The following is a 72,089-nucleotide window of genomic DNA, read 5'->3' on the forward strand; positions in this document are numbered from 1 at the left end:
CATCAAAAGTTGATTTCAACGAAGAACAAGCTTGTTTTTCATCAAGATTCTCATCATAAAACCCACTTTGATTCTTGAAAGGTATAATATTTTACTTCTTTTTAAACACATTTGATGAGGATGATGATGAGCATGATTCTCAAATACTTGGATTTTCACTATTCTGGAAATCAAACAAACAAATGATTTTTATAAAAATAAAAATGTGAAGGTATGTGTGTATCTACATGGCCAAATGTATGTATATGTGACTAATGTTTGTATTTTAAATTTTGATTGAAAAGTATCTTGTAATGTGATTTCTTGAATAAACAAGGTTATGTGTTAATGTGTTATAGTTATGAAGGGATGATTGAATCTTGGATTTGATTTGTCTTAGTGCATGTTTTGTGACAACAGCTTAGATTTGGTCTTTGGATATCTTGTAATTAGTAAAACGATAAACAGTTAGCGGGTTTAGCTTTGTAATAGTTTGTAATAGTGAATTAAGAGTGATTGGGCCAAACCAAACCCACATATGGGGGAGGGTTTGCGAAATGGGCCTTGCCCAAGACCTAGCCCATATGCAAAGCTTTGTCCTATATAAACAAAGCTTAGCATTAGGGTTTAGGTTAGTCTTCTAATCACCTTAATCACTTAGAGAGAATTCATGAAAGGCAACGGCTTGGACGAATTAGGATCTTGATTGATTGTAATCATTATGAAGATATTCAATAAAGATCGGGTTTGAAGGAATTTCTGTTTTCTACACTTTTCTGGGAAATCTGATCTAGAGGATTCCGCACTCTAGGTTGGATCGACGATTCTGTGACGATCCGCACGGTTTAGGGGACCTACAATTGGTATCAGAGCCTTTTGGCTCTTGTTTTGCTCGGTTCAGAATCGTTTTCTGCAGAAAATCGAAGATTTGGACGTGTTTGACGACTGTTTTAGGGTTTCTGCTGTTGATTTCGGATTAGCTGCTTCAATTCCGGATAAACATCAAGCATTTCGGACCATTACTGATCAAAACGCTTGGATTTCAGACCAAAAATCAGTCATTTCGGATTATCAGCATCAATTTCGGACCAGAAAAAGGCAATTTCGGACCATTTCGGATTTGAAGGCTTGCATTCCGGATCAAAACTTGCATTTCGGACCAGTTTGACTTGAATTTCGGATCCTTATAGTTGCATTTCGGATCATATAGTCAATTTCGGATCAGAAGGTGTTTGATTTCGGACCAGAGAGTATCATTTCGGATCAGACAAGTTCATTTCGGATTAGAAGGTGGTCATTTCGGATCAATACTGACCATTTCGGATAAGCATAACCATTTCAAACTATTTCGGACCATTTCTGCTCATTTCGGAAGGGGTGGAATTTTTCTTGGATTGCGTAAGAAAAATTTCAGTGTTTCGTGTTTAGAAAACTATCTGTAACTCGTTACAGGAAACCGTTTGCACCGTTGGGATCCTTGGATTTAAAAAAAAAACTCTAGAGAATTTCGAAAAAGGTTTTCGACATTATATATCATTAGAATCATAATCTCGAGACAAATCTAACGGTATAATTTGGTAAAAACAGATTTCGGACAAAAGTTGTACGGTTTTACCAGTCTGCTTACGTTAAAATGTCGAACATGACTAAATTGAACGAACTCTTAAGGATGGAGCATGAGGTTGGCACTACGAACAAACCACCAAAGATGATGAAGGTGGAGAACTACTTGACATGGAAGGATAGGTTTCAATCCTTCATTGAATAACATGACACTCGTATGTAGATCTGTATTGTTGACGGGTACACAAACCCTACACATGACTTTGAAGGCAGACCTCGTGTGACAGCTTATGTGAACATGCAGGAGAATGATAAGAAAATGTATGAGGCTGAAAAGAGAGCCTTGGCTGCTATCAAGATGTCCCTACCTGATAGCATCAAACATACCTTTAAGAAGTACACTACTTCAAAGGAAATGTGGGATGCACTAGAGAAGAGATATGAGGGAAATCCTGATGTCAAGAAGAACAAAGTTGATCTACTGAAAAAGCAGTTTGCTGTGTTCAAGTACATGAAGAATGAGTCACTTGAAGACATCATCACTCGATACTACCATCTGATGTCAGAACTGGACAATTATGATGTAGATTACTATACTGACATAGAGAAAAATGATAAGCTGCTTGATGCTCTTCCTGCTAAGTGGGATATCTACACTCTCATGATTAAAGGAGAAGCAGATTATGACACAAAAGAGCTAGAAGAATTAGTTTGAAAGCTTAGAGCTTATGAGCTCAGTATGAAGAAGAAAGACACTAGATATGATCAGGTTCAAGATCCAGGGATCTACAATGGGCTTACATCTTCTTCATCTCATGATGCGTCTAGCGACTTTGCCACTGCGTTTCTTTCGTGTGATAATGAGCAGGTAACTGTGAATGAGGATGGTGATGTGTGTTTTGTAGCTGCTTCAGGAGGATCAACAGGAGTTAAGAGACCATCAACTTCTAAGCAAACAAGCAGTGCAAAGTCGATGCCTGTGAGTGTGAAGTCTGCTGAAGAACACCTTGCTCTACTTGCTTCGTTTGTTGCTTCGTATTAGAACTACATTCAGGGGAAGATATCTGATCCTGCTACTTTAGATGAAGATTATGATCAGATTGACCCTGATGATCTAGAAGAGATGGATTTACAATGGTAGATGGCCATGAATTCGAGACGTGTGAAAAGGTTCATGAACAGAACAGGAAGGAAGTTTGTGGGGAAGAGTGTTGGTTTTGACAAAGCCAAAGTCAGGTGCTTTAACTGTCAGAGTTATGGTCACTTTGCTAGGGAATGTCAGAAACAAAAGCTTGAGACTTCGAGTCAAAGTTCAAACAATAGAAATGCATCAAACAACTCTAACTCAAGGGCGTTGATCTCGACAGCAAGAGAGGGTTCATATGACTGGAGCATTAACTTGGAAAATGATGAAAATGTCACACACGCATTTATGGCAGAGATTGTGCCAGTTGATGATGGTGAAGCTACAGTAGATGGTACTAAATTTGAGAAAAAGAGTGAAGCTGAGGAAGATAAGGCTGATCAGACAACAGATGCTAACAAAGAAAAGCCAAAGTCTGAGCATGAAAGAGAAAATGAAGCGAAAGATGAAATCATCAAAAGACTGGGAGCTCAACTTGCTGCTCTTATGGCCAACTCAGAAAAATCGACAGGGGAGGTAAGTAACTCTACTACTTCTGTTTGTTTAAAGTGTCGTGAATTACAGGGTGAAGTTGACAGGTTGTCAACCCAAAACAAAAGTCTGGTGAGCGAGATGTCTAATGTAAAAGAATCAAATTTCTTTGCTAAATGAAATGAGTCATCATATTTAAAAAAGATAAAAGGCTATGAAGCTGAAATTGAAGTTTTAACCTGCAAATTAAATGAAAAACTTCAAGTCATAGACCTAGCTCATGACATGATGGCTGAGAAAACAAAAGAGATTTCTGAAAAATGCAAAGAGTTGTCAGATGCACAACTCAAAATTGTTGAACTTGAAAAGAAATTGGGTCAATTCAGGGATTCTACTTTTGTTATGAAACACATGATGGGTGGGTTAAAGAAGAGTAATGACAAGAAGATTGTGGGATTCCAGGGCTTTAATGAAGTCCCACTTCTTCTTAGTCATGACTATTCTTTCTTACCTGATGAAGATGAGTTCACAGACTTTTTGTCAACATCACCAAGTAGTTTCACATCCAGTCAAGGTGATGTGTTTGTGGATAATGATGCTAAGAAGGAAAATAACAGCAACCCTGTTTTGAAAAAGAAAAATACACCTTCTAAAAACAAAAATCAAACTCTTGTTAAAAAGGTTAATTTTGTTCAAGGAAGTGACATGAAGAACGAAACAGCTGTTATAGAGAATGAATCTAATGTAGAGTTTGCTAAAAACAAAAACCAAGAAAAATCTGAAACTAATCAAACTGAACCTTCTAAGGCATCATCATCAAAACCAGAATCTAGTTCAAAGGCTTCAACTGAGAAGTCTTCGAAAAAGAGATCGTGTTTCAAATGTCACACAAAGGGACATGTAGCTAGCTGTTGTCCTAACAAAAAGATTGAAGCACAAGATAGTGAGAAACAAAGAGGAAAATCACCAGAGAAGAATGGTGATAAAAAGGAGAGACAGTCTAACTCTCCAAAGAAATCTGCTCCAAAGCAACAACAGGATGTTGCTAGTGGTGTAGATAAGGCTGAAAAAGGAACTCCTCAAGTTCCTCGTTTTCAAAGAAATCAACCTAGATTTCAGCCTGAATCTACATCAGGCAGATACGAGAGACCTAGAAGTAGTTCACCAAGAATGAACAACCAAAATTCAAATAATTTCAGAAGTCAAGGTCAATATAAAAATCGATACCAAAATAATGGTGGTCGAACTTATTATAACAATGGCTTTAGAAATTACAACAATCAAGCTTCTTGGAATCAAAGCTCAAGATTTCAAAGGTCAAATAGTCCAAACACATATAGGAACCCTCAGGACCAGAGACCTTATGGAAATCGAACACCATTTCCATCAACAGGTCCAAGATCCAAGACTCCAGTTAGGAGTGATGGACATTGGATGGATGTTCCTGTAGTTGATGAATCTGGACGACCCAAGACCATCAAGGCTTGGGTCCCCCACTCTAACTAATCTTTTGGTTGGTGTGTGCAGGAGCTGCTAAGGAGGATTATCAACTTATGGTATGTTGATAGTGGCTGCTCCAGGCACATGACGGGGGATGCGAGGTTGTTTTCTGAATATGAAGAATATGATGGTGGACATGTTAATTTTGCTGGTGCTAAAGGTGGTAGGATTACTGAAAGAGGAAAAGTGACGAATGGGAAGATCACTTTGGACAAAGTGAACTATGTTGAGCAGCTGAAACACAATCTGATGAGCGTGTCACAAGTCTGCGACAAGGGTCACTCGATCCATTTTACAAATACTGAGGCATTGGTGTTGAAACCGGGTTTAGTCATTCCGGACGATTGGATTGTGATGCGTGCACCAAGGAAAAATGACACTTATGTCATGGACATGGGTGCCAAGGATCCAACCGCAGCGGTGGCGTGTTTACTTTCAAAAGCATCTGAAGCTGAATCTATGTTATGGCACAGACGCATGGCCCATATTCACTACCGCAAGATGAATTACATTATCAAAAATGAGCTAGTGAAAGGGGTTCCATTGCTGAGGTTTCAAGTGGAAGATAAATGTCTTCCATGTCAAAAGGGAAAACAACACAAGAAACCTCATAAGTCTAAAACAGTAAATTCCATTAATGCCCCTTATGAATTACTTCACATGGATCTATTCGGTCCAGTGAACGTAAGGAGCATCGGTGGAAAGTACTACTGTCTTGTTGTCACTGATGATTACTCACGTTATTCATGGGTTTCTTTTTAGGTACAAAAGATGAGACAGCAGAGATGCTTATTGATCTTTTTACCAAATTGGCAAACGTTCATGATGCAAGGATCAAGAGGATAAGGAGTGATAATGGCACGGAGTTCAAGAATCAGATTCTGGATCTCTACTGTCTTCGAAAGGGAATTTTACATCAATATTCTGCTCCTTATACGCCTCAACAGAATGGAGTCGCTGAAAGGAAAAATAGGACGTTGATTGAAGCCGCTAGGACTATGCTTTCAGATTCAAAGCTACCAGTTCTTTTCTGGGGAGAAGTTGTGAATGCAGCTTGCTACGTCCTAAACAAAGTTTTGACCGTTAAACGTTTTAACAAAACTTGTCATGAGTTGATATTTAACGAAAAACCAAACTTAACAGGCTTTGAACCATTTGGATTACCCTGCACCATTGTGCGAAACAAAGATAAACAAAAATTCGGTGAGGTGGCAGATGAAGGCTACTTTCTAGGCTATGTGCCTGGCACACCGAATAAAAGGGTTTTTAATCTAAAAACTGGTAAAATTGAGGTTGTTTTTAATGTGGAAATTACTTCCTACAAACCTCAACAATCAACGAGTGATCCTGCTATATTATATGATTATGAAAGTGTTTTTAAATCATTTAATATTCCTGAGGTTTCTGATGCAGATGATTCTCAGCTGATTCAAACAGTGATTGGTGAAGACGATGAAGGCAAGTTCATGCCTAGATCGAATGTTGATATGTCAGATGCTTCGGAAACTTCCCAAGGTGCTGCTGATCCTGATTCAAGCGATAGTGAACCTGAACCCAATCAGGGGGAGGATTTCATTAATCCGTTTGCAAATCAGAATATTCAGGGGGAGGTTGGATCAAACCTGGGTGATAATCTAGAAGTCGATGTTGTTGCTACTACACGAGCAAATAGAGATCATCCAGTTGACATGATACTTGGAGATCCTACTGCAGGTGTTCAAACTAGAAGAAGCATTGCAGCGAATTCTGGGTTATTTGTTTCGATTGAGAAGACTGGGATAGTGAATGAGTGCTTGTATAGTTGCTTTATTTCCCAAGAGGAGCCTAAGAACATCCATATGGCTCTAAAAGACAATTCATGGGTTGAAGCTATGCAAGAGGAATTGGCCCAGTTTGCGAAGTTAAAGGTTTGGGAGTTAGTGGACCTTCCTAAAGGTGAAAGAGAGATTGGCACTAAATGGGTATTTAGGTGCAAGAAGGATGAAAGAGGGATTGTCACGCGCAACAAGGCTCGGTTAGTCGTCAAAGGTTTCAATCAGCAAGAAGGTTTTGATTACAATGAAGTGTTTGCACTAGTGGCAAGGTTGGAGGCAATTCATTGGTTTCTGGATTTTGCTTCTTTCAAGGGCTTTAAAGTTTACCAACTAGACGTGAAGAGTGCATTTCTTTACGGAAAAGTCCAAGAAGTGGTGTATGTCTCACAACTAGATGGGTTCGTTGATCCAGACTATCCAGATCGAGTGTACAAACTTGATAAGGCTTTGTATGGGTTACATCAAGCTCCCAGGGCGTGGTACGAGACACTGTCTACACATCTGCTCAAGAATGGTTTTGAAAGAGGTCAGATTGATAGTACACTGTTCATTAAGAGGAAGAAGGAAGATTTTCTGCTGGTACAGGTATACGTGGATGACATCATTTTTGGGTCATCAGATGAGAACATGTGTAAGGAATTTGAACAGGTGATGAAGAGCAAGTTTGAAATGAGCGCTATGGGTGAGCTGTCTTACTTTCTGGGATTACAAGTTGAACAGAAGGAGGATGGGATGTTTATTCATCAAACGAAGTATGTGTATGACATTTTGGATCGGTTCAAAATGAATGATTGCTCTACTTTCAACACACCCATTTGCGAAAACCACAATCTCGGCCCAGATCATGAAAGCACTGAAGATGTTGATCCTACTTAATACAGGGCGATGATTGGTTCTCTGATGTACTTGACTGCTTCACGACCTGACATCATGTTTGTCGTATGCTTGTATGCCAGATACCACGCGAATCCGAAAGAGTCACACATGAAAGTAGTAAAGCGCATTCTTCGTTACTTGAAGGGGAAACCTAAACTTGGGTTGTGGTATCCAGCTGATAGTGATTTGAGGTTCGTTGCTTACACTGATTCAGACTTTGGAGGATGCAAATCAAACAGAAAGTCTACAACAGGTGGTTGTCAGTTCTTAGGAGGCAGGACCGTGTCTTGGCAATGCAAGAAGCAATCCTGTGTGTCTACCTCTACGTGTGAAGCTGAATATATTGCCGCGGGTAGCTGTTGCTCTCAGGTTCTCTGGATTCAACAGCAGATGCGCGATTACGGTTTGGATTTCACTCGTACTCCTATTATGATAGATAATAATGCCACTATATCAATCACAAACAATCCCGTAAAGCACAGTAGAACTAAACATATTGACATACGTCATCACTTTATACGGGATTGTGCTGAAAAACAATTAATTGAATTACACCGAGTCGACACAGAAGATAACCTTGCTGATCTTTACACAAAAGCTTTTGATCGAGCTCGCTTTGAACACTTAGTCGAACTCAACGAGATGAGGAATCCTGAATAACTGGTTTTTCATAAGAATTTTGTAAATAGTTTACTGCTTTTTCAAAAATAAAAAATACAAAAACATTGAAAAATCAAAAACATAAAAAAATAGAAACTCAAAAATGAGGTATCACTGTGTGAAAAAGAAGAAATGATAGTATATCAGCAAGTTAGACTGTCACACTCAAACTGAATTAAATTGCTTAAGTGTGATGGCAGCTTCATCATATGATATACCAGTAGGCAAAAGTATGAAATAATCAACTTACCAAAGTGATATAAACCTAAATGCACTGAGTATGAGTGGGGAACACATCAGTGGTGTATGGTTTAATGACCTTAATTCTTGCGTTGATAGATTGCCAAAATCTGAAGTTTTGGGTCTTTATACTGTTATTTCATCCGGGGATATCAGGGGTGTCCTTCTGCTGCATCCAGATACATGCTGACCTAGACACACCCAGGATATCTTAAAAGAGCTAAAAATGCCAAAACCCTGAAAATGAAAAAGCTCTCATAGAGAGTCATTCAATAAGTGCAAAATGCACAATTCGTACCAAAAATGGTATCTGTCTTAGCCCTCGATAAGATATTTTGGTCTCTCTGTTGTACGGAAGTACTGACCTGTTCACCAATTATCTATCGTTGAAAATCAAAACGGATGAATTCAGTATACTCACCTACTACGATGAATCTTTGTGCATACCTTGATCGCGGGGGTACACCCTGAAGTGGGACACACTCGTATTTCGGTATAATAAAATTACCTTAACGTATCATATGGTAATGGTACTTGAAATATTCATGCATTTTGTTTAAGTGGACAAACATACTGGTAATCGTCTTGAACTGCTTTTCAAAAAAAAATTAATAAAGAATTATCTAAATGTGTGAAACAATTTGATTTTGCTGATATGATCTTCTTACCGGTGATTCTCACAAAAATAGAGTGTTTATTGCTTTCTGTTATTTATTTGCTTTCAGAAAATACAAAAATACAAAAATAGTGTCTTTTTCTGTTAGAAATTCTTAATGTACGGAAAACTGTTATTTCTTGGAGGAGTTGTTACCGATAGGGGGAGACGGTGTTAGTAAGTGGGTTCAAAATTTTCAAATCAAGCAGGTTATAAAGTGTTTGTTTAAAATTTGTGCGTGTTGGTACTGAATGGAAAGTGCTTAATCTATGATACAGTCTAATGAATCTCTTGAATAATAATAATTTGTTTAACTTTTGTTGAAAAATTCTTATGGGTTCTCGAGATGTTTGTTTTATAGTATACAGATTGAAGCAGTGTGTTGCTGTGAAGATGAGAGTTTGATTGGATACTTGGTAGAACCTCCTTTCTACATTGCAGACAAAGTTGAAGAGTTGAAGAGTTTGAAGAGTGCTATTCAAATGCTAAACTGGAGTTTACTCACGTGCTACTATTTTGAAGATGTTGGATCGTCGTTGACCCTGAATGAGTCGATCAGAAGAGTCGTTTATCTAATTCAAAGGCGGAATCGATGAATCAGACGCTCAAACTAAATATAATGCTTCTTGTATTAATTCTGACAATGTTTACAACCTGGAAGCAAATCAGCAGCACCTCGTTACACAATCAGGACCGTGCCAAATGAACTAACCATGCACCTATTTATAGAAGTTCTGGTTCGCTTATGTGTACTTGTCCTAAAAGCGAACCTGTTTAGACAATGTGGTTCGCTTTTATGTACAATGTCAATAAAAGCGGACCTCAATGCTAATTCATCACATTTTGTTTCTCGAACCTCGTGCACACAATATTCTATCCTATCTTAATCTAATACATGATACAAGACGAAGTCAATAGACGTAGTGCACCAACAGACTCCCCCTCGGATATTGACGAAGTCTTCAGTGAACATCCTCTGTTATGCCACCTCTTAGGTCTTGATCATCTTTGCCAACTTGTTCTGATTGTAACAATATAAGTATCCTTCAATCTTTCTCTTTGATCATCTTTACAACTTCATCATCAGTAGGCTCCCCCTCTCGTCAAGCTTCCGTGCTTTTAGAGATCGACACCTTGCTTTTCAGCTACAAGCTCTTTCAGAAATGATATCTGGCTCTTTGCACACTTTTGATTTGTTTGAGCTCGTCTTCAGACTCCCCCTTAGTCTCTGCTCTCGGGATCGTAGTCTGGATTTTTCCTGCAATTCTGCAGTTACTCAACCACTGTATAAGTAACAACATTTTAAAATCATCAACCAGAAACCGTAATCTGGCACTATTCAATTCTCTATATCACTTCTCCTATCAACAATCTTTACAGATTTTGACAAAATAAAGAATCCAACTCCCCCACAAATTATCATTCAAGTTCAAGTTAATGACCTTGAAGATATCATAAATTTGTTTTTGAAGTTTTCTAGAAATTTCAAGTTTCAAATTAATGAACTTGTTTTATTTTCAGAAACACAATCAGCTTACTTAGATTTTGAAACTCGGCAACTCAGACATCGGTTGTCGAAAATAAAGCAGAAATTAAAATATTTTTTGTATTTTCTGAAAATATAAAGCTGTAAAGAAATATGTACAAACATATTTACAAATAATATTTTTGTTTGAGTATGCGTCAGAGGATCATATCAGTTTTTGACAAGTCACAAGTACCGTTGTGCTTAGATACACATTAAGAATTAAACAATTCACTTAGATTGTCGATATACTGATCCACTTAAATTTTCATACAAATTTCAACTGATTCAGGATACGATTTAGATGTTTTAAGAACTTAAACTTATTCATGTGTCCCACCTCTTGAATATACTCCCGTATCCAAATCCCAGATATTCAGTCTTACAGGTGAGTATACCACAGATGATATCTGTAAGGGGTTAGATGCGAAACCGTTAGAGCTCAGGTCAGAACTTCCGTTCAGCAGAGAGATGACGGCTCGACTTTTGGTGTGTCCCCTTTAGAGGATCTTTTAGCATTACAACAGCAGCGACTATCAATTTTATTGTTTCATCAGCTTGCTGAGGGTGATGCTGTGTTTCAAGCATTTTGCAGAAAGTATTATTCGGGGACTAGGTCAGTACTTCCATACAGCAGAAGTCCCGGAATAATACCCCAAATATCACTGAGTATAAAGACCTAGTATCTCAGAATATGGGACCTTTCAAACGAGATTTCAGGGGTTACCTATATATCCAAGTAGTGTTCCCCACGAAATAAGCAAGTTTGAATTTTAGGTTTATATCCCGAAAAAGTTTACTAAGTGTATAAAAACCTATCGACATATCATCAGTGAGACTGTTTAACGCTATTTAATCATTACAATTCTTTAGCATACCGTAACTGTCTACTGATGTACTATCATTTCCTCTTTTTACGCAAAACTCAAATTTTTGAATTTTATCATGTTTTTGGCTTTTTCAAATTTTCTAATGTTTTTGTATTTTTTGACAATATATCTCCCCCTAAAATGCAAAATCATTAAAGAAATTTTGACAAACCGATACTGATAGCTTTGTCTCGCCATCCATTTTCTGCATCTCATGCTCTGTTTTGCAGAAAATATAACGTACCCCCATGATTTACAACCCATTGATTTTGACAGTTAGAAAACCGTTTCTCAATCTGTGACAGTAATCATGCTTCTTCAGCCGTGAGGGTTTCGGCGTAGTCCATCACCACTTATTTAAAGTAAACTAACATCAAACATCACAATCATCAACCAAACAAACAAACAACCAACAAACAAACAGCAATCATCAAACACAAAACAAACTTATACAAAACAACAAACAAACTCCCTGTCTGACCAAAACCAGGGATCTTTAACCTCTTCCTGTGCAACATTCTCACAATCTTCATCAGCATTTAGCACCTGCACATTCAAACTTTATCAACTACTCAAACAATTTGACATAAAAATTTTAATCAATAAAGATAGATGCCGATTCATGCTTCGCGATAAAGGAAGCTCCGGCAATTCCAACCACTTAATCAAACATGGTGTCCACCCAGGCCTCAGCAGCCTTAGGTGTAACCTTGATTCTAGCAACCTGAATTTTAAAATTTTCAGCCTTGAGCGGTGGAAAATTTGCATCATAGGCAACCAAAACTGAATCCTCAGACGTTTTCACCTCAGAAGTTGAACTTATTCTTTCAGGTTTTGGTTTCCAAATTTGTTTCTGTTTCTCATCTTTTATCAAATCAACACGTTTCTTAATCGACCACACTTGACCTTCCAGAGTACCTCTTTTGTAAAAATTTGTTTCTTTCTGAACCTTTTGAGTTTGAACAACATTTTTAGGTTTCCAAATCTCTCGAGGTTTTGTCACACCAACTGATGTTCTCTGACTCTGTGTCGTTCTCAATCTGGGTGTGTGAGAGTTCCAGGTCTGTCCAGAATTGAACCTGTTCGGGTTTGATTTCCAATTTTGATTTGAAGCAAACTTGTTTGTGTTAAACTTCCAAGTTTGTCTCGAATCAAATCTGGTTGACCTTGGTTTCTCATTCCCAGATTTCTGTTTTTCAACATCAACAGACTTTGGATTTTGACACTTCCGTACAACGTGTCCAATTTGATCACATTTAAAACACACTTTCTTTGACACATCTTTTGGCTGTTGTTGTTTCTTTTTCATGGCCTCAAACTCTGCATTAGATTGTTTTCCAATTTTGAGTTTTTCTTCTTCGGTAAAGCTTTTTCCTTGAACAAAAGTCATTTTTTTCTGAAAATTGGACCTTTCAGTTCTGTTTCGATTATGTTTCTTCTTATACCCCAAACCAGATTTCATGTTTTTCTTCTTAGAACCAGGTTTGTTATAAGACCCTTTGAAACCTTTACCAGCAAACTTCGACATTTCACACTTCTCAATTTTCAACCATCTTGAAAACTTTGTCAGTTTTCTCTGAAATCACATTCTGAATCGGGAAAACAACATCTAAGAATAGTTTGTCAGATCCAATCATGGTATAAACCAATCCTTTTGAATCATCATTCAAATTCTTCTCGGATTTTGTGTCTTTCAGATAACCATCATAAAGATTTCCTTCATCTTCATCCTGTGATTCAGACTTACCTTTTGTAGACTCATCTTTCAAAACACTATCAACTACCTTACTCACCACCTCTGAATCATTAGCATCAGCAGTTTTAGTGTAAATCACATCGATACTTTCAGGTAATTGGTCAGCTATGTTTAAACCCTTTGCCACCTTTTCCTCATCATAAAAAGTATAATTGTCTCTCAATGGTGGTGGTACCTGATGATATTCTGAACCAATACCCTTTATACAATCATTAGTATCTTTGTGATCTGGTGTGATATTGAAAATACGTTCGAGAATGTACGAAGAGTTATGATAACTTTGAAGTTTTGTAACAATCTTTTCTTTTTCAGCCAAGATTTGTTTAAGATTAGCAATTTCATCAACACGCTTGTTTAATTCAATTTGCTTTTCTTTAAACTGTCTTTCATACATTTCTTTGGTTGTTAAAGTTTCAGACAATCTTTGATCAAAACTTTTGACTTGGCTCTTCAAAGTATCATATGCTTCTTGTACTCTCTGACTTGACCATTTTAAAGAATCATACTGTTTTTGTAACTCCAGAAACATAGATTCTTTCTCAATGCAATCAACACATTTTGTGTCTCATTTTTCTTTCAAAACCTTATTTTCTTTTTCAAAATCATGACATTCTGTATTAATTTCTCAACTTTTAATTTTAAACTTTGTTCTGTGTCAATCCTTTCTTTACCTTTCAAATTTAAAGCATTTTCAAGTTTATTCATTTCATTATCTTTTGTTTTTATTATTTCTTCTTTTTCAGTACAGGCTTTGCACTTTTCAATGCAATTCCTGCACTTGTTTTCCTTTTCTACAACCAATTCAACATTTGATAGTTCAGAAGATTTTATTACCTCAGTGATTGACACCTCGGCGTGCTCAGCTGCCTTTGTCTCCTGTATCTTCTCAACTTTTTCTTCCATCTCTTTCGGCTTCTGTTCTTCCTCAACTTGTTGATTCTCTTCACCAGCAAGCTTTGCAACAGTCTTTACCTCTTCAATCATCTTCTTCAACTCTTCTTCTTTTCTCTTCTTCATCTCTACCACCTTCGGTAGACTTGCTTCAAAAACTTCTCTCAACTTGTTCATCAACTCTGGCAGATAGCTTTTATCAGAAAGCCTCTTTGTGTTGAAAGTACGCTCACTTGGAAACACATTGGTTACAGCATCAAAATCAACTTTTGACGGATCTACCACTGGATTACCCTGTGGGTCCAAGTAACACTCCAACTCTTCATTCCATCTCTTGGCTCTCTGTGCTTCTTGAAGTGGTTCATACAGTTTGTCAATCTCCCATCTTGCACTGTCTCTTCTCCACCAGGTATCATGATCATCTTTTGCAACAAATGCATAACCAACAGCATCTTGTTCTTGAAGAACTTCTTTGCTCCAGTCATAACCTTCATCATAATAAATGACTGCAAGAGCCCTTGATTTTTCTTCCTGTTGTTTCAACCTTGGTGGTTCAGACTTATTTTGATGGTAAATTGCTTTCTTGTAATAATCTTCGTTGAACGGGTTTTCAGAATCATCAGCAACATACGAATTTCTGCAATCGCGCTTGAAGTGACCTTTTTGTTTGCATTTGAAACATGTCACTTTGGATTTATCAAAACCCAGTTTGGTAGATGGCCCTCCAATTGACTTCCTCCCCGTAATCTCCATGAACCGCTGTGCTCGGCGAACTGCACTGGCCATGCACCATCTGATATCCATCAGTTCCATCTCCTCGGGGTCTATTTGATCATACTTTTCTTTTGTCAAATTGGTATTTCCAATCTTCCCTGCGACGAGGCCTTCATATGATTCCAGTACAGATGCCAAGAAAACCATCTGTTGTTTTGCTGACTCTTCACTGAAGTTCTGCCCATTCTTCAAATCGATTGCGATATTACACTGAAATGCATTCTTTGAAGCAGATTGGTCTGAAGTGTTTGAAGAAGAACCACTGTGAAAACCACTGTGAAGACTTTCATTGTTAACTGAGTTCGAACTTTCTGCAGAAAATGCTGTTTTTGGAGAACCAGCATTTGGTATATTTCCTCTGTAATAAAGCTCCACATTCTGCTGATAAGCTGGACTGTTGACTTTAGATCTCTTTAACTCCAATTCATGACTTTCAAGCCTTTCAATCAGCAAATCAATCTTTAACTCATCTGGCTTGATTGTATTCTTCAGCATAAGAGCGAAATATTGCCATTCTTGATCATTTGGCAATGAATCAAACAATTTATCCACCATCAAATCTTCATCATAATTGATTCCATGTCTGGTCAATTCCATTTTTAGATGTCCGAATCTCTCTAGCATTTTACAAATAGATTCATTTTTCATACAGCTGAATAAATCAAACTCTCTACGCAACAACTTCTTCTTGTTTTTGACAATCTCATTACTCCCAATACACTTTCTCTCCAATGCTTCCCACAATTTCTTTGAAGTTTTTTCTTGTTCAAGCAATGAGATAATATCCTCTCTCACCGACTGTTTGATCAACGTTATCATTCTGTATTCAGCAACAACATTCTTTACATCTTTTTCTGAAAAATCTTTCTCCTCGATTAACTCTCCTCCTGCTTTCTCTGGTGCTTGATATTCAGTTACTAACTTTAACCAGCTTTCAGGAGCGAAAGCTTTCACCCATCCTTCAAATCTGTTTTTCCACCAATTATAATCTTCGACTTTCATCAACTTTGGTGGCTTCTGTTGGCTTCCGTACATGTTTTCGAACTTCAAATTATCCGAAATCTCTTTTGAATATTCTTTCAACTCAGATCTTCTATCTGACGATTCGGAAGTGAACGCGTTGTAGAATGTATTGTAGAATTCTTCACCGTTGTTCGACATTTTTGATCACCTGAAAATCAATAACCTGGAAGCAAACAAACAAACTTAATCAGTTCAAACAATATCAAGTAATTTGAAATATACTAACACTCGATTGTCGTGGAAAAATCTTGACACTTTGACGAAAATCAGATTGAACGTATGAGCGAAACCAAATTGGACAAATGAGCGAACCACCAATTTGACCGAATAGACGAATCTCGATTGGACCAAATAAGCGAATGTCTAACTAAATGAACTACTCGAGCGGACCAGATTGAAGTCGTTTGAGCGGACCAGTTATTGTCTTAAAAGCGGACCAGAAAGTGTCACTAAAAAGTGGACCAGTTGATGTCTGTTCGAGCGGACCAGACTTGTCACTAAAAGCGGATTTCAACTGTCATTAAAAGCAGATCTCAAATGTCACTAAAAGCGGATCTCAAATGTTTTTGGAGCGGACCAGAGTCACAAAAGCGGACCAAACATGTTAATTCGAGCGGATCTCCGATTAACCGTAAAAGCGGACCTCAGTTTTTAACCAATTTTGACCATTTTTAATCCGAGTTTTAACTCGAAACTTTCAAGGGTTTGTTAATGTCTACTAATACATGTCCTGTGAAAAATTCGTCCGATTTTAACCGTGGAAACTTGTCCGAATAGAAAAAGAAGGTGTAGAAGATAGAAAAAGGATCAAATTTGAGCTGAACTCTTCCTCCTGAGCTCTAATACCACTTGTTGGATCTTCGTTGACCCTGAATGAGTCGATCAGAAGAGTCGTTTATCTAATTCAAAGGCGGAATCGATGAATCAGACGCTCAAACTAAATATAATGCTTCTTGTATTAATTCTGACAATGTTTACAACCTGGAAGCAAATCGGCAGCACTTCGTTACACAATCAGGACCGTGCCAAATGAACTAACCATGCACCTATTTATAGAAGTTCTGGTTCGCTTATGTGTACTTGTCCTAAAAGCGAACCTGTTTAGACAATGTGGTTCGCTTTTATGTACAATGTCAATAAAAGCGGACCTCAATGCTAATTCATCACATTTCGTTTCTCGAACCTCATGCACACAATATTCTATCCTATCTTAATCTAATACATGATACAAGACGAAGTCAATAGACGTAGTGCACCAACAGAAGATTTGGTGATTGGATGCATCAGCTTAGGGGGAGTCTGTTGCTGACAGAAGCTGTTAAAGCTGAAGCTATCCAAAGACCAAAAGACTGTGAGATTCTGAAGACTGAAGTTACCTTTGAGAGCTATTGTCAAGGGGGAGTTTGTTGGTGCATGTTTTGTGACAACAGCTTAGATTTGGTCTTTGGATATCTTGTAATTAGTAAAACGATAAACAGTTAGCGGGTTTAGCTTTGTAATAGTTTGTAATAGTGAATTAAGAGTGATTGGGCCAAACCAAACCCACATATGGGGGAGGGTTTGCGAAATGGGCCTTGCCCAAGACCTAGCCCATATGCAAAGCTTTGTCCTATATAAACAAAGCTTAGCATTAGGGTTTAGGTTAATCTTCTAATCACCTTAATCACTTGGAGAGAATTCGTGAAAGACAACGGCTTGGACGAATTAGGATCTTGATTGATAGTAATCATTACGAAGATAATCAATAAAGATTGGGTTTGAAGGAATTTCTGTTTTCTACACTTCTTTGTGAAATCTGATCTAGAGGATTCCGCACTCTAGGTTGGATCGACGATTCTGTGATGATCCGCACGGTTTAGGGGACCTACAATTTGAAATAATGTTGATATATGGGTATACATGGCCGAAAACCCACCTGCATGTATGTTAAAGATTGAGTTTTGATTAAACAATGATTTTGATCCTAAAAGTATGGATGTTTAAATCAAAATAGAATTTTTTATGAAAGATGTCATAACAAAGTCTTGTGATTTGAAGTAAATACAAGTAAAATGGAATTTTTGAAATTTATATACATGTATGTATATGGCCAAAAATTTGTACGTGTGTATGTAAATTTGTAAGTTGATGCATGTTCATAAATGTTAGTATATATATGATGCATGTGTTTGATGATCTTCAATGATTGTTGAATGATTGATCAAGAATGTAAATATGGAAAAGTCATATGTTATAATAAATGTAAGAATAAGATTGATTAATCTTGTATGATGAGTGTGAAGTAAATGTGCATAAAGTGCTTGTACATAGGCTTGTAGGATGATTTAATGATCATAATAAAATGGAATTGTTACGGTATGATAAATATTCATACAAATCAGAATATAAATATGTAAAACAAAGTTATATGATGTATTTTGAAGTTATAAAAATTATTTCATAAACTTGGTAGCTTTGCATGTTGTACATGTAGCTTGAAAAGTAGCAATTCGGGTGAAATTTGCATGATTTTTGTGTTATACGTGAGACCGTAATTATCATGAGTATATTGTTTTGATCAGTAGATAACATGTGTTATTTTAAAATATCAAGTCAAGATAATTTGGGATGGTTATGGTAAAGTTCGGTGCGAAACTATGCGTTAAAAACGGTAAAAATAGGTTTTTAGGTTATTTTTGCAAAACTATTTTGAATCTGACTATAAACTGATATTTTATGATAAATATAAGTATTTTAACTTATATTAAGTATTTTTGGTGATTGATTGGTCATACGTGACGCCCGAAACGGTAAAATACGCATATTTCAATATACGCGAAAACGAGATGTTTAATAGTGAATTTTGTGTGACACAGATTGATATGTGAATATGAGTATGTATAATGTGATTTGTTAAGTGATTTCATGATAATATGAAATGATGCTATGATTAAACTTTTGTGCAGTAGAAACGGTAAACTAGATCATAAATCGCGTTATTTGTGAAAATTTGTGATAAATATGAGAAATATGCGTGAATTGACTTAATGAGTTATTTGGTATATTAAATGTTTAAATATAATATATATGTGTGTGAAATAACGTAATATGTGAATTACAATATATATATATATATATATATATACCGAATATGTCCATACTTATGCATGTATATTACGAAGCGCAACTCGTAGATATATATTGTGAATAAGTAGACATAATAAAGAGTCACCAACCAAATTGTTCAAATCGCGAAAATCTTAATATGTATATGAATATATATATATATATATATATATATATATATATATATATATATATATATATATATATATATATATACATATATATATATATATATATATAGGGGACCGCTAAAATGAAAACCACCTCCAGTTGTAAGAACCGTGAGAACTACACCGTACGGGGCGAGGTGAACCAATTTTTTTTCATAAACATTGATGCGTGTATTATAAACACATTTGTAAAAGAAAAATTCAAAAAAAAATGTCGTGTGTGTAGTTTTGAGCACCACAAGTTTGTGTTTACCGGTACCGTAAATTTTATTTAAAATTTACGGTACCCGTAAACACAAACTTGTGGTGCTCAAAACTATACACACGACATTTTTTTTTTTTGAATTTTTCTTTTACAAATGTGTTTATAATATACGCATCTATGTTTATCAAAAAAAATTTTGGTCCAACTCGCCCTGGATTAAAAAGTTCTCACGGTTCTTACAACTGGAGGTGGTTTTCATTTTAGCGGTCCCCTATATATATATATATATATATATATATATATATATATATATATATATATATATATATATATCTACACTACTTTAATAAGCATATAGGAAGGGCAAGAATGGTCATTTGCCATTGTACAACCATTTTAAGCACAATATACAACCTTTAAAGCATAAAGGTGTTGAAAAATCCTTCAACACGCGGAGCATCCTAACCGGATCTCTTTGACCCGTTTTATTCAAATGGATCCAATATAAACTTTCTTTCACTCAATCTAAGTGGGTGTTTGGGGTTCCTTATTTTGAAGAAAAAAAGGACTTTTGAAGGGGTAAAAGTCCTTTTGAGAAGTGTTTGGCTTTCCATTTTAAGGGCAAAAGTCCTTTTTTGAAGGCAAAAGTCAGGATTTCCTGACTTATTTTTGCCAAAAGGACTTTTGGAAAAGTCAGCAATAAGTTAAGCCAAACATGCCCTAAACCCTAAATTCATTTCATTCACATCCGCCCCCATTCTTGTTCTCTCTCTCTCTCTCCCACCAGACGCGGTGTCTGCATGCGACGGATTTCACCGGCGATTTCACTAGATCCGCCCCCATCCTTCTTCTCAGGTACCGTCTTTTTAACGTTATCGGCATTTTTTGTGTGTTATTTGACTTAGATCTGTGAAATTTTAGGGTTTCTTTCTCCGGCGATTCCAACATCAGATCTACTGGGTTCAACTTCTCGGTATGTTGTTTCTACTGGATCTGTGAAATAGATTCAGATCTGTTACTTTTTTCTAGCAGATCTGTTATAATACTTGGTTTCCATCTCAATAATGACTTTTTTCTAGCTGATCTACCGTTTTTTTTTTGTTTTTTTTTTTTTTTGGTTTTTCTGTAGTTTATGTTTATACACTGTTAGATTTTATGTGTTACAAGCTTTTTTAAACAGGTTTTCTACTGATTTGGAATGTATCTATGTTAGATCTGTGTAATACTTTCAGATCTGTGTAATACTTTCAGATCTGTGTTGGTTTTTTGTGTTTTTGATAATGTTTTGTGAACTCATAATGTGAATGGAGTGATAAAGTGAAGGTTTTTTTGGTTATTACTGCTCTCCTATAAAGTTTTTACTACTTAAGCTATCAGTTTTGCTTTTACAGTTGCCGGTGGGTGGTAAAGGAGTTGTGTACTCCAGATTTTGTGTTGTCACACCCCCAATTTACCACCTAGGGAGTATCCCTGTTAGGCGTGTGACGACTAGTAATGAGCCACCAATTACATTGAATCACAAGTTTAAATAATATTCCATTACTTACTAATACTGAAATTCCCAAACATAAGTTGTTCAAAAACCATAAGTTCAGCGGAAGCATTAACGTGTAACAAAGTATATGGTTCACACAATCAGAATAAATAAATGTTTATGAAGTAACTCAGCAAGGCAACCATGACCACTCGCGCCCTCCAGCCAGCAAGTTCCCGCTTTCCAAGCACCTAAGGACCTGCGAGCATGTAACACGTGTATCAGACAAAGCTGGCGAGTTCACAGTTTTAGAAAAACGTTTGTTACCCGTCGTATGTAAAACAGTTCAATAACCAATGCAAGTAATATTGTTAATATCTCATTTCCGAACAATGACGGCTCCTGTATACAAGACTGCCCTTCCCACGTACTCCTATCTAGTACTGGGCCAGACTGGGTCATTAGTTCACCTCCGTCCTCTACAGGAGCGGTGTGAGGGTGCCAAACCTAAGTAGCGCTACTAACTAATACCCGATGAGGGACTTACAAAAGATGATAGGTGAGAATATTAACCAATATACCCGTTTTTACCCAAAGACTTATCCCCCCATGGGATACCCACTGACTGTCCCCAACCACTGGGACGCATGCTCGAATGTAGTGAACTCACCTTAGCTTGCTCGGTATGCTATGTCACGTTATTTACCGTTTGCCACCCACTTCCTAACATAGTTACCCAAGATAATTAGACTCATATATATTTGTTTACATGTACACACCCAAATCACATACTTAGCACATTGCACATACTACGAGAGTTACTACATAATTCATGATAACTTTCCATATCACATACAATTAATCCTTATACAATTAAGTCTTACAAACTTCTTTATCAGATTATAAGACACCACTAAGTGTGTGATTTTCTACAAGTTGTCGGCCCACACATGATCAGTGCAAACCATCAACAATGCAAGGCCCAACCCGAGTGTATATGTGAAATTAGTGGACACGCGGCCCATGTCTAGACGGTCCAGCTAATCGATGTGGATGGCCCAATTTAAACTCCATTTATCCAGTATGAAATTCATATCACAACAAAATCTTTAGTTGAGTCCATTGCTAATACAACCCAACCCATATTGGACGTGTCTGGGCTGCCCATACCCGAGCCCAACTTACATCCTGATCTATGAACCCAGCCGATTTATTATGTTAATCACATATTGCCTTATTATTCAAACATATTCAAAACATCTAAAGATCCCCCTAATCTCTGATTGGACCGAATCCCATGGTAACCACATGGCTGATCACATTTTCCCATTTCTTTCACATGTTGAAGCATGTAATCAGGTTTGAGTGATCAAATCAAATTAATACATAGCCTACTTTTATTTAAATAAATCTACACTACCATTGGACCACACAACTATATATTATAAAATGAAATTGATCCTTTACTTTGATTGGGCCTCTAGAGAAAAAGGCTGACAACTTTTGATATAATATTACATGCCAACAATTTTTACATACAATCTGGTTATGATCGGCAATCATGTGCGGCCCACTATAATCGATCCTTTTATAATAATCATAGTTCAACAATATCATTAAGTTATTTGGATTTAGTGGTGACATTCGTATCTGTTTCTTATCATACATCAACATCCTACTCGAAATCCGATCTACACATGATTTAATTCAATGCATGCTTATCATTCCTGATCATGAAATCTATACAAGAACATCACATCATACACACCATCGATCATGTATTTATTCAGATCACTATCATGTATTTATTCAGATCACATGTACCCTAAGTGCGTATCATGCTATACATAACTAGAACAATTAGAAGAATCAAATCAAAGCTAAATGCACTAACCGAGAATATATGAGCGATATAAGGATGGTGATCACGATGGGGAAAAGGGTGATTTCTCCTGCCGCACGCACTAGAGGGGTTTAGGGTTTGATAATTTCTGATTGCGCATCATGTGAAGGAGGGGTTACGTATAAGTACATCTAGGGCCAAACTCTTAGACAAGTGGGCCGAATTCTATTAACTCAAGACCTACCAATCGGCCCAACTTATCTTGTTTACACATGGAAGCGGTTGGGCTCCGTTTGTATTGTTTTGGGCCGGAGTGAAATGTTTTACAAAGGTTGCTAGCACGACACAATGATTTGCGGCCCAAGACAAAGCTAAATAAAACAACGCGGACAAAACGAACTAACTAAAATAGACGTGGAGTGTATAACACATCGAAGCAGAATAACAAAGAATTAGATTAGATGGTTAGACGTTGCTGACCTCAAATTTTGGATTGTCACATCATCCCCAACTTGAAGGAAATTTCGTCCCGAAATTTGACAAGTAGACGCGAAGAGATGGAGCGAGAATTTATAACTGCTGCGGATTTTGCTCAAGTGTCACATCATCCCCAACTTGAAGAGGAATCTCGCCCCGAGATTCATCAGTTTTGCTCGATCCCGCATTGTCTTTGGGAAAGAGATGAGGGTACTTTAGTTTCATCTGATCCTCGCGCTCCCACGTGAACTCCGGTCCACGTCTTGAGTTCCAACGAACCCTCACAATAGGAATACGGCTGTGTTTACGCACCTTGACTTCACGGTCCATAATCTCGATGGGTTCTTCTACAAACTGCAGCTTTTCGTCGATCTTTAACTCTTGTAAAGGTACCGTTAATGGGTCGTCAGCATAGCACTTCTTCAACTGCGACACATGGAATACATCGTGAACATTGCCCAGCTCAGTAGGTAACTCCAATCTATAAGCCACCTTACCAATACGCTCCAGAATCTTAAACGGCCCAACATAACGTGGATTCAGCTTGCCACGTTTCCCAAAGCGCACAACCCCTTTCCACGGTGAGACTTTCAACATAACTCGGTCATTCACTTCAAACACGACCTCCTTGGCACGTTTGTCTGCATAGGCTTTCTGACGATCACGAGCAGCTGCCATACGTTCTCTGATTTTCACGATTTTCTCTGAAGTTTCGAGTACTATCTCAGGGCCTGTGATCTGACTATCACCCACCTCAGCCCAGCAAAGAGGTGAACGGCACTTCCTCCCGTACAGTGCCTCAAATGGTGCCGCCTTGATACTGGTGTGGTAGCTGTTATTGTAGGAAAACTCGACCAACGGCAAATGCTTCTCCCACCCCTTTCCAAAGTCAATGACACATGCCCGTAACATATCCTCTAGCGTCTGAATGGTGCGTTCACTCTGACCATCCGTTTGTGGGTGATAGGCCGTGCTCATATCGAGATGCGAGCCGAACGACTTATGCATAGCCTGCCATAACTCCGAAGTAAAACGAGGATCTCGGTCGGAGATAATAGAAGTCGGCACTCCGTGCCTAGAAACCACCTCTTTAAGGTACACTGCTGCGAGTTGCGAATACTTATCTGTGTCCTTAATTGCTAAGAAATGTGCTGACTTTATGAGACGGTCGACAATCACCCATATAGTATCGTTCCCAGCCTGTGTTCTTGGTAACCCCGTAACAAAATCCATAGCAATCTGTTCCCATTTCCACATGGGTATCTCCGGCTGCTGGAGTAGACCCGAAGGTTTCTGGTACTCTGCTTTGACTCTAGCGCAGGTCAAGCACTTACTCACGTATGTTGCGATGAGAGCTTTCATATTCGGCCACCAATACAAAACCTTGAGGTCCTGATACATCTTATCCGACCCTGGGTGAATAGAATATCGTGACTTGTGCGCTTCGTCCATCACAAGCTCCCGAAGATCACCAAATAAAGGAACCCATATTCGTTCCATGAAGTAGTAAATACCGTCAGACCGTTGCTCGAACTTCTTCTTGTGTAGACCTCGTAATCCTTCAGCTTCGATGTTGTCTTCCTTTAACGCTTCAATCTGAGCTGTACGGATCCGAGCAGGTAGATCAGAGTGAATGGTAAGCTGTAGGGCACGAATACGCTTCGGTTTTGGTTCCTTGCGGCTAAGAGCATCCGCTACAACGTTAGCTTTACCCGGGTGATACTTGATGGCACACTCGTAATCATTGAACAACTCTACCCAGCGACGCTGACGCATATTCAACTCTCTCTGGTCGAAGATATGCTGAAGGCTCTTGTGGTCAGTATAGATGGTGCATTTCGTGCCGTAGAGATAATGCCTCCAAATCTTCAGTGCAAAGACCACTGCTCCCAACTCTAAGTCGTGTGTCGTGTAGTTTTTCTCGTGCACCTTCAACTGACGAGAAGCATAAGCTATCACCTTCTCGCGTTGCATCAACACGCAACCGAGACCCTGAATTGAAGCATCACAATAAACCACAAAATCCTCGGTACCATCTGGTAGAGATAGGATTGGCACGCTGCATAATTTTTGTTTCAAAAGTTGGAATGCATCCTCCTGTTTCGCTCCCCATGAGTAGACGACCTTTTTCTGTGTTAATGAGGTGAGTGGCTGAGCAATCTTCGAGAAATTCTGAATAAAACGACGATAGTACCCTGCTAGACCGAGAAATTGCCGCACTTCCGAAGGATTCTTTGGTGCCGCCCAATTTCTAATGGCGTCGATCTTGGCAGGATCCACATGTATGCCCAATTCGTTAACTATATGTCCCAGAAAATGCACCTCCCGTATCCAAAAATCACACTTCGAGAATTTTGCGTATAGCTGCTCCCTCCTCAGGAGTTCTAAAATGAGGCGCAGATGCCGCTCATGATCTTCCTTGCTCTTGGAATAAATTAGAATGTCGTCGATAAAAACGATAACGAAGTCATCAAGGTATGGTTTGCACACGCGGTTCATGAGATCCATGAAGACCGCTGGTGCGTTGGTCAACCCGAATGGCATAACCAAGAACTCGTAATGACCATATCGCGTCCGAAACGCTGTTTTGGGGACGTCTTCTTCTCTAACTCGCACCTGATGATATCCCGACCTTAAGTCGATTTTCGAATAGAAACTTGACCCTTGCAGCTGGTCAAACAGGTCGTCAATACGAGGCAAAGGATAACGGTTTTTAATCGTCACCTTATTGAGCTCACGATAATCTACACACATCCGGAAGGACCCATCCTTCTTCTTCACAAATAGAACTGGGGCTCCCCAAGGGGAAGAGCTAGGTCGGATGAAACCCCTATCCAACAGCTCTTGGAGTTGGTTTGACAATTCCTGTAACTCCCCTGGCGCAAGACGATAAGGAGCGCGAGCAACCGGGGCTGCCGTTGGGGCGAGGTCGATCTGGAATTCCACCTGACGATGTGGAGGTAGACCAGGGAGTTCTTCAGGAAATACATCAGGATACTCACGAACAACTGGAAGATCTTCAATCTTCCTTTCTTCTGACTGTGAATCAGTGACAAGAGCGAAAATTGCTGGATAGCCCTTACGCAGATACTTCTGAGCCTTCATTGCTGAAACAATACTAACTGGGGTCCCACTGCGATGACCCTGAACTGATAAAAATTCCCCACTAGGAAGGGGAACACGTATGATCTTCTCCTTACAGAGAATCTCCGCTTGATACTTGGACAGCCAGTCCATTCCAACGATCACGTCGAAGCTTCCAAGAGTAATAGGTATTAAGTCAATGTCGAACACTTGACCCAGGAGATCGATTTTACACCCAAGTAGAACATGTGTAGCTTCGATTGTTTTACCATTTGCGATTTCTACTATGTGCTTCATTACGAGAAGTGTAGGACTTAACCCTAACTGAGAGCTGAACCCCAAAGACACGTAACTCCAGTCGGCACCAGAATCAAATAAAATAGAAGCAATAACACCATTCACTGAAAACGTACCAGTAACCACGTTGCCGTCGTTCCGTGCTTCACCAGCTCCCAACACAAACCCGCGCCCACGCGCGACATTACCCGCATTGTTGTTCCCGTTACTACCCCCTATGTTCTGCTTCAGCTGAGGGCAGTCTCGCTTGAAGTGCCCCTCAGCCCCACACTGAAAACACCCCTTCTGAGTACCCTGGTTCTGCTGAGTCTGTTGTCTACCCGACTGCTGTGATGACTGCTGCTGAGCTGGAAAAGTGGCCCTACAATCCCTAGCCATATGCCCTGGTCGATTACATCGATGACAAACACGAGCACACTGTCCCTTGTGATGATAGTTACACTTGCTGCACAAGGGTAGCTTCCCTGCGTATGATCCCTGCCCTGATTTGTTGCTTGCGTTCTGATTCACTGATGCTGTCTGACTGGAACTGCGGGTGCTGCCAGTATCCGTCTTCTTCTGAGGCTGTGCAGAGTTGGACCCCTTGTCTGTATCGTTCCACTTACGCTTGCTGTCTATGGCAGGAGTAGTAGCTGTAGTAACGGTAGTAGTAGCAGTGGTAGTAGAAATACGTGGTGGTAGATCCCCGCTCTCCACCTCCTGATCAGTGATTTTATGCGCCAAACGAACGATCTGGGTCAGGTTGTTGAGATTCGCTGCTGTAACTAAACCCTTCACCCGTGGAGGTAACCCCTTAATAAACAACTCGATTCTTCGTGGCATGGGTCGGGACAAGTTCGGACACAAATCAGCTAACTCATACGACCGCTTCACATACGCCTCGATTTCAGACCCCACCGTTGTCAGATGATAGTACTCATTCTCTAACTTCGCTATTTCATCCCGAGGGCAGTATTCCTCTCTCAACAGTTCTTTAAAATCGTCCCACGTAGTGGCGTTCGCCGCCTCAATACCTAGCAGTTGGACCTGGGCATTCCACCAGGTCAAGGCACCATCCTGGAGCGTGCCTGCTGCAAACTTTACTCTATCCCCGACTGGGCAGTTACATATCGCAAACACCGACTCCGCCTTTTCGAACCAGCGTATAAGTCCCACAGCCCCTTCAGTGCCACTGAAGGTCTGTGGCTTGCAATCCATGAAAGTTTTAAAAGTGCAGACCGGTGGGTGAGGCTGGTTTTGTGGCGCTGGCTGACCTATTAACGAGAGAAAATATACCAATAAGTAAGACCCAAGTTCACGATTCAAAGGAAAAGAATGTTTGGTACATGACATACCAGCCTGATAAGCTGCCAAGGCTGCAGCCACCTGGGCGTTGAGTAATGCTTCTAGCTCAGCTTGGGTCATATGAATTTCGCCACGCCCACCACCGCGGCCTCCATTACGTCCACCACGACGACCTCCACCACGTCCGTTCATGATTCTATGAGTATGAGAAGAAGTAACGAATTAACAGACTATTTCAAACAGATGTCAAGTATTGCCATAGTATTCACAGTTTTGAGGTTCTAACACAACATTGACTAACAACGCGGGATTCCTTTTTCACACTAGTCGAGATTTACTGGGACTCACATGCACCCCACATTGTTATTATGTGTGCACCCATAATAATAACCTGATTTGCATGCTTATCGTAGTTCCTCCCTACTCATGTTAGAAGGTTTCCCCTACTCCATGCAGTACGACCGTCGATATCACAACATAGATCATGTAAACACAAGAAGAGTCCTACTCTTAAAACACATAGTATGGACAGGTAGCATAGTAATTCATATTGTAACATCATATGTGCGTTCCGGTGTGATACTAATCACGAATATGTACTAACTAAGCTATGCAATAGTAAACAGGAGACGAACCTTGCTGTCTGGAGCTGAGTGTCATGGTCAATATCGTGTCGGTTCAGTTATAGTCTGGTTTTACAAATCATTTTTAAAACCAAATTCACTATAACCAGTGGCTCTGATACCAAACTGTCACACCCCCAATTTACCACCTAGGGAGTATCCCTGTTAGGCGTGTGACGACTAGTAATGAGCCACCAATTACATTGAATCACAAGTTTAAATAATATTCCATTACTTACTAATACTGAAATTCCCAAACATAAGTTGTTCAAAAACCATAAGTTCAGCGGAAGCATTAACGTGTAACAAAGTATATGGTTCACACAATCAGAATAAATAAATGTTTATGAAGTAACTCAGCAAGGCAACCATGACCACTCGCGCCCTCCAGCCAGCAAGTTCCCGCTTTCCAAGCACCTAAGGACCTGCGAGCATGTAACACGTGTATCAGACAAAGCTGGCGAGTTCACAGTTTTAGAAAAACGTTTGTTACCCGTCGTATGTAAAACAGTTCAATAACCAATGCAAGTAATATTGTTAATATCTCATTTCCGAACAATGACGGCTCCTGTATACAAGACTGCCCTTCCCACGTACTCCTATCTAGTACTGGGCCAGACTGGGTCATTAGTTCACCTCCGTCCTCTACAGGAGCGGTGTGAGGGTGCCAAACCTAAGTAGCGCTACTAACTAATACCCGATGAGGGACTTACAAAAGATGATAGGTGAGAATATTAACCAATATACCCGTTTTTACCCAAAGACTTATCCCCCCATGGGATACCCACTGACTGTCCCCAACCACTGGGACGCATGCTCGAATGTAGTGAACTCACCTTAGCTTGCTCGGTATGCTATGTCACGTTATTTACCGTTTGCCACCCACTTCCTAACATAGTTACCCAAGATAATTAGACTCATATATATTTGTTTACATGTACACACCCAAATCACATACTTAGCACATTGCACATACTACGAGAGTTACTACATAATTCATGATAACTTTCCATATCACATACAATTAATCCTTATACAATTAAGTCTTACAAACTTCTTTATCAGATTATAAGACACCACTAAGTGTGTGATTTTCTACAAGTTGTCGGCCCACACATGATCAGTGCAAACCATCAACAATGCAAGGCCCAACCCGAGTGTATATGTGAAATTAGTGGACACGCGGCCCATGTCTAGACGGTCCAGCTAATCGATGTGGATGGCCCAATTTAAACTCCATTTATCCAGTATGAAATTCATATCACAACAAAATCTTTAGTTGAGTCCATTGCTAATACAACCCAACCCATATTGGACGTGTCTGGGCTGCCCATACCCGAGCCCAACTTACATCCTGATCTATGAACCCAGCCGATTTATTATGTTAATCACATATTGCCTTATTATTCAAACATATTCAAAACATCTAAAGATCCCCCTAATCTCTGATTGGACCGAATCCCATGGTAACCACATGGCTGATCACATTTTCCCATTTCTTTCACATGTTGAAGCATGTAATCAGGTTTGAGTGATCAAATCAAATTAATACATAGCCTACTTTTATTTAAATAAATCTACACTACCATTGGACCACACAACTATATATTATAAAATGAAATTGATCCTTTACTTTGATTGGGCCTCTAGAGAAAAAGGCTGACAACTTTTGATATAATATTACATGCCAACAATTTTTACATACAATCTGGTTATGATCGGCAATCATGTGCGGCCCACTATAATCGATCCTTTTATAATAATCATAGTTCAACAATATCATTAAGTTATTTGGATTTAGTGGTGACATTCGTATCTGTTTCTTATCATACATCAACATCCTACTCGAAATCCGATCTACACATGATTTAATTCAATGCATGCTTATCATTCCTGATCATGAAATCTATACAAGAACATCACATCATACACACCATCGATCATGTATTTATTCAGATCACTATCATGTATTTATTCAGATCACATGTACCCTAAGTGCGTATCATGCTATACATAACTAGAACAATTAGAAGAATCAAATCAAAGCTAAATGCACTAACCGAGAATATATGAGCGATATAAGGATGGTGATCACGATGGGGAAAAGGGTGATTTCTCCTGCCGCACGCACTAGAGGGGTTTAGGGTTTGATAATTTCTGATTGCGCATCATGTGAAGGAGGGGTTACGTATAAGTACATCTAGGGCCAAACTCTTAGACAAGTGGGCCGAATTCTATTAACTCAAGACCTACCAATCGGCCCAACTTATCTTGTTTACACATGGAAGCGGTTGGGCTCCGTTTGTATTGTTTTGGGCCGGAGTGAAATGTTTTACAAAGGTTGCTAGCACGACACAATGATTTGCGGCCCAAGACAAAGCTAAATAAAACAACGCGGACAAAACGAACTAACTAAAATAGACGTGGAGTGTATAACACATCGAAGCAGAATAACAAAGAATTAGATTAGATGGTTAGACGTTGCTGACCTCAAATTTTGGATTGTCACATGTGTACTCCGGATTCATTTAACAAACGAGTTGTGTACTCCGGATTTTGTGTTCTTAATTTGTCTGAACTGAAAGTGTTTGAGGCTGTGATGCAAAAGCTGAGCTTGTGTTCTTAATCTGTCTGAACTGAAAGTGTTGAGTCTATGATGCATAAGCTGAGCTTGTGTTCTTAATATTTCTGAATTGAAAGCGTTGAGGCTATGATGCATAAGCTGAGCCTGTGAGGTTACGTATGTGTTTCTTGTGCTTAAAACACTTGTACATCACGCTTTAAAGGTTGTTTAAGTTTAGTGGCAAATTACTCTTGTACATCATGCTTTAAAGCGAGGTTACATAACACAATAGACTGTGATGATGATTGTATTTTGAGGGTACATAGAAGACCCGAGTAGCATCTTGGCGGGGCAATATCAAGGTTGCATAGTTCTCACTCTGCAACCGTGTGTTTGCAGCCATGGCTTTACCCGGTTTGTAGCTGTGTTCATCTCTCAATTATATGCCTGAGTCTTCCAGATGTTTGATGTTTTGATAAGCAAATGAGCAGGTGGTGTATCGAAATCAATCTTCCCCTTAGGCGATTGAACCCGCCGCAAGTCAAAACCGACAACGAACCAGGTAAAAACTCTAAACAGCTTTGCACTTGCATCAAATGGTAACTTTTTTTAATAAACTTTTTGAATAAACTTATTGTTTGACAGATTAGATCAGCAACTGATGGGGATGATGGTGGCGGATAAAATGAAATGGCAAACCCTAAAATCGATTGTATAGTACACGGTGTTTTATTTTTAATCCTGAAGCTTTGCAGATTGTACATTATGCTTTAGAAGGTTGTAAATTTTGAAATAGCTATGAAGCATAAGCTGAGCTTCAAACGCTATGATGGTTGCATGAGCATCAATTGTGATGTTCATTTGAAGGGTACTTACATCTCCCTGACTTGATGATAGTCATTAGACTGTGATGATTGTTGTATTTTGAGGGTACATAGAAGATCCGAGTAGCATCTTGGCGGGGCAATATCCAGGGTACATAGCAGATCCGTGTGTTGTAGCCATGGCTTTACCCGGTTCGTAGATGTGTTCATCTCTCAATTACATGTCTGAGTCTTCCAGATGTTTTGATAAGCAAATGAGCAGGTGGTGTATCGAAATCAATCTTCCCCTTAGGCGATTGAACCCGCCGCAAGTCGAAACCGACAACGAATCAGGTAAAAACTCTAAACCGCTTTGCACTTGCATCAAATGATAACTTTTTTTAATCAACTTTTTGAATTTGCTACATATTAGTGATGATGTTGCTGGATCTAGGATTATGCTTCGTTGCAGTTTTAAGAAGTACCAAGAGCTGGCCACATCACCTACATAAGCTACACATTCATAATGACCTTTATACCCCTCTCTGCCGAGTTCCAGTCTCAGGAAGTCTAGCAGGCCAGTAAAGTTCATCCAGGGTTGGGACAGGTTCTATTGGAGGCAAAAGTGTCTCCTGCAGTGTTTCGGGGTAGAAGATTATGTTCGGTCCCTACAGATTTTGTGTTTCGAGCTCCCTATGCACAAGACGAGAAATCTGTTATCTGAGATGGTGCAGAAAATTTATGTCAAGTCCATGTATGATTCTGTGATGCAGCTGGATCGTGGTCAAGTTTCAAACTGCATGTTTCTGGTCGCCAAGAGCTGGCTGCATCAGATTTTCTATTGGACTTGCATGGTTTGGTTACATGCTTGTGACATGTCTGGATTAAATGTTTGTATGGTTCATACTTTAAAGGCCCAGCTCAAGCTTCATGTGCAGACGAATGGAGTGGGTTAGCAGGGGCATTTTGGTAAAAAACAATGCTGGGTTTCACGAGTCTGGCCATATAAATATGGCCTACCTTGTTTGGTTATTGAGTTTTGGCACTCTAAGTTTAGACTCCTTGTGTAGTTATTTCTAAAACAGTTATTTCTAAATTTTCTAAAGGTAAAGTTCTTGTACAAATAATCTTAACATACTAAACATACAAATTGAAGGAAAACTCAAAAAGACAAGGTGGCATTTTTGTAATTATCAATAACTATCGAAGTTACTCTACAAATATACCTAAAAAAACCTAACCACTCCCCCCACCCCCAAAAAAAACCTAAACCCCCCACCCCCCCCCCCAAAAACCTAAAAAAACCTAACCCCCCCCCACCCCCCAAAAACCTAAAAAAACATAACCCCCCCCCCCACCCCCCACCCCCAAAAACCTAAAAAAAACCTAAACCCCCCCCCACCCAAGCTAAAACGCTAAAAACTAAACCAACCAAAAAACCTAAAAAAATCTAAAAAAATAAAAAAAAAAACACACAAATTATTTTATTTTATTTTTTTAACATTTTTTATTAAAAAATCGCTACTTTTAGTAGCAGCCAAAAAAAATATTTTTTTTTTTTGTGCTAACGAAATGTAGCGATTTTTTAATAAAAAATGTTAAAAAAAATTGTGTTTTTTTAGGTATTTTTTGTTGTAACTTTGATAGTTGGTGGTAATTACAAAAATGCCACCTTGTCTTTTTGGGTTTTCCTTCAATTTGTATGTTTAGTATGTTAAGATTATTTGTATTTGATCTTTTGCCATTTTCTAAATATGCCTATTTGATTTTAAGTTTCTATTACTAAATTTGTTTTTACGTAACACATAGGGGAGATGGCTTGGCATGAGATGAGAAGAGATTGGGTTGGTGACCGATCTCAAAAATCACACACCAAGTTTAGACGGCCAATTCTGAGGTTTGACTTTTTTATTTGACTTTCAATTTCAAGGCGTAATTTTCAAATTATCTAGGTTGGTAGGTCCCGTTTTTTTCATACGAGAAGAAAAGAAATGAGCGCACGATAAAACTAAGATATTTGCATAAAAAGTTGGTTAGTTTAATTCAGTTGACAGTTTGTTATACTGTATGTTATAGTTGGACCACAAGTTTTGAAGATTTGCTCTCAACTGGTGAACCATTCCCAGAGTCGATTCCATTAACTGTAAGTTATTTGTGTTCTATACGTGCTTCTTCTAACAAGCATGTGTCTGCTAATTGGCGGTTGTTTTTTGCAGGATGTCATGGATCTTTTAGTTGACATTTGGGTCGAAGAAGGTTTTTACAATTAGATGCAAGACCGCGTGCATTTTGACACCAGGAGCATTGGCAAAATTATGCTAAAGAGGTAACTAGACTTCGAAAAACGCCAAACCAAACCAGGCAGGTTAGGTGAGTCAGTTGGTTTTTGCAGTTCAGATTCAAACGGTTTTTATACACCCCCATCCCCCAGTTTGAAAAAGTAGTCTTCGAGAAATGCCAAACCAAACCTCCCAGGTGGGGTGACTCGGCTGGTTTTGCAGTTCTGTTTTCAAGTTTGAAGTTTTTTTTTTTTCTTATTTTTCAAAATCATTATTGTATATTAATATTTTTAAAATGATATAAATGTAGTAAGTTTTGTAATATATATTATATATATAATGCATATTAGAAGGGCAAAAATGGTCATTTGCCACTTAATCAACATGTACAACTTTTTAAAGCATAAGTACAACCATTTCAAGCATCAAGATTGACACCCAAGATGTGACGGATGTAGGCTCAAAATCCACAAGAAGAGTTGCAGTGAATTACTGTTGTAAGGAAAGTATACCAAAAAGCTATTGTGACACCTACTCATCATATTGAGCAACAATGAGAATTTAAAGTTCAGTTAGCAATTATTTTTCAACTAAAAGGAATCTTTGTATGTTATAATTATTATAAGTTATATATTTTAGTTGATCAATATGGTAAATTTGGTTTACAGTGAATAACAATTTACCCTTTTCCTCTAAAAAATGTTAGCGCTGCTTTTAATACAGAGGTATTCGGTTGGGATCACGAGTTAAAACAATGCTTTTATTACAGAGGTATTTGTGATGTAATGCGACTTTTTATTCACTTTTCAGAGACAATGGTGTGGAAAGGAGTGGTCGCAGGAATTCCACCAGCCAAGCATAATGGTCATACTTGTGTCTCATGGACAGACAAAATTAGTAATCGGTGGGGTAAGATACCCAGAACCATTACCTATCTGATGTCCAATCTTGATTTTTGGTGTTGAAAGTCGTTTGTTTGTGAGAGAAGCTGTGTTCAGTCTTGATTATTGGTGTTGAAAGTCGTTCGTTCTCCAGAGTGCTTTTAATGGTTCATGCTTCATGGGTTCGACGCAATTTGGGTGTACTTCACTCGAGTGAGATAGGTCTCATGTATTTGATGCTTTGTTTTATTTTCTTTCTTTATTGTGAGTGTGTTTGTATTTTGTTTTGGGGGGACCCCATGATTCTTGTGTAAGGTGGTTCTAGCAGCTTGCTAGCCACTGTTTTGTTTTATTGCTTTTAATAAAATTGCTGTTAAAAAATGAAAAGAGCTCCTGAAAGAGAAGGTACACTCGCATGTAGTCAAACATAAATTTGGATTGTTATATGGTTTTGGTCTTTTTATTACTTCGGTGGTCTTGTGTTTTAAACAACTGTACCTATATCATATAAAAGATTCAAGTGTCTAGAAGCTAAGAAACCAATAAGATGACTAAGGATTATTCTTTAGATCATGAAGGTTTTCGGTCTTAATTTTTGGTTTTAACCTAAAACCTAACTGACCTGACCCAAGTTATATAACTAACCCAAGTTATATGTTATATAACTAACCCAAGTTATATGTTATATAACTAACCCAAGTTATATAACTGATAGCTGATTTAAAATGACCCAAGTTTATAACCGATAGCTGATTTAAAATGTAAGTAGATGATGAAAGGTTGAAATTTAATTTAATGGTCAGATTTTTCTTATTTTCTAATTAAAATTAAAAGAATAAGAGAAATAAATTAATTTAAAAATATGAAAATATAAGAAATTAGTTGTCTTAAGCTTTTGGGCAGTCTTGTAAACATGTATGTGTTCTCAACTCTTTTTTTTCAAATAAATTTCCAATAGAAATAGTAAGCAATATATCACAAGAGGATTGATAAACTAATAGAAAACGAGTACTGCTTCATGAATTGTAACCCCGTCGGTTTTGAAGTACCTTAACCGAAAATTAAATTTTAGTTATGAACAAACTGAACTGAACCTTCTCATGCACACCCTTAGAATTACTAAGAGGTGTTGTGTTTTCCACTACATCGCGAATTTGGTTTTGGTTATGGCTCAAAACCGAACCGCCCCGTACATAGCCCTAACTCAGTAACTCACCAACCTAAGTGATATGTTTCCCGCCGCATCGCACGGGTAAACGACTAGTATATATATATATATATATATATATATATATATATATATATATATAGAGAGAGAGAGAGAGAGAGAGTATAATGTACTTCAAGGCTTAACCTACATTAACATACATGACAAAAAAATATAACGTGCGTTATTATCATAGAACGTGCGTGATTATAGTCCCATGCGTGATTATGTGGTCCCATGCGTGATTATGTGGTCCCATGCGTGATTATACCCTGATCCAACGGTTATCATTGTCTCCTACGTGATGTATGATAAGGCTTTTTGTATGTTAACCTTACTCTATATATATATATATATATATATATATATAACCAAATTGCAGAAATCAACCTTTATATTATACCCAAGCTGCACTTCGTACCTTTCACTATGAAATCGGCAAAAACCAACCTCTATGTTCATGTTTTGCTACAAGGTCAACCTTTACCACTAACCTCGTTTGTTATCTTGGTTAAACGCCCTCACATTTGTTGCACGTGAGGGCATTATAGTCATTTCACCTTTGCTATTATAAAATCCACCATACTCTTTCACTCTATCTCTGTCTCTCTTTAATTTCACCTAACAGTACCTTCAACCTTCTCTAGCAAATTGACCACAACTGGCCATCATCTTCTTCAACAAAACTCCACCATCTTCTTCAAAAAAAAGTTAGGGAAAGAGGTGTGGTGGTAAACAACGGTTGGTGGGGGCGGAAATAGGTGGTGACGGTGGTGGAAGCGGTGTGGTGGCTTTGTATTTTAGAGAGGGGCTGAGATGGGTGGCACTGGTGGTGAACGGCGGTGGTTGTATTTCAGGGAGGGGCGGAAGTAATAGTAACGAGACTGCCGATGATAACTTTGCCGCCAGCAACAGACTCCGACGAGTGATGACCCTTTTCCGTATGCACCACCTGCTCATCACTCTCACCCACCGGCGACTCCGCCGACGCTAAAGAAGGTGAGTCTAGTAGCTCCGTTCTACCTGACACATGAATGGGTCTACCGGCAGTTTATCGGGAAATCATGATTTCGGCGAACATGAAGCAGAATAAAATAGCTTTAAAGTGACCCACGTGGAGATTTTTTTAAAAAGCATGTGTATTTTGTTGCTGAAAAATGGGGGAAATGTTGTTGAGTATAAATGGATGGCGGGTCGTGTTCAAGAAGGTTCACTGGTGATTCAGAGATGGGTGGGGATAGGTGGCAGTGGTGGTGAACAAGTTGATGATCTGGAAAGAAGATGAACATTTATACAATTAAGCTTTCATTAGTTTAAATGAATACTAAAATTAGAAGGGGAAATGACTTAAATGCCCTCACGTGCATCGCATGTGAGGCCATTTAACTGGCTTTTTTTGACATGGTTAGGTGTAAAGGTTATAAGGTGTCACAAAACATGAACATAAAGGTTGGTTTTTGCTTATTTCATAGTGAAAGGTACGAAGTGCAATTTGAATATAACATAAAGGTTGATTCCTGCAATTTTGTCATATATAAATGCCAAGATAATTAAAAACAAAGACTTTTCATAAAAACCTCAAAGATATGTGAAAATTCTAAGTATTGGAGAAACTTAATTGTTTGTAAACAGTTAGTTATTAAATTATTCCTATCTAAATTAGGATACGTGGATTTGATCTAAGGGATTGCAATATTAAAAACGCACCCAAAGGTGAGTGTCACAGAAACCCCTCTTTTTACTGTTTTGTGGGAAGAACACGTCTTTAAAAAGGGTAATTAAATGTTTTAGTACGAAACATGATTTTCAGACAAATGTGTTTTAGTGAGTATCACTAAGCACCATTTTTACTGTTTTACATAATGTTTTTGGAGAAAAAAAACATGTCGTTATGAAAGAAAAGTATATGTTTTGTGTAAAATATGCTTTTGAATTATAAAATGTGTTTTCATGGAAAATACGAATTATTGGATCATTATAATATGTTTTGTGGAAAAACATGGTTTTGGAAAGGTGTATGACTTAAACTATTTTCGAGAAAAACAAGTTTTGTTGAAATAAATATGTTTCGGGGAGAAACGGGGAAAATTACAGCATTTTGGTATAACGGTCGTAAGGATTTAAAAACATTTTTAAATCTAAGTTGTGACAACTTTACCAAATCTCAAGGGTGTAAGTAGCAGCATAGCCTTACATTGTATGGGGGATGTCGGGAATTTGTGCAATATCAAATATTTAGTTGTTATTCAGTAGGTTATATATATTACTGAATTGAGGAAAGGGCACAAGATGCATCATAGCCGTTTTTAATCACTTAAATACAAAAACGCGTGGAATCGTTAATAGGTCTATTGGGATGACTACCCCGTCGTGATCGGTCGCTTCGATCTACATAGAGGCGAATTTGAATTCTTTAATAGTCTAGCATGGATTAAGACCTCAATCATTTTATGTGGCTCATAACGTCTTGATAACTTACGAAACTGAAGTTATAACAAAAATTTAATATCAAAATTAAATCATGTAATATAGTTTTCATATGGAATACGGTGGAAGTGCCAATTCTGATGATTTCAACCATGACATTTTACAATGGAAATAAAATGATTTTTCTTGAACATATGGGAATGTTTTTAAATCATTAAAAGGGGTGTATTAAGAAATTTTTCCTTAAACAAATTGTTACGAAAATTATATGTGAACTCACCCTCCTTTGTGTTGCCACTTGATTTTTATGTGTTCTTCAGGTACATGAGTTCGGCTTTGGAGAATTTTGGGTTGCTTTGTCATGTGGTTGTGTGATGCTTATGTATTAAAATAATGTTTGGACACTTTTAAACTTTTGGGACCGTGTGTAATAAGACCCCTAAGGGTCAAGCAACAATGATTTGTTCGTGATGGATGTGGTAATCTTAAAAACTATGTTTTTAAAATAAACAAAATGTCCAAAATAATAATAGCATCGACCAGAAAGACTTTTATGGGTACCAACCTCCATCACCGCCACTTTTGTATTTCAGTTGCGACGTTTTTGTGGTGTGACAGCTAACACTGTGGGAGTATCCACTGTTGCAAATCATGCTGAACGACCCAAGAAGTTCTCGGGTATCCACTTCAAAAGGTGGCAACAGAAGATGTTCTTCTACTTAACCACCATGAACCTTGCGAGGTTCCTGATTGAAACCGCTCCCCAACCAACGTATCGAGGCGCTAGCTTTCCTTTCTTGCCGAATCGGATCACCCCCTTCCAATGTGAAACCTTTAGGAGTACGTGATCACCAACATCAAACTCGAGGGGCTTGCGGCGTTTATCGGCGTAACTCTTTTGACGACTCCGGGCTTTTAAGAGATTGTCTTGGATTTGGAGGATCTTGTTAGTCATTTCTTGTAATAACTCAGGACCAGTAATTTGCGCGTCTCCGATCTCGTCCCATACAATAGGCGATCGACATTTTCTTCCATATAATGCCTCAAATGGTGCCATTTGAATGCTAGAATGATAACTGTTTTTGTACGAGAATTTGACTAAAGGTCAATGCGAATCCCAATTACCACCAAAATCTATAACGCACGAGCAAAGCATGTCTTCAAGGGTGCGAATCATGCGTTCAGTCTGACCGTCGGTCTGGGGATGGAAGGCAGTACTAAGATTAAGAGTAGTACCGAGAGCAGATTGAAAAGTTTCCCAGAGGCGCGAGGTAAATCGACCATCGCAGTCAGAGATGATGTCACGAGGTGTCCCATGTTGACAAATGACTTCGTCGGTATAGATTCGTGCCATTCAACCTTATAGTCTTTCATATCGGTAAGAAGTGAGCGGATTTCGTAAGACGATCAACGAAAACCCAAAGCTATCGTGACCTGATGGCGTGCGTGGAAGTTTCGTAATGAAATCCATGGCTATACTTTCCCATTTCCACATCGGAATCTCGGATTGCTTGAGTAAACCAGAGGGTCTTTGATGTTTGGCCTTGACCTTCAAGCAGGTTAGGAATTTAGAAACATACATAGCGATGTCTTTCTTCATTCCAGGCCACCAATACCTGGATCGAAGGTCTTGGTACATCTTGTCGGCGCCTGGATGAATCGAATATCAGGACTTGTGAGCTTCGGTCATCAAAATGTCCCTGAGGTTGTTGCGATTAGGAATCCAAATGCTGTAACACCCCGTCTTCCCAAAGTCAAAGTCAAGGTCAAGATTGAAGTCAAAGGAAGAACAGATTGCTAATTGCGATCTGTCACTCCTTGCTTAATTATTGATTTGACTCTTTAACTTGTAATCGAAACTTTATTTTAATCGCTTTAGTTGTATTATGTGGAGTATCTGTGAATAATCGAGGTTTAATCGAGGATTACCGCATGTTTTATCGCTTTATCGCTTATCGCATCGCAATCGCACTCGCAACTCGAATTATGCATTCTGGATATTGTTTTTATGTGTGTGTGCTACTTATGTGTTACTTGTGCATGTTTAATTATGTTTATGTTTGTAGTGATTAATCGAAACGCAATCGCAACTCTATCGCAATCGAATCACAAACGATAAACGCAAGTTATTTATGATGATTGTATGTTAGATATAGTATTTGTGTGTGTTTATTATTAATCTATCGCATCGCTCGCTCAAAACGCATCGCAACGCTCAACACACGAATCAAAACGGCAAAACTCAACACGTCAGACACTTGGATCGAATGGCCAACCGATCGAGTGGCCATCCGATCGGATTGCCATCCGATCGGTGACCAACTCGATCCAAATGCACTTTCCTCTTTTGGAAACCCTATAAATACCCTCCTGTCACATCATTTGTGATATGACAGCTCCTCTGCTCGACCAGCCGCACTCAAGCCCTCTTTTTCTCGATTTCTCGGATTCATGTAAGTTTTCAACCTAAATCTTGTACTTCTATGATCTACACGCACCTCTTCATCTTTTTCACCTTTGAATCTTAACTTTTAACCGTAAAATCACTGGATTTGAGGTGTTCTGGGGTGATGTCATCATGGAGTTCATATGAACTTCAAGTTTTGGCATCATTCCACCATGAACAAAATAGATCTGAAGGATTTCCACAAGATTTAACAATGTTTTCGCATAGATCTATACATATTCATGGTTAAAAGGATTGAAAGATGGTTTCTAACTTTCTTTCAACTCTTTACACTCAATGCACTTAAAAACCGATAGAATCGGAGCTTGTCCTGATCTTCTACTCTTTCTTAGTGATATGTTGGTTCAAGATCTGGTTCTATCAAAGAGACAAACGTTTTAGGGTTAAGCATGAACCACCGTCTCGAACAGTTAACTGATCGGACTAGGGTGATTCTTGTTCGATCGGATCACTTGGGTCTTGATGGGGGGGGGGTTCTGTTGTCTAAAACGTTGTCATATCGTCTCAAGCAAACCACAAAACTTATCGAATCTTGAAATTTGCAACATGATCAGGTCGCGGGACGGATTACCATCCGATCGGATTGCCATCCGATCAAACCGCAATCTTATCGGATTGCACTTGAGGTTCAACACTTAAAATTTTATTCAAATTTTCAAAGATCTGAACGACGAACGGGTTGCTGTCCGATCGGATTGTCATCCGATCGAACGACCATCCGACCATGTGACATTTGGAACTTCAACGCTTAAACAATTTTTCAACATGTTCAATGCATAGACAGTTCCAACGGATTACCAACCGATCGGATTGCTATCCGATCGAGTGACAATCCTGCTGTGAACTTGTTCTCACTAAGTGTCTTGCCTATCGGATTGTTATCCGATCGAACGACCGTTCGATCGATCGACCTAAAGGGTAGAAGTACTTCTCTGTTTTCAAAATGCTACAATGAAAACTTCGAAAGACAAACCATCATACACAAACACATCCTTACCAAACAAGATGTCAATCCAATAGAATGGCCATCCGATCGGCTGACCATCCAAACTGATTGACATCCGATCGAGTGGACATCCAATCGGATTGCCATCCGATCGGATTGCCATCCGATCGGATTCCATCCGACACTTGGTCACTTTGCACCGTTTTGCGTGCCGCTCATCGTTTATGCTATCGTTAACTGTTCAGGCTAATCTCTCTCAGCGCTCCCTTCAATCCAAGAGAGTGTTTATTAAGTTAAACCCAATCTGTGAGTATACTCGGTCCCTTTTTGCTTTACACACTTTTGGGTGTTACATACGTTACTTATTCTAAATCACAATCGACACACAACGCAAACACTATTTATACACTGACCGTTATTGCATGCTATGTGTTATTCGATGAACGCTTGTATGTTATGTTAACACAGTGATTGTTGCCTGACACCTTAGCAACGATAGTACTATAGTTTGGACTCAGCACCTATCGTGGACAGGGGTTGTTAAGGGCTTTACTTCACGTGTCCCAGTGGGGATATATGTTGCGCATTCTACAATTCGCAGTCACGTCTGTGCATATTTCTCTGTCGATAACCTACTTGCCTTCACTTTGTACATGTTACATGCTGGTTATGCATAAACGATTTCGAACTCTATTATATCTACTAAACTTGTATGCTCACCTTTACATTATGTGTATTGACCTTATTTTAACTTATGTGACAGGTGCTTAGGATGCTAGGATTGCTGTGCTTTACCTGCTTTTGTGGAATCAAGTAGGATGGAGTCTAGAAACAAAGACAATTTATTTTGAATCTGAGTTGTCGAAACATGTTATTCGTCTTTGAGATATCGTTGTCTGTAATAATTTACTGGCTTAATAGGTTACGGTATGGGACATAATATTAACTATTCGGTAAAGTAGTTGTTATGGAATTTCTCTTGGACAATCTGTTAAGCTCAGTGTCGCGCCCTGATGTTTCCGCCATCGGTTAGTGTGTGACAGATTGGTATCAGAGCCATAACTTTAGGGAATTAGGCAAGACTCGACCTAGTCCGGGTCGATGTCCTAGAAACGACCTAGTCTATAGTCTAAGTACCAACAAGACCGCCTTGTGTGCATACCCTGTAGGGGTTTTGTACGAGCTTACTTGCTATTTCTTGTTCGCACTCGCTTTACACTATCACTGCACACTATTTTCTTTTGAAAATGAACAAGTGATTAGGTCGAGATTAGGTGTGAAAACCGCAAACTCTCGACTAAATTGCTTGTTCGACCCGCATTTTATCTACAAACAAGAGAATTTGCGTTGAATCAAGAGTGAAATCCGTACTTTAACACAGATTTTTCCCCTCTACTTCATCAAAACAGGGACAAAGTCGTTAAGTTAGAGGTGAAACCCAAATCTCGACGATTTGTTCCATGCTTTATTTTGGCTTTACAAAAACTCTCACCAAAGTCTCGACGGACTCCAACGACTTGAAGTCACACTGAAACTGGGAGGATGCGTGCCGATCGCCCAAATGGAGGCGAGAACACAGTCCCGAAAGCCAATGTGTGTACCAAAAGTCCTTGTGAATAGTTGAACCACTTTGGGTAGTCAACGTCTATCCAGCCACAGACAATCTATACTCAATTTTATGTGTTTCGTTTCTAGATTTCGCCACCGCTACCTCTGATATTTGTCGCTTTTATGTGGAATTTTATGTGTTTTATATGATTTTACCAGTTTATGTGTTTCGATTTTTTGGTGATTTATTCGCTTTTCACTACTCGCTCGATCGACACACACCACTCGCATTGCACAGCTATCTCAATACGCTAACAAATCATTACTATTTGTGGATGATCGCATGCTATGTTGCTCGCTTAGGCGTGTGAGGTGAGATTCGATAATATAAGCGTTTTGAATCCTATGGCAATCTCGTCATTTGGATCATTCCACTCGCGCTCCGCAAGCCAAAACCATGAAGACAAAAGCATTGCTGCTCTGGTCTCTAAACAAATGGCAAAAGTCATACCGCAGATTGTTAGCGAACTGAATGAGAACACCAGTAAGTCTTCTGAAGAGTCCAGGACTGATTCGCCAAAGTCTACTTTTAGCTTCAAGCAGTTCAAAGCCTATGGCCCGAAAGAATTTACAGGCGAAGATGGGCCTATGGCCATGTTCCAATGGTTTGATTCGATCGAAGTCACCCTGCGCCAGAGTGGCTGTCCTGATGATCTCCGCACTCTGAACGCCACCGGCGTCTTCCAATCCCGAGCTCTAGATTGGTGGACGGTCGAGAGAAACAAACGCGGAAATGATGCAGCTTACGGTTTGACGTGGGATGAGTTGAAGGACGTTATGATGCAAGAGTTCTGCCCTCCCCACGAGCGCCAAAAGCTGGAGGATGAGTTCTGGCATATCAAGCAGAAAGATGGAGACAATGCTGGTTTGACTGCTCGCTTCAAGCAGTTAAGCATAATCTGTCCGAGCCAAGTTACTACGTCCGAAATCGCCATCAAGAAATATATCCGTGCTCTTCCGGATTGCGTGGCTGATTTCGTTCAAGCTGCAAAGATGACAACAATTGAGGAAACCTTCTTACTCGCTGCTGAGATCAACGACAAGCGAGTCAAGTCTGGGTATTGGAATAAAGCCTCCAAGAATCTGCATCAAGCTACCACTGCCGCAACCGCTTAAACCGCCGCCGTTCCACAGTCTTCAAAGTCCACTCGTCGCAAGAGGAAGAACAACAAAAACCGTAGCAAAAATTGCGCTATCACCACTGCTGCCCCGCTCCAATCAGTACCTGCTCAACCGCAGCCTCAACACCGCCAAGTAGCGGCCCCAGTTACCACCACACTGCCAGCTAAGCGTGCGTACACTAGTCCTTACCCGGCGTGCCCTACTTGTACTTATCACCATCTAGTGGTCAATGGTACGTTTCTTGTGAATGGTATTTATGCTTCGTGTTTATTTGATACTGGAGCCGATAACTGTTTTGTATCGTTTGAATTCGAAAAGCTCCTTAATCATTAGCGCGCCCATCTCCCCACGACGTTCGTGTTGAAGTTACCACCGGAAGAACCGTCGCTGTCAAGTTTGTTCTTCGTGATTGTACTCTCAAACTCAATAACCACATTTTTCCTATCGACCTTATTCCGATGCAGCTCGGAATTTTTGACATCATAGTAGGCATGGACTTTCTTCGTGAAAATCATGCTGAAGTTGTTTGCTACGATAAGATGATTCGATGCTCGCTCGCTAATGGTAATCAACTTTGTGTATATGGCAAAACTCCTTCGAAAGGTCTCAAACTCATGTCATGTGTCCAAGCTAGCAAGTATCTCCGCAAGGAATACAGAGCTTTCTTGGCTAACATTGTAGTAGCGGAGAAGGAAAAGAAAGGTAATCCTGGGATGAACGATGTTCCCATTGTTCGTGAATTTCCTAACGTATTTCCTGATGAGTTACCCGGTTTACCCCCGAGTCGTGATATCGACTTTCGTATCAACCTCATTTCTGGAGCAAATCCTATTGCTAGAGCTCCTTATCAACTCGCTCCGACTGAAATGCGCGAACTCTCGAGTCAGCTCCAGGAATTGCTTGATAAAGACTTCATTGACCCTAGTACCTCTCCTTGGGGCGCACCAGTCCTCTTCGTCAAGAAGAAGGATGGGCGCACCAGTCCTCTTCGTCAAAGCTCAAATTCTCGTTCTAAAGCTCCATCCCCGAACCGACTGTCGGACTGAAAGAACGATTCGTACCCTTGAAGACATGCTTCGCTCATGTGTCATAGATTTCGGTGGTAATTGGGACTCATACTTATCTTTAGTCGAATCCTCGTACAATAACAATTGTCATTCCAGCATTCAAATGGCACCGTTTGAGGCATTATATGGAAGAAAATGTCGATCGCCTATTGTATGGCACGAGATCAGAGATTCGCAAATAACCGGTCTTGAGCTGTTGCAAGAAACGACTGACAAATTCCTCCAAATTCGAGACAACCTGCTGAAAGCTCGGAGTTGTCAGAAAAGTTACGCCGATAGACAACGCAAGCCCCTTGACTTTGACGTTGGCGATCACGTACTCCTAAAGGTATCACCTTGGAAGGGTGTGGTCAGATTCGGCAAGAAAGGGAAACTTGCACCTCGATATGTTGGACCCTTTAAGATTCCGAAAAGGATCGGCAAGGTGGCCTACAGACTCGAACTACCGGAGGAACTTAGCAATGTCCACCCAACTTTCCATGTTTCGAACCTCAGAAAGTGTCTGGCTGAGCAAGATTTACAAATTCCACTGGAAAATCTTCAAGTGGACGAAACATTACACTTCGTGGAGAAGCCTGTCGAGATCATAGACCGGTAAACCAAGCAGCTCAGGAGATCACGCATTCCCATTGTGAAGGTTCGCTGGGAAGGCAAACTGTAACACCCCAAACCCGGAAGGGCTGACGTGTCACAATAACGGTAACATAACCAAAAGTCATAATTCCATTTATTTATTTGATAAGGATACAACCACACGACCATTAAAATTAAGATTAATATACAAGCGGAGACATTCATCTTAATTAACTAACATCTTCAGATTTATTCCTAGGCTTTATTCTTCTCTCTTTTCCCTTCCCAAAATAATCTGTGGACCTGTATATACAAAAAGTTTACGGAATGAGCCGAATGCTCAGTACGGAATTTTAGGCTCAAATAACAAATAATGCTTCATATGAAATCTTATCCGGATGGAACTTTAGGCGAAAATGATACGATGCAAGAACAAAATTTCATAATCATATCTTACGGATGTACCCATGAGCAAACTTAAAACGTGACAATACACAGGTAGCTACTCCTGCATAATTATCACATGAGATGGCGAATTGGCATACCCGTTATCCACCTCCTTATACTTAAATCCTAGGATCGATCCATACGCCTCCTAATAGCCTTATGTACCACACTTGTACTTAAGAGACGCCGTGAACTGATCTCTCCGTCACGGATGGAGCACATGATGTCGATGCCACAACAACATGCTCGTGGGACACTCAACGAGAAGCGATACTCAGGGTATCAGAGTACAAATGGTCTTATTCACATAACTTTTAAAACCTATTTTCATAACAAAACGGAACATATATTGGAACATGCGATAATGAGTATAACAACATAATACTATCGCATGACATGAAAGCTAAATCAAATGATTAGGATAGGAATCGAACGGACTGTCAAATGAATCGATAATCAAAGACGTGAGGAGTTTTTAACAGATATAGTAATTTAATGGTTTTATAACAATTTGAATATGAAGCAACAAAGAGTGGGGTAAGGATCCGTACCTTAATAACTCCAAAGTGAAGCTACCTTGTGCTAATATTTTAGATTTATATGGGTAGAGTTTAGACTACTGATTAGTCTTTTAACCTAATTTAAATAACATGCACACAAACTAGGTTAGTAACTTAATACAGGATTTACGTCAATTCACGAGATCAAACCCTCACAACTATTATCAAGTGCAATACTTAACAATTCAATCGGATTCACAACGAATAACAGAGCATAGTCCGAATTCGAACAGCACTCAAATATTCAAGTTGAAATCACAACGAATAATCAAAGTAGAAGCTCAATTTGAGCAGCACTCAGACAATCGTTGGATAGTTATCATCGATCGGACGTTGAATCGTAATAGCGATCGAGTTATTACCCTGATTGCGGCAGCGTTTCGAGGTGTGTGTGTGTGTTTGGGTAGTGGAAGAAGTATAACTCGACGTCAATTGAGAATTTGAGCGTCGTTTTTGTGCACAGAAGCAAGTGCCAATGTTCTGCTATTTATACTCGATTTTGCTCCTGCTTACGGACCGTAAGCCTAAGCCCTTACGGTCCGTAAGGGACACCTATACTTCTTTGGCTTGCCCTGCACGGGACTAGCTTTGATTGGTCGGAAGTTTGGTCCAATTATATTTAGACAACGTTTTAAGTAGATAATCGTCAACTAGGGTTTACCCCCCTTGAGTTTTAGGGGTCCTGATCCTGATTCTCATTGCTCTGAAACTTTCAGGGGTTGTGCAGAATTACTTGGGTGTTTTAATTAGGGTTTTCTAGTGGTCTATTATTCTTTTTATTTCTAGAATAATGATTTTAAATTTATGGGCATTACAACTATTACCCCCTTAAAAGAAATTTCGTCCTCCAAATTTGTCAAATAAGAAAATAACCTATCGCATAAGTAACAGAAACGAAATTTCATAGCAGAGTTACTAACTTATATAACCAGAATCTCCTAACCACACATGTGTATCTGAAATTCATAACTAAAGTCATGACTATACTTGTCAATTACCTTATATATGTGCCCTAATGGTCCTTCTATAACGTATCTTAATAAAATATCTTACCCTACGAAAAGTCAATAGAGACTTACAGATACTTAGAGTGACTATTAGTACTGATATTTCCTACATAGACATCTATAAGAATAGACATAGGAGTTAAACCAAATAAGAGATCAAGTTGAATCCTATCATAGATATCTACCCATTCCTCATAGGTCTTAATTACTATCTTCAAGTTTTCTACAGGAAAGAGCCTTTGCTCTGATACCATAGCTGTAACACCCCAACCCGGAAGGGCTGACGTGTCACAATAACGGTAACATAACCAAAATTCATAATTCCATTTATTTATTTGATAAGGATACAACCACACGACCATTAAAATTAAGATTAATATACAAGCGGAGACATTGATCTTAATTAACTAACATCTTCAGATTTATTCCTAGGCTTTATTCTTCTCTCTTTTCCCCTCCCAAAATAATCTGTGGACCTGTATATACAAAAAGTTTACGGAATGAGCCGAATGCTCAGTACGGAATTTTAGGCTCAAATAACAAATAATGCTTCATATGAAATCTTATCCGGATGGAACTTTAGGCGAAAATGATACGATGCAAGAACAAAATTTCATAATCATATCTTACGGATGTACCCATGAGCAAACTTAAAACGTGACAATACACAGGTAGCTACTCCTGCATAATTATCACATGAGATGGCGAATTGGCATACCCGTTATCCACCTCCTTATACTTAAATCCTAGGATCGGTCCATACGCCTCCTAATAGCCTTATGTACCACACTTGTACTTAAGAGACGCCGTGAACTGATCTCTCCGTCACGGATGGAGCACATGATGTCGATGACACAACAACATGCTCGTGGGACACTCCACGAGAAGCGATACTCAGGGTATCAGAGTACAAATGGTCTTATTCACATAACTTATAAAACTTATTTTCATAACAAAACGGAACATATATTGGAACATGCGATAATGAGTATAACAACATAATACTATCGCATGACATGAAAGCTAAATCAAATGATTAGGATAGGAATCGAACGGACTGTCAAATGAATCGATAATCAAAGACGTGAGGAGTTTTTAACAGATATAGTAATTTAGTGGTTTTATAACAATTTGAATATGAAGAAACAAAGAGTTGGGTAAGGATCCGTACCTTAATAATTCCAAAGTGAAGCTACCTTGTGCTAATATTTTAGATTTATATGGGCAGAGTTTAGACTACTGATTAATCTTTTAACCTAATTTAAATAATATGCACACAAACTAGGTTTGTAACTTAATACAACATTTACGTCAATTCACGAGATCAAACCCTCACAACTATTATCAAGTGCAATACTTAACAATTCAATCAGATTCACAACGAATAACAGAGCATAGTCCGAATTCGAACAGCACTCAAATATTCAAGTTGAAATCACGACGAATAATCAAAGTAGAAGCTCAATTTGAGCAGCACTCAGACAATCGTTGGATAGTTATAATCGATCGGACGTTGAATCGTAATAGCGATCGAGTTATTACCCTGATTGCGGCAGCGTTTCGAGGTGTGTGTGTGTTTGGGTAGTGGAAGAAGTATAACTCGACGTTAATTGAGAATTTGAGCGTCGTTTTTGTGCACCGAAGCAAGTGCCGATGTTCTGCTATTTATACTCGATTTTGCTCCTGCTTACGGACCGTAAGCCTAAGCCCTTACGGTCCGTAAGGGACACCTATACTTCTTTGGCTTGCCCTGCACGGGACTAGCTTTGATTGGTCGGAAGTTTGGTCCAATTATATTTAGACAACGTTTTAAGTAGATAATCGTCAACTAGGGTTTACCCCTCTTGAGTTTTAGAGGTCCTGATCCTGATTCTGATTGCTCTGAAACTTTCAGGGGTTGTGCAGAATTACTTGGGTGTTTTAATTAGGGTTTTCTAGTGGTCTATTATTCTTTTTATTTCTAGAATAATGATTTTAAATTTATGGGCATTACACAAACGCGGCGCGGAGTTCACTTGGGAACTCAAAAGCGACATGAAGGCGAAGTACCCTCAGTTGTTTGTTACGGCTAAATCCTAATTTCGGGACGAAATTCCCTTAAGTAGGGGAGGCTGTAACACCCCGTGTTTCGAAAGTCAAAGTCAAGGTCAAGATTGAAGTCAAAGGAAGAAAAGATTGCTAATTGCGATCTGTCACTCCTTGCTTAATTACTGATTTGACTCTTTGACTTGTAATCGAATATTTATTTTAATTGCTTTAGTTGTATTTGTAAGTCCCGAAACACGGATCAAACAACGATATCAAACGATCAACAAGGATGGGCGGAATCTAAACTTGATGATGATCAAGAAATCAAGAACACGATGATGAAGATTTGAATAATCAAAGGCTTAAACTTGCATACAAATCATGTTTGTCTAATACAAGTTTCTAAAACCAAAATGAACCAACAACCTTAACCCCTAATTTCCATTAACTATTTATAGGGAGGGTTTCCCCCTAAACCCTAGGCCCATAATTACCCCAAAGCCCACTCTAATACCCACCATCTTCTAGAAGCTTGGTCCATTTAGCCAATCTTACTAATCCATAAACCTATAGGGCCTAACAATCTCCCCCTAGGTTTACTGGATTAGTTGCTGAATCCGTTAGGAGGACCACCACGCAACGGAGCTAGATTAGCAAACACACGATTCTTGAACTTCTTCTTCAGCTTAACTTTCAACAGATATCAGCATACCCACATCACTTTGTAGTTGCTCGATCGTCTGATCTTTGCTTGATTTTTGAGCTTGCAAAGATGAGATCTGAGCTTCTTTCAGGGCAACATCTTGTTTCAACACAATCACTTTTCACTGCAACTTCGCTACATCAACAGCCGTATCATCATCACTATCTCTTTCTTTAATAAATTTCAATTTGTTGGCTGCAAAGCGCATGGCTGCTTTATCATGCTCAGAGAAATCGGCACCACTGGAACTTCCTACATTGAACCTGATGCTGCTTGAGCTTTCTGGTTACAAATGAGTTGTTTCAGGCAGATCGAGATCGAAATCGAATTTTAAATCAAAATCGAGATCTTGCGTGCTTGTTTCTTGAGTAGCAGCAGTGACTTGTGGATCGATGGGCATAGTAGGCTAAGGTTCTGAGCTTGGGCCAGTAGAAAGATTATTAGGAGCTATTTCGGTTCTTCGTTTCTTGTTGGATGCTTGTTCAGCATCATCTTTCGAATCATCTTCAATTTCAGGAATAGATACGAAAGGAGGGTTTCCGACACTATCCTTCAAGAATTCAATCAGGGCTTGTAGGATTTCTTCAGTCATTAACATTGATTTTCAAATAGGTTCGTCAGTTTTCTCAGAGACAATCACTTCCACATTACTGATGTCGTTGGTTTCCTCTTCAACCATCTCTAACACTTCATTTTCTAGCTCAGCTTTAGCAGCAGCATTCATGAGTTGCATGCCATGTTCTTCAGCAATTGTGGCATTCAAAGGCTTTGGGTTGAAGAGTATAGGAACCTGCAAACCTCGTAACTCGAATAAGTGGTCCGGGAATAAAATGAGAGGGTTCGAAATGATTAGGAGATGAGATTAGTCCGAATATGCGACTCGTATGAGAAATGTTGTCAATTTATAGAGTTTCGGATTAGGCCTGAGATCAAACGGCCAAGCCCCAACTCGGAACAATGGGCCGGATCAGGTTTAGTGGGCCCCAATCTGAAAAAGTGGGCCAGATTATTACTTTAATGTTTTGCATTTTCAGGTCAGAAAACATCTTTCTCAAAATCAACGATCCAACCAACCGAGCAACCTTTTTTTTAATATAGAAAAAAGTAAAATAATAATTACAAAATAAATCATAATAAAGTAATAGTAATGGAGGGATAATATAGGGAGAACCTGCCATGGGATCAAAATCGTTCTTGAACTGATTAAGGGACACTTTTCAGCTCTTCGTTTACTTAGGCTGGTCCACGCAATTGTTGATATGTTTGTCCTCTTAAATCCACCGCTCAAACTTCAACTTTTTGCTTTGTGATATGCTTTTAGGTAGTTTTATATTGTGACATCTGTGTGTCTCATTCCAAGGCATACCCCCACGATCAAGGTAAGCACAACGGTTCATCGTAGCAGGTGAGTATACTGAGATCATCCTTTTTATTTATTTTTTTTATTTTTCAACGTCAGACTTCTTGGTGAACAGGTCAGTACTTCCGTACAGCAGAGAGACCAAGAAGATCTGACGAGGGCGAGACAGATACCTTTAACGGTACGAATTTGGCTATGATAGCACACGGAATTCTCTTATTTTGTGAGATTTCTTCCGTTTTCAGGTTTTGGCCCTTTTTATGGCTCTTTTAGCAAGATATCCTGACTGTGCCCAGGTCTGCATATAGTCTGTGTGATAACCCGAACTTTCAAGGTTAGTGACGTGTAATCTTGTGATTTTAACTCCATTAAACTTAAAACGTTTGACAACCCGATTAGATATCTTATCGGAAACTGTTGGGCCGCGTATATTTTGGGCTTTATAATTATACCTTGCAAACACTCACTATATCGGCCCAAGGCCCAACTAATCTTTGTGTGCTTTGATTGTTCTTGTGTGTCTTGATAACCCGGCCCAAGGATTGTAGCCTGAATATGAATAAACTTATTAATCGGCCCACTTTAGTTTAGTTGTTACTGCTTTTATAAATCCATGTACGTCAACATCTTGATTTATTTATATACCACATATAACAAACCCTAAACACCCCTGGATTGGCGACGGTGGACCCCCCCTACGCCTACACCCTTTGTCGCTCTCTCTTTGATTTGGTTTACCGACGAGCCAACAACACCAGCCGCACCCACCTGCCTTCTCTCTCTCTTTCTCCGGAGCGATTCCGACTGTTAACCAGTGGGATCCTTCTCCTCCGACGGCTGCCGTTGATGATGATGATGTTCACGACTGATTCAGAAGAGAAAGGTTTCTAGTGACGGTGGCGATGATGATTTCCGGCGATCGTGGTTCGAGATAAAACTTTCGGATGGTGATGAGGATGTCGGGGATGATGATAACCGGAGAAGATGATGATGTGATGACGACAGCGGGACTGTGACGGCAAGAAGCCCGAGCAGCAGGTACGTATCCGTGTGATTTGTGCGTTACAAAGCTTCGAATATGAGCTATCTTCAGTTTTCCTACATGGGTTTGTGACTTTTGGGTTTTGAACTATGATTGTTAGACGTTCTTTGATGTAAATATATGCTACTGAACTAGGTGTTATGGAATCCTGTTAATATTGTTGTTTGAAGCATTAGGATATAGGAAATAACAAACTGTTTGGTGATTTTGGTCGATACGTAAACATGAACATGCAAGGCAACTGGGTTTTTCATTTGAATGTACAACTACACCTGCCTATGCTACAACTTGGGTATGCTCATGTTGAATGTTTAAAGAAACTAAGGATGAGGATGATAACTGTTAGTAATAAAACTATTAGTTTACGCTTGCTCAAATATTTGATGATTTCTCCTATTGGCCGATTGCTTGTTATAGATTATATAACGTTTTAAATTATGAGATATAAAAGTGTGCTTTGGAATGTGATGACGGAAACTGACAATAGGGTATTTGATATGTGACAAATTTGTTGGTTAAATCTAAATATATGCTTATTGATTTTTGTTTTATTAGATTTGGGGTTTTGATGTAAGTTGTAGTTGTTATAATAAACTTGATGATGTGAATGCTGAAATGGGGATGACATGTGATCTAAGATAGTTAAGGTCGAAATTGGTGATGTGATGCCAGAATGATAGGATTTTATAATTATCAATGCCATAAAAAAAACAAAGATATGTTTATGTACGAAAATTAGAATCGACAAGGTGATAGTCGTTGATGACGTATGATATAATACTCACATATTATTGAATAGAAAGTTGTGTTTTGTTTGACTTAGTAATTGCTGGCGTACACATTTAATATATGTCGCACTCGCGTATGATCGCACACTTGTCAATGGACCGCACACTCTTGTGTGGGTCGCACACTTGACAAGTGGGCCTCACATTAGACATACATTGGGCCTTATTCTAGTGGGCCGCACACTAGAAAAGCCCAAACCTTTTATAGGCCATACACAGCTTACTGTCTCGTGCCATTTCGTGTTAATTGTTTTATAAATGGATTATTTATGATTAAGTTGTTAGGCCATAACTGTTACTAGTACACGACTTGACAATACGTGTTAGATACATGTACCTTATACGTGATTACTTGTTTACCGTCCTAACAAGTGGTAACCATAATAGGATGTGGTTGACCAACTTAGGACAAACGATTTATCTACCGAGCAAAGCAAAGGTGAGTTCACACTCTTACCAAGGCATGGGGTTCCCTGGGTGGGAAAGGGGTTTAGATTATTTATTCGTACATACTTAGTTAATAGAACCTAATGATATGGTCCTCGGGTGAGGAAGAGTAATGATAAGATACGGCTAGACTAGTATACCAATTGAACTGATCTTCGCACACACGCCAGGGGTTGCCCGCGATATTATGACTGATCTTCGCACACATGCCTGGGAAAGGCCGCGAACTATATACTAAAACTTCGCACACATGCCAGGGTGGCCACAATACAAATATACATAGTCTAGAATACTTGGGAATATTTCCCCTAATCTTCGCATACATGCCTAGAGGGCCGCGATGGAAAATAATACGAGACATGACTTAACGAACGAACATAATGCTACTCATACTATTACAATTACTGAACTGTACACTGTGAACTCGCTCAACTAGTTGTTGACTCTCTGCTGCATGCCTTGCAGGATCTTAGGTACTTATGGAGCTTGCACGAGGAGGCGCGATCGTTGTGGGACATGGACTGTTGAGTTCCATGTTAAACTTTAAGAACCTTTGACTTATATTTTGGTTTTATATTTTATGCTTCCGCTGATAACTTGTATTTGATTAACTTGTTTTGGAACACCAATTATATTGTGTGGTTGGTCTTTTATTTATTTACATTGTTCAATATGATTGGTGGCTGGATCCTGGTCATGTCACGCCTCCAAGCGGTGGTACTCCGCGTGTGGATTTTTGGGGGTGTGACAGTTTGGTATCAGAGCCATTGGTTATAGTGAACTTGGTTTTAAAAAGGGAAAAATCTTTTGATAAAAACCAGACTATAACCTGTTCAGTGCTCAACGATCCACAACGACGCTTCGCTCCACGTGCAAGACTCAACACTTTAGATGGTATGGTCTATGTTTATGTTACCTACTTGTTAGTTACATTTGCATGGTGCGTTGTTTATGGTATGCTTAGTTAACGTAGTAGCATGATTGCCCTTATTAGCCCTAGTGTGCTTGCTTTGACACTCAACTGTTTACTTTAAACTTGACAAGTAGTGATCAAATTCTTTTCCTGTTTTCTCCTCACCCCAATACGACAACTGTTTTATGCGTTCTATTTATCCATACGACTGTCTCGACATGACGTCGCCATCTGACCCTCCGTACATTCGGTTTGCACGTCAACATTCATGAAGACCAGACCTGGCTCAAACGAACTTGGGTTTAGGAGAACTACACCTACGCATCCCGGTTGACGAACCCTATCACCTTCGCCTGTCATCGTCACCAGAAACGAAGCAGTCACAATCACACGCATTCGTCGTTTTGCAACTCGAAACCCTACCAACCAAATTTTGTTTTGAACAAGTGATATACTTCCACGACCGTGATGCAACGAACTTCCCTTTTTGTGCCATGCCGCCATACATCACTACTAGAATTGCTTCTAGACAACAGATTACTTGGTTGAATTCTTCGGTTATTGTTAGACCCCTATTTTCACTCGATTCTTCGTATGAACCTCACTAATTTACTGTTTCATCGATCGGCAACTGATATAATGAAACGCTAACAACCATACCTCGATTTGCACCGAACACAAGATTTCTTTCTCCATCACCCTGTTGGGTGGATAATTCTTATCCCACTTCGATCTACACCTTCGTATACCTAACTTGGCAAATGGATGCTTTTTGATGACGAGATAGCCTTCGGGACACTCGTGAACGGAGATACGGATCACTTAACCTGCAGACGAACATGATAATCTATACGTTTACCTGACCCACCTTACACTATAAGAGACGTACTTTAATTTCATGATAGTTTTTCTTAAATATGCGAAAATCTTTGCACTAGCTCTTGCACCGACACATGATTATTGATTAATGGTATGTCCAATTTCTACCATTGGCTTAGACCAAACCATCACTCTCTTACCACAGTGACATTACGTTCTCGTTACTCCATGCTGAGAGACTGTAGCGAACACGCTCTAGCTTAGAGAATTTGGAAGGCTAGACATTCGATCATTGGTGATCACTCCTTGAAACCTTGGGGTAAGTGTTGTATTGTTGATACGATCATACTCTCTTGAGCGTGTTTTCACGTCTTTCTTTGGAACCTCATGACTACGCAGACGTATTTTGGATTCAATTGCACGACCTAAGGAAACTCCCCCTGACTTGGTTGTTTACTTGATGAAACACAAGTATCCCCAGTTGTTCGAGAGACGTGAAACCACTGCTGAGGTTGAAGCTACTGTGGAATTTCGGGACGAAATTCCAAACCAACGGTGGGATGATGTAACACCCCAAGAAAAACCAGGAAACCACGCAACTAAACTAGCTCCCTCAGTAACTACGTGCTAAATTTCGGGACGAAATTTCTTTCAAGTTGGGGATGATGTGATAACCCGAACTTTCAAGGTTAGTGACGTGTAATCTTGTGATTTTAACTCCATTAAACTTAAAACGTTTAACAACCTGATTAGATATCTTATCGGAAACTGTTGGGCCGCGTATATTTTGGGCTTTATAATTATACCTTGCAAACACTCACCATATCGGCCCAAGGCCCAACTAATCTTTGTGTGCTTTGATTGTTCTTGTGTGTCTTGATAACCCGGCCCAAGGATTGTAGCCTGAATATGAATAAACTTATTAATCGGCCCACTTTAGTTTAGTTGTTACTGCTTTTATAAATCCATGTACGTCAACATCTTGATTTATTTATATACCACATATAACAAACCCTAAACACCCTTGGATTGGCGACGGTGGACCCCCCCTACGCCCACACCCTTCGTCGTTCTCTCTTTGATTTGGTTTACCGACGAGCCAACAACACCAGCCGCACCCACCTGCCTTCTCTCTCTCTTTCTCCGGAGTGATTCCGACTGTTAACCAGTGGGATCCTTCTCCTCCGACGGCTGCCGTTGATGATGATGATGTTCACGACTGATTCAGAAGAGAAAGGTTTCTAGTGACGGTGGCGATGATGATTTCCGGCGATCGTGGTTCGAGATAAAACCTTCGAATGGTGATGAGGATGTCGGGGATGATGATAACCGGAGAAGATGACGATGTGATGATGACAGCGGGACTGTGACGGCAAGAAGCCCGAGCAGTAGGTACGTATCCGTGTGATTTGTGCGTTACAAAGCTTCGAATATGAGCTATCTTCAGTTTTCCTACATGGGTTTGTGACTTTTGGGTTTTGAACTATGATTGTTAGACGTTCTTTGATGTAAATATATGCTACTGAACTAGGTGTTATGGAATCCTATTAATATTGTTGTTTGAAGCATTAGGATATAGGAAATAACAAACTGTTTGGTGATTTTGGTCGATACGTAAACATGAACATGCAAGGCAACTGGGTTTTTCATTTGAATGTACAACTACACCTGCCTATGCTACAACTTGGGTATGCTCATGTTGAATGTTTAAAGAAACTAAGGATGAGGATGATAACTGTTAGTAATAAAACTATTAGTTTACGCTTGCTCAAATATTTGATGATTTCTCCTATTGGCTGATTGCTTGTTATAGATTATATAACGTTTTAAATTATGAGATATAAAAGTGTGCTTTGGAATGTGATGATGGAAACTGACAATAGGGTATTTGATATGTGACAAATTTGTTGGTTAAATCTAAATATATGCTTATTGATTTTTGTTTTATTAGATTTGGGGTTTTGATGTAAGTTGTAGTTGTTATAATAAACTTGATGATGTGAATGCTGAAATGGGGATGACATGTGATCTAAGATAGTTAAGGTCGAAATTGGTGATGTGATGCCAGAATGATAGGATTTTATAATTATCGATGCCATAAAAAAAACAAAGATATGTTTATGTACGAAAATTAGAATCGATAAGGTGATAGTCGTTGATGACGTATGATATAATACTCACATATTATTGAATAGAAAGTTGTGTTTTGTTTGACTTAGTAATTGTTGGCGTACACATTTAATATATCTCGCACTCGCGTATGATCGCACACTTGTCAATGGACCGCACACTCTTGTGTGGGTCGCACACTTGACAAGTGGGCCTCACATTAGACATACATTGGGCCTTATTCTAGTGGGCCGCACACTAGAAAAGCCCAAACCTTTTATAGGCCATTCACAGCTTACTGTTCCGTGCCATTTCGTGTTAATTGTTTTATAAATGGATTATTTATGATTAAGTTGTTAGGCCATAACTGTTACTAGTACACGACTTGACAATACGTGTTAGATACATGTACCTTATACGTGATTACTTGTTTACCGTCCTAACAAGTGGTAACCATAATAGGATGTGGTTGACCAACTTAGGACAAACGATTTATCTACCGAGCAAAGCAAAGGTGAGTTCACACTCTTACCAAGGCATGGGGTTCCCAGGGTGGGAAAGGGGTTTGGATTATTTATTCGTACATACTTAGTTAATAGAACCTAATGATATGGTCCTCGGGTGAGGTAGAGTAATGATAAGATACGGCTAGACTAGTATACCAATTGAACTGATCTTCGCACACACGCTAGGGGTTGGCCGCGATATTATGACTGATCTTCGCACACATGCCTGGGAAAGGCCGCGAACTATATACTAAAACTTCGCACACATGCCAGGGTGGCCGCGATACAAATATACATAGTCTAGAATACTTGGGAATATTTCCCCTAATCTTCGCATACATGCCTAGAGGGCCGCGATGGAAACTAATACGAGACATGACTTAACGAACGAACATAATGCTACTCATACTATTACAATTACTGAACTGTACACTGTGAACTCGCTCAACTAGTTGTTGACTCTCCGCTGCATGCCTTGCAGGATCTTAGGTACTTATAGAGCTTGCACGAGGAGGCGCGATCGTTGTGGGACATGGACTGTTGAGTTCCATGTTAAACTTTAAGAACCTTTGACTTATATTTTGGTTTTATATTTTATGCTTCCGCTGATAACTTGTATTTGATTAAGTTGTTTTGGAACACCAATTATATTGTGTGGTTGGTCTTTTATTTATTTACATTGTTCAATATGATTGGTGGCTGGATCCTGGTCATGTCACGCCTCCAAGTGGTGGTACTCCGCGTGTGGATTTTTGGGGGTGTGACAGTCTGGATGCAACAGAGGGACAGCGCTGATATCCCGGATGATTTCTCAGTATAAAGACCCGAAACCTCAGACGTTGGCTATCTATCAACGCAGGATTTAAGACCATGAAATCATACACCGTTGGTCTGTTACCCACGAGATGTCCAGTCCATTATGTTTGTATCACTTTGCTTCTTTTTGCTTTTCGAGCGGTAGACCTATCAACACATCACAATGAAGCCTAGCCTGTTTAACATTGAAAACTTACGTGCGTTAATCAAGTTCTTTAACACGAAAGCTTATTTCATTTCCCGGGCAACTATTTCTCCCCCTCAAACGATGCGTGTGTACATATATGTTTTTTTTTTTTTTTTTTTTTTTTTTTGCTTTTCAACCCCCTCAAACTATGCATATGTACATATATGTCCCTCTTTTTTTTCTTTTCTTTTTTTTTTGCTTTTCTCCCCCTCAAATTATGCATATGTACATATATGTCCCTCTCCCCCACCCTAAATTTGTGCATCACACTTTATGCGCAAATTTACTTATTTATTTACCTAAGTATAGAAACCCTTTTTTTGTCGTTGCTCAGTCGATGATACGCATCATTTTCAAAAGATCTACAAGCACATTGAATCTCGAGATGCTGACAGGTTTTGTAAAAAGATCCGCTGAATTAGAATCAGTGTGGATCGGTTTAAGTTTACACAATCCTTTGTCAAAGCAATCTCGAATAAAGTGCACCTTGATATCAATGTGCTTGGTTTTAGAGTAAAAGACAGGGTATTTGATAATATGTATAACGACATCATTATCAAAATAAGTAGTAAAGTTTAGATAAGTCAAACCGAAATCCTTGAGCTGGTGTTGCATCCAAAGAACCTGAGAGCAGCAGGCAGCAGATGCTACAACGCACTTTGCTTCCGCTGCAAAAGTGAGCTGTTGCTTCTTGCACTGCCATGAGATGAGACTGTCTCCCAAGAATTGGCATCCAGCCGATGTACACTTCATATCCCTGTTTTGCCGAACTTGCAAGCCCAGAAACATTTTCACTTCTCATCAACGAGCACATTTCGAACTTCTTTCTCATCATGAGAAAATACGAATGGCCTCAAGACGTGCCACCGGTGTGCATATCTCATCATGATCTAGACCTTCAACTTGTTCGAAATCTTGAACTGCCAATCGTGCTTTGTTCTTTACGATCACGCCGGGGTCATCTTTGTTTGTTTCTAAATACCCAGCGCATTCCATGAGCACATTTTCTTATGGTGAAGAGAATCTCCATCCCTTTGTTGTACATCTGAGATACGCTTAAAGGGCTGAGCTACAGATTAGGGACATAATTGACGTCTGAGAAGATGAGAACCCCGTTCTTGATAGTGCCCTTAATGGTTATTCTTCTAGTTTCCCTTCCCGCAAAGTTGACAAATCCACCATCGAATATTATTTTTTTTTGTTATTCAACTGGGATAAGTCTTCTGTCACGTGTATGGAACAACTACAATCGATAAACCAAGGTCTAACGATCGCCCTCCATAGTCGTTCCTGCACACTTAGCGGGATCAATTAGAAACTGGAACCTAGGCCATTGTTGACCTGAGTTGACCATCGTTATCTGTGTATGAAACCTCTCGAAAGATCATATAACTTTTAGTAGAATTTGAGGTTTGAGGTGAAGATGCAGATGTTGACGGTTTAGAACAGTGAGACTGGGATCCAGCAAGAACCGTGGGCTTCCAAATCTTAGAGTCAGTGTTGTTGTTTGAAGAATTTTTCTTTACAGATGAGACTTTTGACTCCATTTTTTGTCTTTGGAACCCATTTGTGTTAGAAAACCTTTGATGGTTCCTTTTTGCTAGATTCCAGTCTCCATCAGAAGGCTTGGCTTGAGAAAATCGATTTCCGTCTGATCGATAATGCATAGCCTTCTGATGATGTGTGTTACTAGAGTAGTAGGGACGATTAACACAGTTTCTTGTTATGTGCCCCGAAATTCCAAAATTAAAACAGGTTTGTCTCTTTGAGAAAAAGACATTCAGTTCCGCTTGCGTTATTCTAAGGAACTGATTTGGTTTCTTCTTTCCATTTGGCGCTGGTTGCTTGTATGCATGTTTGATCTTGGAAGAACCCTGCTTACAGTTATCAGCACAAGAGCAAGTATCGACAACCTTACCCTTCAGCTTAGGTTCAGTTTGCTTGAGAGTCGGGTTTTCCTTTTGAGCTTTCTTTTTCCGTGGTCTTCTGTTTTTACGTGATCGTTTCTTCCTTGAAGGAGCAGATTCAGTAGCTTTTTCCTCGTTTGAAACACTTTCTACCGAATCTGATCCTTTGGGGTCAAGAGTTGAATTATCTGTCAAATTGACCTCCACAGATTCCCTTTCCTTAGAAACTATGTTCTCAGGAGTTTCAGTAGAGAACGCTTCCACAAAAATTTCCTCTTCAGTTTCATCAGTTGATTCAACCGTTGAGTTGATTTCCATGGATTCCTTCTCTTTAGGCTTCGAGATCTCATGAGTTTCTTCAGAATTGAATTCTATGGATATCTCTTCTTCAGATTCATCAACCTCTGAGTCCTTGACATCAAACGATTCTGGCTTTTCAGATGATGAGCTGTCTTCGTCTAAAACTGTTTGACTCTCTTCAGTTGCAACGTTGCGAGATTCTAATTGTTCATCACAATCAGAATCTTGGGAAGAGTTATGCTCATTATCTGATGTTCCTGACTCATCTGTTTGATTGTCAGGTTCGTCAGATGACCCCTGTTTATCAATTTCTTCATTATCACAGTCAAAAACATCAAGTTTTTTATCTTTATCATACGTTTCTGACGCATCATTCGATGTTTCAGGCACACCAGAACAGTTGCCCGAATCATCAGAATTGATCTCTGAGTCACTTGAAACAGATGTCTCAAGTTTATCAGTCGATATATCAGGTTTTTCTGCCAAAACATTATCATCACGATCGTAATCTAAAAACACAGCACCAGATTCATCAGTTTTAATAGGAATACCCTGACTCTCAGCATACCAAGACATAACACAGTTCCAAGCGTAATGATCGGGATTGGTAGCATCCGAATCATCAACAACGTTTGAATGAGATTTATCATCCACTGTAGACTGCTCTTCAACTGTCACCGGTTCTGCACATGAATTAAAACAGTTATTATTTTCTACAGAATCAGAATTTGACAAAATTTCTTGGGGCTCATTTGCGGATGTTTTCACTGGTTCTGATTCATTTTCTCGTTCATTTTCCTTTCCAGATTCCCCAGCTGATTCATTTGAGCAATTTTTATCCGTATTTTGAACAAAATTCATTGGTTTTTGAAAATCAGTGGGTCTAGCGTTCTTTGGTCTGAAGGGCTCCCATGGAGCATAATCACTTGGTTTACCATAAATCATTTTATCATAATTTTCCATTTCTTGCTCAGTAGTGGGCAATCTTGTGTAATTATGATTATATGGCGGTGGAACCTGTTTGTAGCCCAAACCTTTACCCTTATTTTCTTTATAAGCAAGTTGCACATCGCACAGATTACGAACAGTGTCACTGGAAGTATCAAACTTTTTAATGTTTAACTCGTTTTGTTTATACTTTCCAGTGAGGAGCTCTAGCTCACCCTTCACAGAGTCACATTCAAGAGTTTTAACCGTGAGTCTATGTTTGTAGTCGTGAACCCAACATTGTTGTTGATTCACGTCTCTGTGAAGTTGAGCTATGTCCTTCTTAAGTGCGTCAATCTTTTCATAGATAATTTTATTGTTCTCTCAAAGACCGATGTACTTTGCCATGACACTGTTGTAATTGTTGGTGCAGTCATCTGTCGCCTTCGTCTAATGTTGAGTCCGGGTTGCGATGCGGATCTGGTCAAGCGTGATGTCATCATGTTTAATGATGACATCATATGACATCTTCATAATATGATCATCATCAAAGGAAATCAGTAAACGACAAAGGAGTTAAAAGGTGAATTGTGTTCATTTGTGTTGATTGGACCAAATGAGGGTCCAATGATGTGCTTCCAAATGAAGGTCAAATGACAAGAGTTCTAGAAGACAAAAGGATGGAAAGTAAAGATAGGATCGCTTTTACTGCTTAAATGTCAGATCACTTTTAAGGCAACTTGTGGAATCGCTTTTATGGTCAATATGGATGGCTCGCTCATTCGGTTTGTGTCTAGATCGCTTTTATGAACTGTCATTGGAGCGATCCCAAACTAGTATATATAGGATCATTGTTCATTTCATTTGTAACAACTTTCAGATCTGATACCGAGGTATTGCCGGTTTTTCCTTGTAATCGAAACGTTGTAAAATCAATATACAAGAGGATTTAAGTATGATACAAGCTGTGTACGCATCCGTTTCCTTGTTTCCGCCTCTGAAACGGAGTTGAGCTCTTCCGAACGACTCGTTTAGGTCGAAATCCGACCCTAGAATTGGTATCAGAGCCAAGGAGGAGGAGATCTCGCATATACAGCTCGTTTTTCATCATTTTTCTGTTTCTACACCTTTCTTTTTCGAAAACGTAACTTTTTACGGTCAAAATCGCTTCAAATTTACACATTGTGTGCGGAATCATGATTTAACAAAACCTGGAAGTTTTCAGAACCTAATTCGGCTTAAAATTGATTAAAATTGAAATTTTGTTCAAAAGCGGTTCGTGTTTTGCTGACATCACATTTAGAACCGCTCCAAATTTGCATTTGTGAATCGCTCTTTGTAACATCATGTCAGGACAGCTCAAAAATTAAACTCTGGTTCGCTTTTTGGTATATCTATGAACCGCCTTGGTGTCAACATTAATACTGAGGATCGCTTTTGAGACACCATCTGAATCGCTTATCAGACATTAATGTGCACCGCTTGACAATTAAGTCTTCACATGGTATTGCCATCCAGAAGGCCCAATTACTGACCACTTGCACTGCCCAACAACAACAACATAAATATGAGAACCAATCCCATATATTCCACCGCCCAATTAATTGTTGCTACCCATTATTCATAAAAATAGTAACCGTCCCACTATTTTTAAAATGAACCAATCAACTGTTTAGTGAATTGAATATTTGTCGGCCCATTCCCAACCTTAGCACCGCCCATTATCATTCATAGCTCAATCAGATTTTAAAAAAAAGGTTTGAAGTGTGTTCAGGTTCAGGTCTCGTGATTTGAGTTGTGGTTTCTGTCAGTTCGCACAGTCTGAAGTTCAAAAGTTTCAAAGGGTCAAGTTGTCTGTAAACGATTTAGGTTATTCAGTCCGCACAGTTGGTCAACGTTCAGTCTGCTCAGTGTGTCAATCCTCTGTCCGCTCAGTGTATCAACCTTCAGTCCGCACAGAATTTTCACGAGTTCGAGTACCAGTTCGTTTCCATTATTTGATAAATCTTTAAACTGATTGTGTTTTTTTTTGTATGTTTTCAGTTATTTCCCTAAATATCATCTGATTCTTGAAGCATGGATTCTGATTTTTACAACGCATTCGCTACTCCGAGTACCCCAATCACTGCTGTTCAAACCACAATGCTCGAAAACGAAACAGGGACGATGCAAAAGCCTCCCAAACTAATGAACATCGAAGAATTTAAAGGTTGGGAAGGTCGGTTTGAGAATTGGGTTCAAGCAAACTATCTTGATGCTTGGGAATGTGTCGAGACAAAGTATGTTAGACCTTTGAATGATGATGAAGAACCCGTTCCGATAAAAGATCTTACTGCTGATGCTAGGAAGAAGTACAAAGATGAGAAACTGATGCTTAGTCTTCTTCAACAGGCAGTGAAAGAAGATATAATGGTTCTTCTACAGCACAATGGAACTTCGTACTCGATTTGGAAAGCGTTGCGATCGAAGTTTAGGGGAAGTGAGGAGATGGTTAAAAGCAAGAAGTCGCTTCTAAAGAAAGAATTTGATTTATTCCGAGGTTTGAAGAATGAGAGTACACGAGAGATTATTGAACGATACTGTAACTTGCTTGCAAATATGAAAAGGATGAGTATTGAAAAGAGTAATGAAGAATTGATCGACAAACTTGTTGATGCGTTGCCATATGAGAGTTGGGGCACATATTTGATGATGCTCAGAAACAAAAAAGGTTTTAGCAATCTGACGCTCAGTAAGTTCATCGAAAAGATTGAAGCTCAAGAAATGGAACAGAGGAAAGTGATTAGAATGAAAGACTTCGATGGTGAACAAGACATCGGGTTATATTATAAAGCTGGGGTAAATGAGAAATCGTCGAATTCATCTCCAAAAATTGGGACTGGTATGAGTGCCAAGAGCTTATCTGAAAGTCCATCATCTGGATCAAGCAGCAAAACCAGCTTTACTTCATTTCCATCATTTGATCCAAACATCTCTGCAACTAAGAATGGGAGAAAATTACAGTGCAACATTGTATTGAATCTTGAGAATGATCAAGATTATTCTGAGGATATTGCCAAAAACCAAATGTCTTTATTAGGAATGGTTTTGGAATCTTACACTTGTTTTGTTGCAGGTCGTATCGGCAATCCAATGCTAACCAAAGAAGACTACGACCAGATAGATGCTGAAGAGATGGAGCTGATGGACATAAAGTGGTGTCTAGCTAGTGTTTTACGGAGAGCTGAGAAGTTCAAACAAATCACGGGGAGAGATGATCTTCGTGATGCGAATGTTTCTACTTTAGGTTTTGACAAGTCTAAAGTTACTTGTTTTCGGTGCAGGGAAAAAGGACACTTCAAGAGAGAGTGCACAAACCGAGAAGCAAGTGGAGCTCAAAATCCGTTCAACAACAACAACGATTACTATCGCAAAGCCATCTATCACCAAGTTGGTCAATCATCTCAACAACAAAAATATCAAGCTCAGACTGCACACGGAAGAGATGTGATTGAAGATAGCGGAAAGAGAGCTTGTGTAAGCAGTTATGATTGTGGAAAAAGAAAAGATGGTAGTGCTTTGATAATTGATCAAGATGATGAGAGATTACCAGAAGATTTTAGCTGGGGAAAGTTTACTTGGGATGATTTTGTTCCTGAACAAACCACAGCTTACACTGCATTTACAGCAAAGATTGTAGATGATAGTGATGATGATACAGAGTATTTGTAACACCTCGAAAAATTTCGTCCAATAATGTCTTGACACGTGTCATAAGGTTCCGGTATGTGAAAACAAACTTTAGAGGGACTAAAAGTGACAAACAGTGAAAAACTATGGAACGTAAGGGTCCAAAGTGTCAACAATGGATAAATAGACTCTATGATAACCCTACATAATGTTCATAACCTTAAACGGGTGGTTCGTGGATCATACGACGCGGAAATTTCACAAAAGTGAGGAATTGCAAACTATAGGGGCCAAAAGTGTCAACATGTTGAATTTATACCTCTGAGTGAACTTTTGACAGACCCGAAGCTTTGTAAAGCTAAAATATACTCACTAGAATATGTGGTAAAAATTTCATGAAGTTTCGTCAACGTATGAGAAAGTTACGGCCAAAACCGTACTTAAAGGACTAAAAGCGTCAACGTCGAATTTCATGGCTTTTCGGTTGAGCGCAAAATTATCCGAGGACATTACCATGTAGGTAAATGTCCTAAGGTTCTTAGAAACCAAGTTTGGGGGTTTACGGGTCAAGATAAGTAGCCGAATCATCGCAACCAAAGTACAGGGACCAAAACTGCAACAATTGAGCAAACTTTGGAACTACAGACCCCAGGCGCCCGCCTGAGGTCCTACGCGGGCCGCGACCCAGCGCCCAGCTTCGGATTTCGCGAACAGCAGCGATTTGGGTCCGATTTTGAGTGGTAACCAGCTGTTTTTCACCTCCTTAAGCTCCAATGAGATGCCATGCATGCCTAGTGCCACAGTAACCTCCTTATAAACATCAGAATTCAGCTTTAAATCAGATTGTTCATCCATTTCTTTGACATTTTCATAGTAACCAAGAAGCTCTCAACTTGCAAGAACTTCACAAGCATCTCTGGAGCATTTCTGGACATCAAAGCCGATTCCTAGTGTTAGCTAAACATCAATAGGACCTTGGTAAGCTTCTAATTCAGTCTTTAATTCGTTCTTGCATCGATTATTAGTAAAAGTCAAACTGTTTGTTCATATACTTTGACTTTCTGATTTAACGAGTTTCACTCAGTCATTTCTCAAATTGAAACCAGATATATGTTGGTATTTATGTGGGAAACAAACCCTCAAAAGGGTATTATCTGAATCCCACTATATGCATGCTAATTGTCGAGTCAAACGTGTTTCTAAAAAGTCAACAGAAGTGATTTTTGTGAAAAATAGCTTAAATGGTAATGTAAATGACAGGCAATCTGTTTGATCATCATAGATAGCTTTATAATGAATATAAGAATGTGTTTTACCACGATCAACTCGACAATCTTTAGTATAGATACGAATCGGAACCGAAAGTCTTATAAAACGACTATTTCGTAGACTATCGATTCGGATTCGTACATGCATGTTTGTGATCTGTATTGGAGAGTATTTTTGACCATTTTTTATTTTGATAAAACTTTCTGGAATTTTTGTTGATTGAGTCTATACTTAGCCGATTCAAATGCATGTTTCCGATTTATGCATAAAGTTGACTATTTTGCCCTTTTTGACATAAAACGTGATTTCTGGAAAAGTGAAAGAGTAGAAATCTTTATTTCTAATATACAAACTTGCACCGAAAATTTCGGATCAGCTGGTGGTCCAGATTTTGAGTTATGGCCATTAGCGTAAAACTATGTTCTTAAGTTACATAAACGGCCCTTTTCGCGTATAACCTATTTCTGGCCACGTTTTGATACAAAACTTCTTACCAACTGTTGATATATATTATTTTGGGATTTTAGATGATTTTTATTTAATTTTTGGCTGATCGTATCTTAGATCGCCTAGTTATTCCGGTTTATGTTGGTTTTGACCGTTTAAGCCATAAAATGAGTTTTATGCACTCTTTTGACCCGCAACCTTTTCCTACTGATTTTATATGTTAAATAAATTATTTTAAGTATTCTGGAAATATAAAATCCCAGATTTATTTTGAAAACCCGGAAACGGCGTTAAATCGCATTTTAAGCATTTTTAGCGCATAGTAAGCGTTATACTCATCTTAAACATATAGGACTTATACCTACTGATGTAATTAGCATATTTTCACATAATAACAGTAAGTATAAGTATATGAACTCAGATTTCCAGTTTTGGCAGTTTTAGCCCTTGTGAAATTACTAAAATACCCCTACGGGGCATAGTTTGATTTTTAAATGTTAAGTTTGGTATATGGGTCATACCCTACTGATATGATATGTTAAGTGGAGTATATTTACTGTATAAACCAGAACCGAAACTCAGATTTCTAATTTTACTCTTTTATGATCTTTTAAATGACCAAAATACCCTTCTAAGGCATAAATTGAGTTTAAAATTATTCCGGGAAATATAGAACATAACTTACTGATGTTATATCATATTAACGCATATTATCTCAGGAAACTTGCATTTGACTCTTTTGGCTACCCGTAACGCCCTTTTTGCGTTCGGTTCGGTTTACGTAACTAGTTTGCGTAAATTGACCGAAACGGGTCAAACGTTATCATTTTTATCTCAAAATCCAGAATGTATTTAGTATACCCATATTATACAAGTATTCAAACTTTTCGGGTCTAAATCACATTCTATCCGGTCTTTCGCTTACTCGTGCGCTTGTACCGTATCGTCCTTAAAACTAACCAGTCAAGCTTAGGCTTAAATAAAAGACCCGTTAGAAATCTAATAGGTTATTATAAACCTTTGTTCCAGATTAGGAGGCCCAGTAAAAGCTACCACACTTACCGTTTGTGTTACATACTTGCTCAGGTAAATACATTTTGACTTATTTTCCCTATACGGGCTTGGGGTACGGTATTTAAAATACCGCTTGATCGGGCGCACAAGTCCTGCGCCTTATGGGTGTACAGTCTTGAATAGCTTGTACGACTTCGTTTAAACAGTCTTGTCTTACTTTAGACTTGGGGGGTTATTGACCGTGTCCCGGATATCCTTGGCATTATCTTACGAGATGGCCACGACCAGAGCACGGGGTGTAGGCGTACACTCGACGTGTATAACTCTTTAATGTGATGTGTCATTTAATCTTTAGCCCGGACAGCAGATCCCGGGCCACCAAAGATACGAGTGCATGTAAATCATTCACAAGTTTATATTACATAATTATCCCAAGTTAATAAAAATATTTATGCCTTGTGCATTTAAATCAATTTTCAATCATTTTCAAAATGAGTCAGTCGATTTGTATTTACCAGTGTAAACTGACGTATTTTTCCCAAAAGGTTAAGTGCAGGTACTAAACGAAATAGGCTGGCTGTTTCCTAAGAGCGTCCACTATAGTCTCGCAAGCTCGGACGACAAATATCTGTTGAACTATTTATTCTTATTTTTATTTGATCCGCCTGTGGATCCGTTTCAACTACTGTGATATTTATTATTGCAATTTATTTAAAAGTTGAAATGTATCTATTCTGCTTCCGCTGTGCATTATTATATTGTGTTGATTGTCTATGACGATGCCAACTACGTCACTGTACCCCCCACCGGGCCCACCGGTGACACGTGGAAATCGGGGTGTGACAGGTTGGTATCAGAGCCAACGCTGAGTGAATTAAACACTAGTCCTTTGTGTTTAATCTCAGTTACACAATTGCACAATCCTCGATTTTCGAGTCTAGACAAAGAACTTAGGAAATGTTCGACATTTCGTTTATTTTATCTTTATTTTTATTATTAGATTTGTCTTATATATTTGTTGTGCAACTTGTTTAATTTTTGACAGGATCATCATGCCGCCACGTATGCGAGGACGAGGAGGATTCGCTACATCTCACGACCATGAGGCAGGACCCTCACACAGGCGAGCCCCGTCAGCTACGCACAACACTGCAGCCAATGATCTTTGGGGATCATTCGCCGAGCCGGCTAGACACTCGGTGTCTATGAGCACTTCGCCATCACTACCCCAATCATTTGGGCCCCACTCGGAAAATGGGCCCCATGGTTCTCATGGATCTTATATACCTCTTCATCAGTCACCTCACCACTACCCAGCACCAGCTTATCAGGGCCTATACAACCCTGACGCTTTCTTGGATGAGCCAGTGGGTCATAACCCACTAGGACCTGAAGACCACTTCTCTGGTGGTCACGAGATGGAGGTTGACGAGGACACGGACCCTTCACTGCCACCGTCAGGTACGCCCAACCATCCCATCGAGATATCGGATGGGTCACCATTTAGGGGATCACCCTACAATGGTGTTGATAGCTTTCAGGAGAGGTTCCGGCAGCACGATTGGTATTACACCCCCAGCCGCCACAACTCTCCGATGCTCTAGTCTCGCAATGGTTCGCCGGTGCACTCGCAGCACCACTCTCAGCAGCAGCAGCTTCAGCAGCCGCCCCAGCAGCAGGACCTATCTGAGGCCCTCTGGCGCGACGTGATCACTCTGTCGCCACCGCCGCCACCAGTTTTGCCTCCTCCGCCTCAGAGGCCAAGGAGGAACGCGCGCATGTCTACGCGCGGAGGGATTCGCATAGGCACCCCTCCACATGTGGGTAGCAGCCGCTACACGCCTCTTCACGAGGAGTCCGAGACGGGAGAGTCTCCGCATCCCGTATCGGAGGTCACTTCAGTACCGATCCCGCCTCTGCCGCCGCAGAACTATGGAGAGCCGATTCCGGCTTATGCTAGCGCGGCCCAGTTTAACCCGTTCGAGCAGGTTTTCTCTCAGGGTTACGATTACACAGGAGACCCTTATTGGCAAGCTGTAAACTACAGCTCGCTTCCACCTAGTGGTCCATTTGGAGACACTTGGGCTGCTGGGCAGTCTACTTTTGGTTACCCTCCGGGTTACCAGCAGCCACAGCCATCGCAGCCGCAGCAGTACCAGCCACCGCCACCGGCGCCTATGATGTCGCCGCCGCAGGTTCAAGAAATCCTGCATGGGATTAACAGCATGCGACGTGAGTTGCAACACGAGATGCGAGCTGATCGCCGACGCAACAGTGGCATGTTCAAAAAGGTGTTTGACTTACTCAAGTGTAAGGGTAAGAAGGATCATTGAATCCTTTGATTGTTATCTCATTTACTCATGTCCCTGCGTGGACATTTATTCCTGTACTCTACCCCTGCGTGGGTATATTTCCCTTATTCTACCCCTGTGTGGGTATGTTGTTCTGTTAACCCCTGCGTGGGTTTGTTTTGCTTAGTTGTTGTTGTGATTTGTTTAGCCCCTGCGCGGGCATGTTATTCATGTTATTTGAATTAAAGTCCCGTTTAGGGCAAGGATGTACTAGTTACTTTATTTAAA

The 72,089-nt window shown here is 39.4% G+C and overlaps 1 long non-coding RNA gene across 2 annotated transcripts; it reads left to right on the forward strand.

The window, feature by feature from the left end:
• The first annotated feature begins 33,457 nt into the window (after positions 1-33,457).
• Positions 33,458-34,897, forward strand: LOC110864158. 2 transcript variants are annotated; one of them, XR_004861092.1, is made up of 4 exons: positions 33,458-33,565; positions 33,745-33,811; positions 33,885-33,994; positions 34,758-34,897. It is a non-coding gene; the product is annotated as an uncharacterized LOC110864158 (long non-coding RNA). The 2 variants fall into 2 exon arrangements; XR_002549679.2 differs by lacking the exon at positions 34,758-34,897 and having other exon boundaries at positions 33,459-33,565; positions 33,885-34,135.
• The last annotated feature ends 37,192 nt before the right edge of the window (positions 34,898-72,089 follow it).

This window comes from Helianthus annuus, chromosome 6, assembly GCF_002127325.2.
Source record: "Helianthus annuus cultivar XRQ/B chromosome 6, HanXRQr2.0-SUNRISE, whole genome shotgun sequence".
Classification (NCBI taxonomy): Eukaryota; Viridiplantae; Streptophyta; class Magnoliopsida; order Asterales; family Asteraceae; genus Helianthus; species Helianthus annuus.